The sequence below is a fragment of the Humulus lupulus genome, chromosome 4 (assembly GCF_963169125.1).
Source record: "Humulus lupulus chromosome 4, drHumLupu1.1, whole genome shotgun sequence".
In the NCBI taxonomy this organism is placed as follows: Eukaryota; Viridiplantae; Streptophyta; class Magnoliopsida; order Rosales; family Cannabaceae; genus Humulus; species Humulus lupulus.
In genome coordinates, this window is record NC_084796.1 from 33,032,757 (window position 1) to 33,104,845 (window position 72,089).

Below are 72,089 nucleotides of genomic sequence, written 5' to 3' on the forward strand. Positions count from 1 at the left end.
CTCCATTAATGAGAATCCACAATAATAGGGTCTTAACCTAAGCTCCACCCTCGGGACCCCGAAACATGCCCACACGGTGAGTAGATTCGATCCCAGGCCTTAAGGATTGAAACCCCAAGTCAAAAACCCTTAAAAACACTCAAAACGGGGTTTGGAAGGAACAGGGTAGCGCTACAGCGCTCAACCCCTAGCGCCACAACGCTCTACACAAAACCTCCCAAAGGCCAAAAACCCTCCTGAGGAGCGTTATAGCGCCCTATGGTGGGCGTTGTAGCGCTACCTCCAGCCCAAAACATCCCTGAACCGACCTTCTTCATCTCCTTCGTTTCTAACTCGATCTCCAGGCTTCCAAAGCCTATTCTTGATGCCAAATGAACCCAAAAACCATCCCAACACACCCCAAACATCACAAGCATGGGAACCCTAGCCAAAACTCCCAACAAAAACCATGAATTCACCCTAAACATTTCAGCTGCAAAACAAAACCAAAACAGAGCAAACCAGAGAAACTATGGTTAGAAACTTACCCAAAGCTTGGCTTATGATGGCCTTCAATAGTGGAACACACTCCCAAACTTCCAAGGCTTGCTTCCCAAGCTAGAATCCTCAAAGTTGGCTCAAAAACCACAAAGAACAGTGAGAAAAATGAGGTACGGGAGAACTCTAAAACATACTCTGTTTTCCTTCACTATTTTCTTCAGCCAAGAGTGTTATATCTATCCTAGGGGTGAAATGTCCATTTTACCCCTAGGTCAATTAATGGTTTCTAAAGACTCCCAAGGGCATTTTTGGTACTTTCCTCCAAACTCGTTAATCATAATTAACGCTCTCCAATTCCCGCTATTCTCAAAAATCATAAACACCATTAACTCACCTCCCGTTACCCTTTATCCCCCGGTAACGCTCTAACCATCAAAATCACCCCGAGACTCAACCCAAGTCCCGACACTTAAACCTGTTGTGACCAAACCGCTAATCAATAATCTACGATCGTCTCATGTCGAACAGCTCGAACAAACCCACATCATAATGTGGTCTCAACTTATATCACCGACATGCATACAATTAACATTATATTATAATATAATTCTCATAAACATGCATAAAAAAATTAAATGGCATAATTAAACAATTATGGCCCTCCCGGCCTACAAACCCAGCCGTTAAACCACATTAGGGAATCCGGGGCATTACAAGGTCGGTTCAGGGGAGTTTGGGTCTGGAGGTAGCGCTTTAGCGCCCACCTTAGGGCGCTACAGTGCTCCTCAGGAGGCTTTTTGGCATATGGGTGGTTCTGAGTATAGCGCTGGGGCGCTAGGGGTTGAGCGCTGTAGCGCTACCCTGTTCCTTCCAAACCCCGTTTTGAGTGTTTTTAAGGGTTTTTTACTTGGGGTTTCAATCCTTAAGGCCCGGGATCGAATCTACTCACCGTGTGGGCATGTTTCGGGGTCCCGAGGGTGGAGCTTAGGTTAAGACCCTATTATTGTGGATTCTCATTAATGGAGGTTATAATTGGTTGTGATTAGGTAACCGCTAAGGAACTAAAAGATCGATCGTTCTCAGGGGTCGTTCTTATAATAACTTTCACTCGAACCAGAGGTAAGAAAACAGTGTATGGATACAGTTGCACCCCGTATATGTATACGACATGCTTGGTTTGTTATTGAAGCATGTTGGTTGATATATGTGAACATGGATTGCATATTAAATTCTAGTGAATGTTGATTACTTGTTTATGGCACTAACTAGTCAGGGACCGACCCTAAAGTCAATGAACATGCGTTGAATGGCTCTACGGCATTAATGCTGGACCGACCCTAAGGTCGAAGAACTTATAAGCGCTTGCCTCGTCTAAGACCAGATGTTCATAGCCAGGGCATATGGCCCCGGTGACTGTTTGTCACATGGCTAAGGGACGCTGTCCATAGTTACGACTCTAGAGTCGGGAGGAAGGTTATGTTGGAGACCAATCACCATGCACCTATCCTGATCAAACCTATGAAAGAATCACTTATCAATTAAGCCCTGGTGACCCTATCGTCACATGGCTAAAGGGAGTTGTACCCACTTTTGTGACTTTTGCTACTGTCACCTATCTGTTATGGACTGGTAGTCCTGAATGGCTATTATGATCATTGTTGATATTATGTCATGCTTTATTGTGTTTTCTTGCTGGGCCTTGGCTCATGGGTGCTATGTGGTGCAAGTAAAGGGAAAGAGAAGCTCGCCCAACCTTGAGTGGAGAGCTTAGGCGGTGTTGTGTACATATTTGGCCGCTTGACCACCACGGTCAAGGAGTTCTCAAAGGAACTAGGGGTTTACCCTATTTTTTGCCGCTTAGGTCAGCGGGGATTGTAAATTTGAAACAATAGCGACCATTTTGTATTGTAAACAACTTGTAAACGTTTTGAATAGCTCATGAGCAGTTTATTTACTTAATGGAATGTATCCTTTCCTTTTTACTGGTTTTTCACCTTAGCCTGTTAATAACACTTAGATCACGTTTTTAACCAAAGGACTCGGGTAGCGAGTCAAATTTCCGGTTTACTATTCACCGTAACTATTCTGGGGTAACCAGGGCGTTACAGAAGGGGTTAAAAGAGCTTCACCCCATAAGTTGAAGTTCAACTTAGAAAACACCAACATAGAATTTATCATCTCTACATAAGTCCTATTTTTCCTTTCGGCAACACCATTGTGTTGTGGTGTATATGGTGCGGTGCACTCATGAATTATACCATTTTCTTCACAAAATGTATTGAATTCATTAGAGAAGTACTCTCTTCCTCTATCACTTCTTAACACCTTAATCTTTTTATTTAGTAGATTTTCAACTTCTAATTTATATAATTTAAAAGCATCAAAAGTTTCATCTTTATGCTTTAAAAGAAACACATAGGTATATCTACTAAAATCATCTATAAAAGTAAGGAAATACCTTTTACCACCTCTAGTTAAAACACCATTTAATTCACAAAGATCACTGTGGATTAAATCTAGTAGATTAGATGATCTTTCTACACTAGGAAATGGTTTCTTAATTATTTTTGCTTTAACACATGTTTCACATTTACCATAGCTTTTAACATTGCATGCAGTCATACCACATTTTAATACTCTTTTCATGGTTGAAAAATCCTATATCTGATAGTCTAAGATGCCACAAATATAAGGAATCATACTCATCAATATAGGCGGAATTTGCATTTTTATTGATAACATTGAAAGTTACATCATTGGTGCATAATTTAACCGTACCCTCACAAGAGTACCCATTTCCCAAAAATAAATTTGATTTGGTAAGTATAAGTTTACCGGACTCAAAAATGGCTTTAATGTCGAGCTTGCCAAGCAAATCACCACTTACCAAGTTTCTACTCATTTCAGGAACATAAAGTACATTCACTAATGTAACTTTCCTGTCGGAGGTGAAAAAGACTTCAATGGTACCTTTGCCAAGTACCTTGGATTTTCTCTCCTTGCCCATTTGAATCTCATGGTTGCCCTTTGACTCTTCAAAGGTCTTGAACAATGATTTGTCATAGGTGACATGGACGGTGGCACATGTGTCATACCACCATCATTTCACCTTTCCTTGGACCGCATTCACCTCACTAAGGGCAGAAACTATGTTCTCTTCTTGAGTTGCGTTTACCTTAGGTCCTTGTTGGTCTTTTCTATGCCTACACTCTCTATCATAATGACCATTTTTCCCACACACAAAGCAAGGACCTTTCTCGCCCTTAAACTTGTTTGGGTTGGTTTTTGGACCCAAAGGTTTCTCGATACCCTTTTTCCCTTTGTTTTTGGGATGTTTTGGTTGTGACATTGCATTTGCTTTGGAAGTCTCTTCATTAGACCCCTCCACAAGTTTATCTCTACATATCGATTCCTCTTCGATTCGAATATGTTTTTGGATTTCCTCCAAAGAATAATCCTCATTTTTATGAAGGATTCTTTTCCTATAGCTCTTCCAAGTTGGTGGAAATTTAGCCACTATAGCACCAACTTGAAAGGCCTCGGGAAGCTCAATCTTTAGCACTTTCAATTTGTTAACAATAATTGGCAATTCATGTATTTGAGGAAGCATGGGTTTATTACCAAAAAATTTGAAATCAAAATATTGCGATATCAAAAACTTTTTGGTACCTTCCTATTCTGCCTTGAATTTTGTTTCAAGTGCATCTCATATCTCCTTTGCCGATTTGGTCTTCGTGTAGAGGTCATAGAGCTTATCAGATAGGGCGTTGAGGATATGACCCCTACAAAGAAGATTGTCCTCCTCCCTCTTCCTTCTTTTCTCCACCTCCTCGGGAGTGTCCTTGTCGGATGGCTTTGGGAGAGGTTCTAGAGTGGATTCTAGAATGTAGGCGATTTTGAGAGTGGTTAAAAGAAACCTCACCTTGTCTTGCCATCTAGTAAAATTGGACCCATCAAACCTGTCCAATCTTACTAGGTCTTGATTCATAATCTTGATGGTCTCACCTTCCATGAGAACAAACAAGAATAAGCTTTTGAATGTTAGGAAAAATAGTATTTTCCTCAATGGAAATGGTAAGAAAATACAACTCTATGCAATATATTACAAATAAATAATGATTGATTAAAAAGAGTGTTACAACTCTATAACTGACAATACAAATAAAAGGAGAAGGAGATGTAAGATGATAGAAATAGAAAGTACAACTCTATTAGAAAATATACAAATAAACTAGAAGTGTTTGAACAAAGGAAATAAAAGGATTACAACTCTTAAATAAAAGTACAAGTAAATAGAACAAGAAGAAAAAAGAAGAAGAGCAATAGAAGAAAATAAGAACAAGAACAAAAAGATAAACAACTCTCACTCACACTACCAAAGTGAAGAGTGTTGGGGATCACCAACTTGAACAAGGTTTGAAACCTTTGTCCAAAAGCTTATTTCCCCTAACTCAAGCCCTAAGGGATCTCTCACAGATTATAGGTAATGCTTTCTGGAATTATCAAGCCTCAAGGTGTTTCTAGCCAAGTGCTCTAATGGATAGAAATGTTGTGTCTTACAAGTGAGCATTAGGCTCCTATTTATAGAGTTTTGAGACACCCTTTAAATTCCACCAACCCCCATGGCTGTTACCAATGATTAATTGGATGTTTTATGGAATTAAAATAGAGATTTGGGAGTTATTTGGTTGTTGAAAACGTTCAAAATTTGATAAAACCGAAAAGTGGAATATGTTGCCAGCCACTTGGGCCTCGCCCTGACAAACAGGCACCGCGGCCCTAGGCCTTTTCCAGCAACCAATTTTCAATTTTTCCAAAAAAACGTTCCAAATTTAATCCCAATTGATTTTGTAACTTCCATACATAATATGGGAGTTAAAATCACATCTCTATCAGCCATTTCTCATATGGCTTTAAGAAATTCATCTCAATATTGTGTAACAAAAAATCTACACAATAATGGGTGATATTTGGAAGTTACAAATTTGTAACACCAAATAAGTTACATATTTGGATATATCTCGTATATCTAAATATTGCAACTCTCTATTATATGTTACAATATGTGACACTCTTTGTCACATTTATTTAATCTTTAACATTATATTATAAAATAATATAACATTACCTTTATGGGGAGAAGTGTGAGATTTATATTGACCACAAGAACCTGAAGTACTTCTTCACAAAGAAAGACTTGAACATGAGACAAAGGCATTGGCTGGAGTTAGTAAAAGATTATGATTGTGAGATTTTGTATCATCTAGGAAAGACCAACGTGGTAGCAGATCCTTTAAGCCAGAAGGGTCCGCGACAGATTTTCAGTGCGAGGCTGATATCCAGAGAATTAGCAGAGGATATGACCAGAGATGGTATAGAGTTATTGGTGGGCCAGTCGGCCAACATTACACTGCAATCTACGCTGTTGGAGAGAATCAAGGAAGGTCAGTTGGGTGATCCACAGCTGATCAAGATCAGAGAGGATGTTTTGGCTGGAGTGTCCAGAGATTATACAGTGTCTGATATGGGTTTGTTGAGATACAAAGGTTGGATATGTGTTCCATTAGACACTACTTTGAGGCGAGAGATTCTGGATGAATCTCATATTATTCCTTACTCTTTGCATCCAGTCACCACAAAGATGTATCAGGATGTGAGATCACTATATTGGTGGCATGGGATGAAGAGAGATGTGGTGGAGTATGTGGCTAAGTGCTTGACATGCCAATAGGTCAAGGCTGAGCATTAGAGGCTGGCAGGGTTATTGCACCCTATAGATATCCCATAGTGGAAATGGGAAGAAATCGCGATGGATTTCGTGGTGGGGTTACCCAGGACTGTTGGTCAACATGATTCAATATGGGTTATAGTGGATCGCTATACCAAGTCAGCTCACTTTCTACCAGTGATGACTACTTTTAGAGTTGATCAGTATGCAGATCTCTATGTGAGAGAGATTGTGCGCCTCTATGGAGCACCGAGGTCGATCATGTCAGATCGGGACCCCACTTCACTTCCAAGTTCTGGGGAAGTGTATAGAGGGCCATGGGAACACAGTTGAAGTTCAGTACTGCTTATTATCCTCAGACAGATGGACAATTTGAGAGGACGGTTGAGATATTAGAAGACATGCTATGAGCATGTGTGCTGGACTTTGGTGGGTCTTGGAGTAAGTATCTACCTTTGATAGAGTTTTCCTAGAACAACAGTTATCAGTAGGCCATTGGGGTGGCACCTTATGAGATGTTGTATGGTAGGAAATGCAGATCTCCCATTCATTTGGATGAGACAGGAGAAAGGAGATACTTGGGTCCTGAAGCAGTTCAGAGGACTAGTGAGCTCATTGAGAAGATTAGAGCTCAGATGCTTGCTTCTCAAAGTAGACAGAAAAGTTATGCTGATCCCAAACGTAGGAATGTGGAGTTCCAAGTAGGAGACTATGTCTTCCTTAGAGTCTCTCCATGGAAAGGGGTGAGAAGGTTTGGGAAGAATGGCAAGTTGAGCCTAGTTTTGTAGGTCCATTTGAGATCTTGGAGAGGATTGATCAGATGGCCTATAGGTTGGCCTTACCATCGGCATTGTTGGCCGTGCATAACGTATTTCATGTTTTGGCTCTTCGGAGGTATGTATCTGATGTGACTCATGTGTTGAGTAACGAGGATCTAGAGCTTGAGGCAGATCTCTCCTATGAGGAATAACCAGTCCAGATACTAGACTGAAAGGACAAGGTCCTCAGGAATAAAATGATACCTTTGGTTAAGGTATTATGGAGGAACAACAAAATCGAGGAAGCGACCTGGGAGCTGGATTCAGATATGCAGAATCAGTATCCCGAGCTGTTTAGGTAAATTCCGATGACGAAATTTTTGTAAGGAGGGGATAGTTGTAATGACCAAAATTCCCTAATGTGGCTTAATGCCTGGATTAGGGGGCCAGGAGGGCCATAATTTATTTATTATGCAATTAAATGATTATATGGATGATTATGTGAGTTATATTATTATATGATGATAAATGAATGCATGTGGGTCCACTTTTCATTGTAAGGGTATTTTGGTAATTTGTCCAGTTAAGGGCATATTTGTATATTTTCATGCATGTTGGGGATTTATGATTGAGGCCACATTATTATGTGGATATGTTCGGGCTATTCGGCATGAGACGATCTTAGAATTCAAGTTAGCGGTTTGGTCATAACAGGATTATTTACCAAGCTCGGGGTGAGTCTTGGGGTAATTTGATGATTGGTACATTATCGAGAATTAAAGGGTAATGGAATATGATTTATTAATTATTTGAGAACATTGGGAATAACGAGAATTAGAAGACGTTAATTATGATAAACGGAATTAGAGAAGAAATGACACTTTTGCCCTTGATGGCTGTTAAGGAAATAAATTAGGCTTGGGGGTATTTTGGTCTTTTGACCAAGGGTTATATGCTTAAGTTAGAAGGATGTAGAAGAAATAGGCAGCAAAAACAGAGACTCTTCTTCCTCTTCGCCAATCTTTTTCTTCTCTCATTTCCTTTGAATTTTGAAGCTTAGTTTGAGGATTCAAGTTGAGGAATCAAGACTTGAGGTTCTAGGCTAGTGATCAACCATTAAAGGGGATTCAAACCTGTGATTAAGGTAAGGTTTCAGCCATGATTTTTCTAGTTTTGCTATGTTTTTCAGCTGGGTTTTAGTTGATAGTTTGGACTGAATAGATGGGAATTTCATGAGGTTTTAAATAGTTTAAAGGTTAGGTTTTGTTGGTTGAGTGATGGATAAGTTATGGTAATGCTTGGGTGTGATTTCTGGGTTGATTGGTGAAAGTTTTTGGCTGGTTTTAATGGAGAAAATGGCAGGGGAGCTGTGTTCGTGGGGTCAAGTCGCGACTTGGCCCAGGCAAGTCGCGACCCGCCCTTGGTACCCCAAGCAGAGTGCTCTCTGATTTCTGCATTGAGGGCTAAGGATTTATTACAAGGAGGTTGCATTGGATTCTTAGCTAGTGTGGTTGATACCACCCAGGTCGTTCCAGTGAGACCAGAAGATACCAGGTTAGTTTGTGAGTTTCTGGATGTGTTTCCAGAAGATTTGCCTGGGTTGCCACCGCATAGAGAAATTGAGTTTGTTATAGAACTGGCACTAGGGACGGAGCCAGTGTCTAGAATGCCTTACAGAATGGCTCCAGCTGAGCTGAAAGAATTAAAAGTACAGTTGCAAGAGCTATTAGACTTGGGTTTTATTAGACCTAGCTTTTCACCTTAGGGTGTGCCAGTTCTGTATGTAAAGAAGAAGAATGGTTCTCTGAGAATGTGTATTGATTACAGGGAACTGAATAAGCTGACAATTAAGAATAAGTATCCTTTGCCAAGGATAGATGATCTGTTCGATCAGTTGCAAGGCAAGAAGGTATTCTCAAAGATCGACCTTCGTTCTGGTTATCATCAGTTGAGGGTCAAGGAGGGAGATATACCTAAGACTACTTTCCGTACTAGGTATGGGCATTATGAGTTTCTAGTTATGTCATTTGGATTGACTAATGCCCCTGCTGCTTTTATGGATCTGATGAACAGAGTGTTCAAGGATTATTTAGACCAGTTTGTGATCGTCTTTATTGATGACATTCTGGTATATTCTCAGTCAGAGTCAGAACATGAGTATCACCTGAGATTGGTTCTACAGAGACTGAGGGAACACAGACTGTTTGCTAAGTTCAAGAAGTGTGAGTTCTGGTTGTCTCAGGTATCCTTTCTTGGACATATTGTTAGTAAGGAGGGGATTAAGGTAGATCCAGCAAAGATCGAAGCGGTCAGAGATTGGACAAGGCCAAAGAATGCTTCTGAGGTTAGAAGTTTCCTTGGATTGGCAGGCCATTATAGGCGTTTCGTGGAAGGGTTCTCAAAGATAGCTAGTGCTTTGACTGAACTGACACGCAAGAGTCAGAAATTTGTGTGGTAAGATAAATGTGAGAACAACTTCCAGGAACTGAAGCAGAGATTAATTTCAGCTCTGATCCTAAGTCTTCCAACAGGTCAGGAGAAGTTTGTGATTTACTGTGATGCTTCTCATCAGGGATTGGGCTGTGTTTTGATGCAATCAGAAAAGGTAATTGCCTATGCTTCTCGTCAGTTGAAGGAGTATGAAAAGAGATATCCTACTCATGATTTAGAGTTAGCAGCTGTGGTCTTTGCTTTGAAGATATGGAGGCACTATCTCTATGGAGAGAAGTGTGAGATTTATACAGACCACAAGAGCCTGAAATACTTCTTCACCCAGAAAGACCTGAATATGAGGCAAAGGCGTTGGCTGGAACTAGTAAAAGATTATGATTGTGAGATCCCGTATCATCCAGGAAAAGCCAATGTGGTAGCTGATGCTTTAAGCCGGAAGGGTCCGGGATAGATTCATGGTATGAGGCTGATAGCCAGGGAGTTAGCAGATGATATGACCAGAGTTGGTATAGAGTTGCTGGTGGGCCAGTTGGCTAACATTACGCTACAGTCTATGCTGTTAGAGAGAATTAAGGAGGGTCAGCTGAGTGATCCACAGTTGATCAAGATTAGAGAGGATGTTCTGGCTGGAGTGTCCAGAGATTATTCAGTGTCTGAGCTAGGCTTGCTGAGATACAAGGGGCGGATATGTGTTCCGTTAGACACTACATTGAGGCGATAGATTCTGGATGAATCTCATACTACACCTTACTATTTGCATCCAGACACCACGAAGATGTATCAGGATGTGAGATCGTTGTATTGGTGCTCGGGGATGAAGAGAGATGTAGTAGAGTATGTGGCTAAGTGCTTGACATGTCAACAGGTCAAGGCTGAGCATCAGAGGCCGGCAGGGTTATTGCAGCCTCTGGATATCCCAGAGTGGAAATGGGAAGATATCACAATGGATTTTGTGGTGGGCTTACCCAGGACTGTTGGTCACCATGATTCTATTTGGGTGATAGTGGATCACTACACCAAGTCAGCTCACTTTCTGCCAGTGAGGACTACTTATACAATTGACCAGTATGCAGATCTCTATGTGAGAGAGATCGTGCGCCTCCATGGTGCGCCTAGGTCGATCGTGTCAGATCGGGACCCTACTTTTACTTCCAAGTTCTGGGGGAGTTTGCAAAAAGCCAAGGGGACACAATTGAAGTTCAGTACTGCTTATCATCCTCAGATAGATGGGCAATATGAGAGGATGATCCAGATACTAGAAGACATGCTGAGAGCATGTGTGCTGGACTTTGGTGGGTCTTGGAGTAAGTATCTACCTTTGATAGAATTCTCCTACAATAACAGTTATCATTTTACCATTGGGGTTGCACCTTATGAGAAGTTGTATGGTAGGAAATGTATATCTCCCATTCATTGGGATGAGACAGGTGAAAGGAGATACTTAGGTCCTGAGGCAGTTCAGAGGACCAATGAGGCCATTGAGAAGATTAGAGCTAGAATGCTTACCTCTCAGAGTAGACAGAAGAGCTATGCAGATAGTTCCAGGTAGGAGACTATGTCTTCCTTAGAGTCTCACCATGGAAAGGGGTGAGAAGGTTTGGGAAGAAAGGCAAGCTGAGCCCAAGATATGTAGGTCCATTTGAGATCCTAGAGAGGATTGGTCAAGTGGCTTACAGGTTGGCTTTGCCTCCGGCGTTATCGGCCGTGCATAATGTTTTTCATGTTTCAGCTCTTCAGAGGTATGTGCCTGATGTTAATCATATTCTGAGCTATAAAGATCTGGAGCTTGAGGCAGATCTCTCCTATGAGGAACAGCTTGTCCAGATACTTGACAGAAAGGATAAGGTCCTCAGAAACAAGACGATACCTTTGGTTAAGGTATTGTGGAGGAACAGAGTCAGTATCCCAAGCTGTTCAGGTAAATTTCGAGGACGAAATTTCTGTAAGGAGGGGATAGTTGTAATGCCCCGAATTCTCCGGTATGGTTTAATGGCAGGATTAGTAGGCCGGGAGGGCCATATCAGTTTAATTATGCCATTAAGTGATATTATGCATGTATATGTGAGTTATATTAAAATATGATGTTAAATGCATGCATGTGGGTTCACATTTTAATTACAGGGGTGTGATGGTAATTTGGCCCGTTGAGGGTATAATTGTATAATTGTATGCATGTCGATGATATGTGTTGAGACCACATTATAATGTGGGTTTGTTCGAGCTATTTGGCATGAGAAGATCTCGGATTATTGATTAGCGGTCTGGTCACAACAGGTTTAAGTGCGGGGCTCAGGTTGAGTCTCGGGGTGATTTTAATGATTAGAGCGTTATCGGGCATTAGAGGGTAACAGGATGTGAATTATTGGTGTTTGAGATTATTGAGAATAGCAGGAATTGGAGAGCGTTAATTATGATTAACAAGATAGGAGGAAAGTACCAAATATGCCCTTGGGAGCCTTTAGAAATCTTAAATTGACCTAGGGGTAAAATGGTCATTTCACCCCTAGGATAGATATATTTAGTGTTGGCTGAAAGAAGGAAGTAAAAACAGAGTAAGTTTCTGAGTTCTCCCGTACCTTCTTCTCTTCACCTTTCTTTGTGATTTTTGAACCAATCTTGAGGATTCTAGCTTGGGAAGCAAGCCTTAGTAGTTTGGGAGTGTGTTCCACCATTGAAGAGCATCATAAGCTAAGCTTTGGGTAAGTTTCTAACCATAGAATTCTCTGGTTTGCCCTGTTTTAGCTTTGTTTTACAGCTGTGATTTCTAGGGTGAATACTTGGTTTTTTTGGGAGTTTTGGCTAGGGTTCCTATGCTTGTCATGTTTGCGGTGTGTTAGGATGGTTTTTGGGTTCATTTGACATCAAGAATGGGATTTGGAAGCTTGGGAATCAGGTTAGAATCGAAGGAGTTGAAGAAGGTCGGTTCAGGGAAGTGCTGGTCTGGAGGTAGCGCTATAGCGCCCACCCTAGGGCGCTACAGCACTCCTCAGGAGGCTTTTTGGCATATTGGTGGTTCTGAGTATAGCGCTGGGGCGCTAGGGGTTTAGCGCTGTAGCGCTACCCTGTTCCTTCTAAGTCCCATTATGAGTGTTTTTAAGGGTTTTTGACTTGGGGTTTCAATCCTTAAGGCCCGGGATCGAATCTACTCACCATGTGGGCATGTTTCGAGGTCCCGAGTGTGGTGCTTAGGTTAAGACCCTATTGTTGTGGATTCTCATTAATTGAGGTTATAATTGGTTGTGATTAGGTAACCGCTATGGAACTAAAAGATCGATCGTTCTCAGGGGTCGTCCTTATTATATTTCTAGCTCGAACTTGAGGTAAGAAAACTACACCCTGTGTGTATATGACATGCGCATTTTCTATAGAGGCATGTTGATTGAAAATGTGGACATGGATTGCATATTAAATGCTAGTGAATGTTGAATACTTGTATATGTACTGACTAGTCAGGGACATTGACCTAAGAGTCAGAAACGGCATGAGCGTCCTGAACGCAGGGCCGAATGAAGATTAGATCTAATCGATATTAGCATTGAATGGCTCTATGGCATTAATGCTGGACCAACTCTAAGGTCGATGAACTTATAAGCGTTTGGCTAGTTTAAGACTAGTTATTTAGAGCCAGGGCATATGGCCCCGGTGACTGCTTGTCACATGGCTAGGGAACGCTGTTCCAGGGTTATGACTCTAAGGTCATGAGGAAGGTTATGTTGGCGACCATTCACCATACACCTATCCTGTTCAAACTTATGAAAGATTCACTTACCAGTTAAGCCCGAGTGACCCTATCGTCACATGGCTAGAGGGGGCTGTACCCACTTTTGTGACTTTTGCGACTGTCACCTATTTGTTTGGACTGTTGGTCCTGAGTGATTATTACGATCATTGTTGATATTATATCATGTTTTATTACACTTTTCTTGCTGGGCCTTGGCTCATGGGTGTTATGTGGTGCAGATAAAGGGAAAGAAAAGCTCACCCAGCCTTGAGTGGAGAGCTTAGGTGGTGATGTGTACATATGCGGCCACTTGACCACCACGGCCAAGGCGTTCTCAGAGGAACTAGAGGGTTTACCCTATTTTTGCCACTTAGGTCGGCGTGGTTGTAAATTTGAAACAGTAATGACTATTTTATCCTGAGAACAACTTGTAAATATTTTGATTAGCTCTGCAGAGCAGTTTGCAATGAAAAATATCCATTTCCTTTTTATTAGTTTTCCTCCTTAACCTGTTAATCATACTTAGAGCACGTTTTTAACCAAAGGACTCGGGTAGTGGGTCAAATTTCCAGTTCACCGTAACTGTTCTGGGGTAACCAAGGCGTTACACGGCCCGCCCCTTCCTTTTGTGTCAGGTAGGAGTTTTTCAAGGGTTAGGCTTAGGGTTTCTTTTTCTAAGGCTCGGGATCGAATCTACTAGTCATTTTAGCACGATTCGAGGTCCCAGGAGCGAGGTTTTAGATTATAAACATTTTATGATTTATTTTATTAATGGAATTCCATATTTGGTTATGATTAGGTGACCGCTAAGGGACCAAAAGATTGATAGTTCTCACAGGGTTGTTCTTCTATTATTTCACGCTCGAAATAGAGGTAAGAAAACCGCACCCAGTAGGTGACATGCATGGTTATTGATGAGGCATGTTGAATGCTTTATATGTGGACATTGATTGCATATTAAATGCTTAGCAGTCTTGCTTACTTGTGAGAGGTACTAACTTATTAGTCAGAATCGTCAATGGTGTCAGTATTGATTGTGAAGCTGTGACTTATTAGTCAAGTTCAGCATTTGTACTGAGCACTGGTCGTATGGAATTAACCTATGAGTCAACAACGGTATTAGCGTGTTTAACACAAGTAGAAAATATTAGATCTAATTGACATAAGCATTATCAACATAAGCATGAAATGCTTGACCGACCTTAAGTTTGATGAAAACAAAAGCGCTTGTCTAGTCTAAAGACTAGTTACTTAGAGCCAGAGCCAAAAGGCTTAGGAGACCGTAATATCACATGGCTTAGGGTGCGGAGCCCAAGTTTGTGACTTATTAGTTGTTTATCTGGTTCAAGTTCATGACTTATTAGTCACTTATTTGGTTGGGCTGCAAGCCCCAACATGATTACCAGAATCATTATTGATATTCACTTATATGGTTGGGCTGCATGCCCCAGCATGATTACCAGAATCATTATTGATATTCACTTATCTTGTTAGGCTGCAAGCCCCAGCATGATTACCAGAATCATTATTGATATTCACTTATCTGGTTGGGCTGCAAACCCCAACATGATTACCAGAATCATTATTGATAGTGTAATGCCCTGGATAGCCAAGACTGTTACACTGTGTGTTTATAAAGGTGCAAGACTTGCTAATCAAGTCATTTAATTCAAAATGTGTTACTGAAACTATGATTGAACTAGGGTTAAAAGATTTTGGTCTCAAAAGCTTCATTTCTTATAAATAAACATTATCTTTTTACATGGGATCCCAAAAGTAATAAGTTAAAGGTTGTTTACAAAAGATTCAATATTTAAATACAGTGATTAGCCACTCTAAGGCAAAATAGACAGTTAAGCATTTTTCATCGTGTTCCACTCATCGGCCGTGGCGGCCGAACAGCTGACTATGTACATTCAGCCCCGCAGCTCTCCACCTCAAGGTTGGTCCAACTTGCCTTTGCCTTTGCCTTTACCTACACCACGTAGCACCCGTGAGCCAAGGCCCAGCAAGAAAACACCATAACAGAGCATAATCACTCAACAAACAATCAGATAACTCATACCGCATAAGCATGTACTCAACTGTGACAGTCAGAATCCCGTGATCCGTAAGGGGAAAGACCGAGTAAGCTGTGCAATCCCACACCGCCTGGGGAAGGTCAAGTGTGATGATTCTAAGAATGTGTAGGTATGGGACTACACAGTTGAAGAAGGTTTAAATGGATTGATGGGTACTACCTATATCAACAAGATGCATCTTCTTTTCGGTAGCCCATCACTTGAGAACTCAATTGTTAAGCGTGCTTGACGTGGAGTAATCTAAGGATGGGTGACCTCCTGGAAAGTTTTCCCAAGAAGTGTGCGAGTGAGGACAAAGCACGCTGGAAGGACTTGTGTTGGTTTGTAGGGCCAGTCGTCATTCCAGGAAGCAGTCATAGTGACGTGGGGCGTTACAAATGGTATCAGAGCCTTGACCCAGCCGGATGTGTGGCCGACAGGGACGTCAGGCCTGTAAGGGGGGGTGATTGTGACAGTCAGAATCCCGTGATCCGTAAGGGGAAAGACCAGCTAAGTTGTGCAATCCCACACCGCCTGGGGAAGGTCAAGTGTGATGATTCTAAGACTGTGTAGGTATGGGACTACACAGTTGAAGAAGGCTTAAATGGATTGATGGGTACTACCTATATCAACAAGATGCATCTTCTTTTCGGTAGCCCATCACTTGAGAACTCAATTGTTAAGCGTGCTTGACCTGGAGTAATCTAAGGATGGGTGACCTCCTGGGAAGTTTTCCCAGGAAGTGTGCGAGTGAGGACAAAGCACGCTGGAAAGACTTGTGTTGGTTTGTAGGGCTAGTCGTCATTCCAAGAAGCAGCCATAGTGACGTGGGGCGTTACATCAATAGTCTAAGCATTCATGTTAATCAAGTATTCAACATACCAAGTATATCATTTCATATCAATAATCAATCCACATATGATAACTAGGGTTAACGTCCTTAGGCCGCACCCTCTATTTATCCCACTGACTCTGGCCCGCTTAAACCGAGTTCAGTGAATATTAAGTTGTCCTTAGCTACCAGTGGCCGAGCCACGCCCTATGCGCAAGTATTATTTATGACACCCTTAGGCCATTTATCACATATCCCATGGCATAATACCATCTATGACATCATACAGATATAGGGAGCTCTTAGTCCCTTCACAAACACATAACCGGGTGCAGTTTTCTTACCTTTAGATTTGCTAGCTTTGATTAGTTTGATCCTCAAGCATGATCCCGTCCGAGCCCTAGCGTACACCTAGTCACAACCATAGATCATAATCATCACCAAACCTCAAGTCCAAAACCTAGCCTCGGGACAAATCCCGAGCCCTAGGGAAGCCCTAATTCCACCAAACGGGGTGGTGGAATCAAACCCCGATCCCCCGGGCAAAAACCTTAAGAAATAACCCAAAAACCCCTTTTTGGGAACAGGTTAGCGCTACAGCGCTCTAAGGAGAGCGCTACAATGCTACAAACAGAGCCTAAAATGCCCCAGACCACATAGCCTAGTGCTACAACGCCTAGTGACTAGCGATGTAGCGCTAGTCACAGCACAGCCCTGCACAGCATTTTCTCCTTCGAATTTTCCCGAGCCAAACCTACTCAAAACTCAACCAAACCTCAACCAAACTTCAAAGCAAGCCTCCCAACATCCTCCACTCATTCCATAAGTCCCAACCACACAAAACTCAATCACATGCACCCAAATCACAAAATTCACCATGGTTGAACCTAAAGCTCGGAAACTCAACAAGAACAATAGCTGAAACCACATAACTTAAGCCAGAGTTTCTTACCTTTGATGGATGAGCTCAACTTAGATTATCCTACACACTATCTTGGCCTTCACCTCCTCAAAGCTTCAGCCTCAACTCCCTAAAATTCCCCACCAAAACTCAGCTCAAAATCCACAACAACACCAAGAACTAAAAACTGAAAACTACCTTGAAACTTACCTCAAAAGATGAGTATCCCCTGTCAATTCTTCAAGCCAAACCAGGGACCCTAGCCTCAAGCTCCTGCCTAGACTCTTCCTGAGTTTTAGCTCCAAGAAACCTCAAGAAATGGAGAAGAGGCCTCCAACCGAATAAGAGAGAAAAAGACTTCCAATTCCCCTTTTTTTCCTTTTCTTCCTTTTCCTTCAGACTTCCAGCTCTTTCTACACAATCCACTAAGTATAAAGCTTAATATTACTTATCCCATATAAGCCAAATGACCAATTTTCCCTCCCATAATTCCCAAGCCTTTAAATCCACCTAGGGGCATTTTGGTCATTACACCAAATTCCCGCTAATTCCTCGAGTGTCTCTAATATCTACCGCTTACCTCCCGACACCTAACTAATTACCCATTATATTCCTCAATATCAAAATAGACTCCAATATATTCTCTGAACTCCCAGAAATACCCCCAGGCTCGCCCCGAGCCAGGTATAAACCCCCGCTGTGACTTTTTCGCTAAATCGCTCACTAGGATCGCCTCGAATCACAGATTACAAATATATCCACGTAATAATGTGGTCTCATCAATTTATCACATATATATATATACAGTTATGCCCTCAACGGACCCAAAATTATGATTATGCCCTTCTAACATAATCAGGGTCTACATGCATACTAATACACATAGTCATGCATCTTAGATATTCACATATAATCCAATTATGCCCTCTTGGCACACTAATCAAGGCCCTTAAGCCTTATTAGTAAATTTGGGTCGTTACAACTATCCCCTCCTAATGAGAATTTCGTCCTCGAAATTCTCCTGAACAACTCGGGATACTGATCCCGCATCGTTGTCTCAAGCTCCCAGGTCGCTTCCTCCACCCTACTATTCCTCCACAACACCTTGACAAGAGGTGCATGATTTTATTTATTTAATTATTATTTTGGTTATTAGAAAATAAATTCTAATGTTAGATATAATGTAGATTAATATAGGGAATAAATATTTTACATGTAGTATCAAAAAAGCAGTGTATTGATATATTTAGCAGATTGTAGCAAAAATATCACTCTAATGATATTTTAAAAATTGTTTTAAATTTATTACACTGACACATATTAAAATAATATAAAGTCAAAATGCTATTGTTCCACTTGAAAATTTGTGCCAACATGCTAATCTATTCTAATCATTTCCACCCCTTTTAGATTGGGTGGTTCTTCGATGGCACTGAGTCGACGAAAAGGCATCAGTCAGTAAAGCAGATGAGTCTCAGTTGCATAGGTGACCACTAAAAGTTCACACTCCACTATCACCACGATCGCAGATAGATCTAGTTTAAAGAAGAAATACTATGCCTGCCCTGCCAATATGGATTAGATAAGTTTCATGTTAATATCTCACGTTTTTTCTTTTCTTTCAAATCTCATATATTTGAATTTACAATATCTCATATCTCGTGTATTATTGTTTGTATGATTTATGTGCATTTTGTATTGTGTATATATATATGTGTGTGTATAGATATTATATAAACATGCAAATTTCTCAAAACCTTCTTTTAAAGTAGACTCTTGTTATTCATCTTCAACCAAGATTTCTTGGTAGACTAGATCTATGGTGATTTCTCTTTGGTATTCGAACTGTGGGAGATCACAGATGTGTGAAATTTTGTTAATTGGTAAGGTTTGGTGTCGATTTATCATTTGATTAGATATATTATTTTGTTTTCTTGCTACTTGAGTTCATTGTAATCAATTTTGGCATATTATATCTTCCATGGAACTGATTGTAATCAGTAGTATAATTGTTTATAATTTTTTTCTAATAGTAAATGACATTTATTCTATAACATTTATTACTTTTTAATATTAATTCGTTTTTTCTACCGAGAAATTTTAATCAATAGTTGAATTTTTTTATTTATTACAATTAATATGGTTAATTAATTGAGAGATTTTTTCAATTTTAGTTTAAAAATGTATAATATGGAAACTAAATGAATTTTATAATTAAAATGTTAATTACTTCTTTATATTAATTAAATGGTAATATATAATTAAAATTATTTTAACCTATTAATATTTTTATTACAATATTTTGTTTTTATATTTGGAAGTTAAATGGTATTTTATAATTGACCTAATATTATTTTTTTATTTTTATTATTAAGAGTGATTATTTTATAATTATGTTTTCTGTAGTTTCTTTATTTCAATTATATAGGTACAATGTACAAGAATCTTGGTTTTTCTCTTGGATATTGTTAAAACCAAAAGGTATGTATCTCCTTAAATCCTAAATTGAGTATATGCTATCTCTCACATATCTTGTGTCTCTTTGTAAGCTTGTTTGTGCATGTTTATAGGCTTGTTTTTTGTGCCTGCTTGTAGGCTTGCCTGTGCCTGTTTGTAGGTTTGTTTTTTGTGCATGTTTGTAGGCTTGTTGTGCCTAATTGTAGGCTGGATGAATTGGTAGTCAACACACAAGATTGACTATTATAAAAGTGTAATCAGGTTGCTAATGGCTTCCTTAAATTCACTTTGGGTCAAAAGAAATTTTAGCTATCTTAATTGATTATTTTTAATTATTGGATGTAGTTGTTTTGTTACTTTATTGCTCTCAATCTCAATAGACAAAATTAATGGAGTCTAACCAAAGAGTAGCCTTTGATTAGACCCCTAAATTTAAAAACTAATTTTATTTCTAAAATTTAAATCGAGGGAAAACCAAAAGATGAAACTTTGGCTTGATTTCCTATATTTTAAAAGATTTTCTTTTATTTTACTTTTAAGAAATTACTTATATTTGTTGGTTTGTGTTGCAGGTTTACTTATCAACTTTTGAAGCATAAGTTCTGGTGAAACTAAAAGAGACTTTTCTATGCTCAATATTTGATTTTCTTCTTGCGGGTGTTTCTTTGATTTTTCTTCAATTGATTTTGGTTTAAAACAATAGTTCAACCTATTAAATTATCTGGGTATTAGTCATTTTGATATAAAAATTATTTTGTCTAATTTCCAAGAGTATCTTTGCATGTTCTTTGGCTAGACAATGAGTTTTGTTGGCTAGAGGAAATTCCTCTCCCAATTTGTACTCCCTATATTATGCATTCTAATAAATTTATTCCCCACAAAAAAAAATTGTTTAAAATGTGACACATGTTAAAAGTTATACCAAATTTGACACTAGATATAACATGAGTGAAATTTGACACAACAATCAATGTCACTTTTTTATTTACCCGCCACTAATTTATTAATTAACAATTAATGACTAACCATAATACTTTTTTATTCACTTTCTTTACAATAAAAAATGAAAAAAAATACCCGCCACTAATTTATTAATTAACAATTAATGACTAACCATAATACTTTTTTATTCACTTTCTTTACAATAAAAAATGAAAAAAAATATATATTAATTTTTGTATATTATCAATAAATATTAAATGAATTGTTGATTTTTTTAGTTAATTTGTATTTAATGTATTTGATCACAATTGTAAATATAGAGCCAAATATAGTATTGACTTAATTTTTGTGCTAAATTTAGTACAAAATTTACATATTGCATTGTAGATGGTCTTATTATTACCTTATTGTTTGTTTTTGAACAAAACTAACATCATATTGTTCAATTAATATCATTTTAATACCTTAAATATGATAAGTTAATTTAAATTATATCTTTCTACTAATTTTCGTTAATATTCTTTTTGATAAAAAAAACTTGTAAATATGTTTTAATTTTTTTAAAAATTCTTTATAAATGTAAATATGTTTATCTTTTTTTTTTTTGAAAACTAATGAACAAATATTATTTTGAACTAATTTATCATATATGAAATATTAAAATAAAATTAATTAAATAATAGAGTACTAAATTAGTACCAAAACAACAACTATTAATATAATGGTATAGTCAATGTCAAAACTTATTATTATAAATTAACAAATATTTTTATATGGTAAGAGTCCCTTACAAAAATGATTTATTTTTTGAAGTTATTTTGTACTTTAGTCTAATTTTAAGAATTTTTTGCAAAATTATCTTCGACACTTGAGATAGGTGGTCGAAATTTTTTAAACAGATGGTTAAAAAATTCAAACAGCTAGTCGAAATTTTTAAAGAGCTCATCAAAATTTTAGAAAAATATTTTTTTACAAGAATTTATCAAAACTAGTCCAAATGCAAAATGACTCCAAAAAAATAAGTCATTTTCACCAATTAAATATATAGACTAACTTAATAAACAAAGACATCGTGACTATAGATAAATTTAAAAAGGAAAAACGGTTGAAAATGAATTAAAATAAAGTTTTTTCTTTTTAAATGACTAATCTCTTTTTGTACTTATGTCCTTATTTAAATTTTTTTTACATTATGTCTCCAATCTCTTAAAATGTTTACATTATGTCTCCAATCTCTTAAAATGTTAGTTCTTTTCAATTTTCCATCTAATTTTTCAATTAGAAAACTAACGTTTTGCGTATGGCCAACTACTCCAACGTTACACATCTTCTTGCCCTTGAGCCCCAAGTTTAAATTTGTAAAAGTTTTTGTCCCTAAACAAGGATAAATTCAAAATTGTTGAGATAAATATATTTTATAACTATTTTTAATTCATAAATATATGAAATTTATTATAATAATTAAACACCACTTAAAATTTCAATAATTATATTATAAATTTTTAAAAAAATTTATAAGATAAAATTATTAATATTTTTAATTAATAATAATTAAATAAATAAATTAAGTGGTTATTATTATTATGATTGTTTTTATTTCATAAAAGAAGTTTAACATTAAAATTAAAGTTTGAGATCTAAAAGTGTGGCCTAAAAATGTATATATTATAGATTTTTGCCATGAAATTCTAGTTTTTTCAACAAAAAGTTGGGATGAAATATTGAAATAAGTGTTACAAAATGTGATTATTTAATATAAGTGAGGGAATGCTATATTATTTTAAATAATATAATATTATATTAAATAATGTGACAAAATGTGATTTGTTTACACCTTGTAACTATTATTGAGAGTGACAAAATTAGATATATGTGTGTGCACAAATGTAACATATTTTGGAGTTACAAAATCAGTTACAAATTTGTAACTTCCAAATATTACTCAATGATGTGTAGATTAGAATTACACATTTGTGTTTGAATTTTATAGAGTCATTATGTAATATGGTTGTTGTAGACATGTTTTGAGGTGTATAAAGACTACAAAATCACGTGGGAAGAGATTATGACCTTTTTTTTTTAAACTGAAAAAATTGGAAGCTGAAATTGCACTGTGGTCGCACCCATTGATTATCCTTGACAACGGCCTAGGGGACAGAGGCCAGTGGCCGTGGCCTGTGGTGCTGACAACCTATTTCAATTTTATTTTTTCTCCAATTTGAACGGGTTTTACATCTCAAGTAACTCCCAAATATTCATTTTAATTCCATAAACATCCAATTAAACATTGGTAACAGCCATGTGGGTTGGTGTAATTTTGAAATTCAAAGGATATCTCAAACTCTATAAATAGGAGTCTAATGCTCACTTGTAAGGCACACCATTTTCTATCCACAAAACTCTTGGTTGGAAAATACACCATAGATGCTTGATAATTCTAGATAGTTATTTCCTTAAGAGATCATTTAGTGCTTAGAGAATAGGGGAAAATATTTTGGACAAATGTTTTGAATCTTGTTTAAGTTGGTGATCCACACTATTCTACATTTTGGTTGTGTGAAAGTTTGTGTTCTTATTACTATTCATTTCATTCTTTTGTTATTTTTGTTCTTATTTACTTGTATTATTATTGTTTTGAGTTTGTGACATTCTTCTTATACATTTTTTTATTTGCTTGTATTTTGAATAATTGAGTTGTAAAATTACTTTTATCAAACACTTTGACTATTGTATTCTTACTTATTAGAGTTGTATTTTGAATTCTCTATTCCAATCGAATACAATGGAATGAAAAAGTGAAAAGATTAGCAATGTAAACTTTTAATGAGTTTGAGAATTTAAATACAAAATATTTGAGGTTGAGAATCCAAAGTGCAAAAAGTGGATTAGACTAGGAAGTTTTGTTTTTTGTTTTTATTTAAAAAAATCTATTTATTCATTATTATTTTTTGTTTACAAAATCGACATAATGTAAAATGATGGTGGAAAATTTTTTCTAGACTAGACACTTGATATATTTTTCTGAATATATTTTTCTGACCAAAGGAGCCGTCCAACGGCTAAACCCAATGCCAAATAAGTCCACAATGCATCCTTGAATTCCGGACCAGAGCTTGATTCTTTTCATAAGAAATATATAGATATGCATATTATAATCTCGAATTTGCCAAAACTTTAGCCATCAGCTCTGTACTTGGTGTGACAAATTTGATTAATGATAAATTAGTCTTATTAGATTAATTGAAATCAACAATGCAACAAAGTTGCCCATTTTGATAACTTTCATAGTATTAAGTTAATTAATACAACTATATCTCTTCTATACAATTCTATACAAAAATTGTGTAGATAACATATTTTTTTTTAATGGTTTTTTATTTTTTTCTAACTTTAATAAAATATTTGTATATTTAATATAATATTATTATATTTAACCGTAAATTGTAAACATAAATTAAATATAAATAAAATTAATTAAATAAATAATTAAACAAATTAAAATAAGATATTTTTGATATATTTTACCGTTATAATTATTTATAAATAATAAAACTATATATTTTATAACTTAAAATAAAATTGAATTAAACTTAAACTTAACATTATATTAAATATATAATATTTTGTTGTCAACGCCAAATTCAAAATCTACACCAAACATAAACTTAAATAAAAATAAATTAATTAATTAATTAAATTATGATATTTTATGATAATTTAAATAATTAAATCGCATTTATTTAAAAATAATAAAAACATATATATTTTTTTATCCTATAAATTTGTGTGATAGTTTGTTTTTTATCAAGTGATTTGATTTTTTTTTCTTCATAAAATTCACTAAAAGACATTGTGAGATACATTAGAAACTAAAAATAGTTGATGTATGTATATTATTGTCTATACTATGACTTTTTCTATTATTATTTTATTCCTGTTATTAATTTCTTTTTAAATATTATTGTATTTTATATATATGTCATGTAGCTATGTAAATATATATAAACGCTGTGTTTAGATGTCATATATATAGAGATTATTGATACAAATATTTATATTTACTATAGAACTCTAATTCATTTTATTATATATATATATTAAAAAATAATTAATCAACTTTTATTAAAATTATAGACAACATTTACAATTTTAAAACTAAACAAACATGCATTACTCGTTGCTTCTAACTAGTATATTAAAATATATATATATATATGCATATAACATGGGAACATACTCAAGTAAATTGGTCCAATTTCAAGTTTATGTTTAACATCAAAAATGATCCCTGGTATGTAATATACTTGAGAAAACAAAGTAAAGAGAGAACATAGAAAACAAAAAGATTCACAAGTGTTTGAAGAACTAAAAGTATGGCTTATTTCTATACTAAGCTTCTCATTACAAGTCATATTTATAGAGTACAATTACAGAGAGAAAAGCCAAAGTTGTTACAAGGAAAAACTAATCAACCCGAGAGACCAAAACTCTAACTAATCTAGCAAACTAACTGCCTTAACAACTTAATCACGGCTGTCAAAATCATCAGCTGAATTGGTATATTCAACAACCCCCCTCAAACTGCACTGAGATGTATCCAATGACAGTTTGGTACAAAGAAATTGGAACTTAGGCAAGGTGAGAGGTTTGGTTAGTATATCAGCTGGTTGAAGCTCCGTAGGAATATAATTGACAACAAGTTTGTTCCGAGACACCAAATCACGAACATAACGGACATCAACCTCAATGTGCTTGGTCCTTGAGTGATAAACCGAGTTGGAAGCTAACATCTGAGCTCCTTGGTTGTCACACCAAATGATTGGTGTTGAAGGAAGACCAATACCAAGTTCAGTAAGAATTGATTGCACCCAAACAATTTCAGTAGTTGTAGTAGACAAGGACCGATATTCGGACTCGATACTAGATCGAGCAATAGCTTTCTGCTTGCGAGAGGCCCAAGTGATACGATTTCCCCCAAGCTTAAGACAAAAACCAATGGTAGACTTCCTATCATCAAGACTGCAAGCCCAATCTGCATCAGAGTAGCCTTCTAGAGTGAGTAAGGCAGCTGGTTTGAAGACAAGTCCAAGAGAAATAGTGCCTTTAAGGTATCGCAGAAGCCGTTTGCAAGCACACCAATGTGTAATAGTTGGCTCTTGCATAAACTAACTCAGTTTATTTACAACATAGGATAGATCAGGCCTAGTCAAAGTCAAGTATTGCAATGCCCCAAGAGTGCTACGATAAAGAGTGGGATCATGAAATGGCTGACTGTCCTTGACAAAAAGCTTATAACCAGGACACATGGGCATTGCACAAGGTTTGCAATCCTCCATTTTGGTGTGCTGTAGAATGTCAATAGCATACTTTGATTGATAGAGAAAAAGTATATCCTTGGTTCTATGAACCTCAAATCCAAGAAAGTAACTAATTGAACCAAGATTCTTTAAAGAAAACTTGGTATTCAAAGCATGAATTAGCTGTTGTATGTGACTAGAATCAACCCCTGTGATCAGTATATCATCAACGTATACAAGAACAAGCAAAAGATTCCCATCTTTGTTGGAGAAAAATAAGGAAGAATCATAAATTAAATTAGTAAAACCCCATGACAAAAGAGCAGTTTTCAACTTGTCAAACCAGGATCTAGGAGCTTGTTTGAGGCCATAGAGAGCCTTGTGAAGTTGACAAACATGATTTGGATACTGTGGATGCTCAAAACCCTTTGGCTGTTGCATGAAAATTGTCTCTTCTAAATCTTTATTCAGAAATGTATTATTAATATCCACTTGTTTGATATCCCAACCATTTGTAATAGCCAAAGTAAACATGATTTGTATAGTTGATGATTTTACCACAGGGCTAAATGTATCAAAGTAATCAATACCAGGAGTTTGTTGAAAGCCTTTAGCTACAAGACGAGCTTTGAACTTGTCTAGAGTCCCATCAGCTTTGAGCTTAGTTTTGAACACCCACTTATTCTGTACTAAGTTCATCTAAGAGTGAAAAGGGACCAAAGACCAAGTATTATTTTGCATTAAAGCTTGATATTCTTGCTCCATAGCTGACTTCCATTTTGGATCAGAGAGTGTCTGTTGAACAGTAGAAGGCTCACAAAAAGAGTTGTTAGGACAAGTTAGTTCAGTAGCTAATAATTTTGGTTTATGAATTCCTGACTTGGGCCGAGTTTGCATAGCATGAGAATTAAGGGGAAGTGGAGGATTAGGTGGCTCAGTTGGCAATGAGAGTTGTAAAGGAATGGCTGGTGGGGAAGAAGAAATAAGAGGAGAATGATTAATATTGTCATGGTTGTCAACAGATGGAGATTGAGTGTTTGTACAAGGTGAAGAAGAACTAGAAATATTTGGAGTAGAAGATAAAGGAGGGACTAATTGGGAATTGTTTTGGTGAGGTTGACTCAAGATTTGTGCTGAAGTATTTATAGGAAAAGGCACATAGATGGCTTGCGTAGGGGTGAAGAGAAAGCTGCACCATTTGAATTGAATAATGTAGAATAAGGAAATCATTTTTCATCAAAAGTGACACTTCTAGAAATATAGATTCTTCCTGAAGGATGGAGACATCTATAGCCTTTGTGAGAAGGACTATATCCTAGAAATATGCATGTAGATGTCTTGAAATCAAACTTATGATTATTGTGTTGCCTAAGTAAAGGAAAACAAGCATAGCCAAAAGTTTTAAAAAATGAATAATCTGGTTGTTTATGGAAAAGACACTCAAGTGGAGTTTCGTATGCGAGGTTTTGGGCTGGTAGCCTATTGATGAGATATGTAGCAGATACAAAAGCATCCCACCAAAACTTGAGTGGAATTTGAGCTTGAGCAAGTAATGTTAGGCCAATTTCAGATATATGTCTATGTTTTCTTTCTGTTCTACCTTGTTGTTGGTGAATATGAGGACAATGGTGTCAAAAATTACTCCAAGTTGGGCTAAAATTGGTTTAAGGGGTCGATATTCTCCTCCCCAATCAGCCTGTAAACACTTGATTTTACATGAAAATTGTCTTTCAACATATGCATTAAATTGAAGAAATATACGGGTGGTATCTGATTTTTGTCTGAGAGGATAGATCCATGTAAACTTGGAATAGTCATCAATGAAATGCACATAAAATCTATAGCCTTCACTGGTTTGATGTGGGGATGGACCCCAAAATCAGAGTGAACAATTTCAAATGGTGCACTAGTAATGTTTGTAGATGATTGTAATGCTCAACTCCAGGGACCGTTACGGTGTGCCTTGTAAACAGTGCTAAACTCGCTAATCGAGTAATTTGGCCAAAATCGTGTAACTAAGTATGATCAGCGGTTTAGGGATTAAAATTTTTGGTTAAGATGTAACGTTTCATTAGAACGTTTAATATATTTGTTGGGATCCCAAAATTATAATTTCAGAGTCTACTACAAGAAAATATTTACAACAGGCCGTTCTATGCGGCAAAACAGGGTTTAACCCTAGTTCCCCTTTAAACCTCGGCTGCGGCGGACGAGAAGCTGCATATGTACATGTCATCACCTAAGCTCTCAAACTCAAGGATGGTCCAACTTTCTTTTGCCTCTACCTGCACCACATAGCACCCGTGAGCCGAAGCTCAACAAGAAAACACAATATAACATGATATAATCTCAACATTGATCGTACTAATTATTCAAGACCAACAGTCCAACACAAATAGGTGACTATCGCAAAAGTCATAAATATGGGAACAACACCCTTTAGCCATGTGACGATAGGATCACTAGGGCTTAACAAATAAGTGAGCATCTCACTAGCTTTAACAGGATAGGTGCATGGTGATTAGTCACCAACATAACCTTCCTCCTGACTCTAGAGTCATAACTGTGGAACAACGTTCCCTAGCCATGTGACAAACAGTCACCGGGGCCATATGCCCTGGCTCTGAATAACTAGTCTCAGACTAGCCAAGCGCTTATAATTTTCATCGACCTTCTAGTCGGTCCAGCATTAATACCCCATATGAGTCATTCAACGCTGATATTGATTAGATCTAATCTTCATTTGGCTCGGTGTTCATGACGCTTAGGTCAGTAAAACACGACCAGTGTTCAACTCATTGTGAACTTGACTAATAAATCACAGCTTCACATATGGATCTAACACCGTTGCCGAATCTGACTAATAAGTCAGTGCCATACACAAGTAAGCCATGCCACTAAACATATATCACATGTCCAATATCCATATACAAGGTATTAAGCATGCTTACTTAACAAGTACTAGTATAATTAGGACCGTGCACGAACACAGAGGCTCAAGCTCCGAACGATATCATACTCAGTATATAAAGCATGTCCTAATCACATGTTTCTCATGCATCATATGCATTATATTTAACAATCTAACATGTACCGATAATAGCCATGCATGTCATATTTAATAATCAACCAACATGCATCAAGAATAGCCATGCATGTCACATATACACAGGGTGCAGTTTTCTTACCTCAGATTCGAGCTAGAATGATTAAAAGAACGACCATTGAGAACAATCAACTTTTAGTCCTTTAGCGGTCACCTAGTCATAACCAAATACAGAACACCATTAATAAAAATGATTAACATAGGTTCCCAAACCAATATCTAGCCTCCGGGACATCAATCCAAACTAAACCGAGTTGTAGGATCGACCCCGAGGCCTAAGGCTAGCATCCCCAAGTCAAAAACTCATTTCTGGCCAAAAATGCCTCTATGGGCTGCGGCCCTCCCTAGCCGCGCCGCAGCTCACACCTCAAACAGAGGCTCATCTCCCCCAGAAAGCAACGCAAGCCGCGGCTCACCATAGCCGTGCCGCGGCCCTTTACACAAAACAGCAAGAACCAGTTTTCTTCCCCCGCGTTTTCCTCAAAACCAACCCTTCAAACCAGTCCCAAACATCAACCTAACACCCAATTCAACCACTAAACTTAATCTACAACTCACCCTCATCAAAACCCAAGTTAAACACCAACCTAGCTTCCATTAATTCCAACTATTCACCAAGAAATCACAAACTAAAAACTTAAACCAAAAACAGAGTAAAATCAGAGATTTCATGGCTGAAACTTACCTCAAACTCGAGATTAAACCCTTTTCAATGGTTGAACTAAGTTTCTAAGCTCCCACCTTTGATCTCCTAGCTTGCCCCTTCAATTTGGCTTCAAAATTCCAAAGAGTGAAAGAGGGAAAATGGTGCACGAGTGAGGGAGAAAGATAAGGATGATGAGGCTCTGTTTTTGTTCTATTCTTCTACAGCCTTGAGTTTATATAAATCTTAGGGGTGAAAAGACTATTTTGCCCCTAGGTCAAATAAAGGCTTCTAAAGACTCCCAAGGGTAAAATCGTCATTTCCCACCTATCTCGTTAATTATAATTAACACCCTCAAATTCCCGTTATTCTCAATATTCTTAAATGACCCCATTACCCTTTAATTTCCGGTAATGTTCTAATCATCGAAATGACCCCGAGACTTACCCCGAGCCTCGAACTTAAATCCGTTATGACTAAACCGAATACTTACATTCCATGATCGTCTCATGTCGAATAGCTCGAACCAACCCACCTTATAATGTGGCTATATTAATTAATCACAACCATGCACCCAAAATACACAATTACGCCCACAGCGGTCAAATTACCAAAATACCATTATAATTATAAATACTCCCATATGCACGCATTTATCACCATATAATAATATAATTCACATAAGCATGCATATGATCATTAAATAGCATCATAATTCAATTATGGCCCTCCCGACCTCCTAATCAAGATCCTAACCCTTATTAGGAAATTCGGGGCATTACAATGATGGAAATGTAAATTGATGTAATTTTCCATATTGATAAGCATGATAGAAATCAACATGAGTTGAGGGAATTTGCAATGAATTCAAAACTTTATTCAAAATCATTTTAGAAGGGTGGTCAAGTCTATTGTGCCACAGATTTATTACAACAGTATGCTTATTACAGCTGGGTTGATTTGGTACATTATTGGATTGAGAAAGAAAAACAATTGGATGTGATGACTGAGAAGTCGAACAACTAGAGGAAGAACTGACAATAGACGACTCCAACTGGTACAAGCCATCTTTAAGAGTGCCCTTGAGAAGTGGAGTCTTCGAAATGTTGTCCTTAATAAGACAAAAACCAGAAGTGAATTCTACTGTGACATCATTATTTTTTGTAATTTGAGAAATACTGATGAGAGTTTTGGTGATAGATGGAACATGGAGAATATTTTTAAGATGCAAAGATTTATTAGCAGCCAAATAACTAGATCCAATGTGAGCAATAGAGAGTTGTGAGCCATTACCTACAACAAGCTTTTCTTTACCTTTGTAGTTGTTCTTTGTCATCAGATTGGCACTATCTGAGGTGATGTGATTGGTGGCTCCACTGTCAAGAAACCAAGATTCATCACTGTGAGTGGAGGTGGAAACAATGTGAGCTTGAGGAGCAGTTTCAACATAAATTTGGTGGGCATCATCTGGACCATGGTAGCTAACATCAAAACGGCGAACACATTTCAGAACGGAGTGACCGGGTTTGCCGCAGAGTTGACAAATGAGACGATTGACGTTGCCATTGTAGTAGCCTCTACCTCTTCCATTTAAGTAACCTCGTCCTCTGCCTCTGTTGGAGTTGTTGTTGTAGTAGTTCCTATTTTGACTGTAAGGAGGACCATTGTGAGGCTTCTTGGTTTGAACAAAGTTTGTTGTTGGAGCATTGAGATCAAGAGCAACAGTAGCCTGAGTAAGCTCAAGGCGCATCTCATGATTCTGCAACATATATTGAACTTCTTGAATGGAGACAGTGTTCTTGGATATAAGATTGACAACAACCGATTCGTATTCGGAACCGAGACCAGTAAGAACATACAAGATCAACTGATCTTCAGAAATGGGATTGCCAGCAACACGTAAGCCATCAACATAGCTTTTCATCTTGAGCATGTACTCATCAACAGACATGGAACCTTTCTTGGTGCTTTGGAGAAAAGTCATAAGATGAATCATCCTAGCCTTAGAACGAGTGCTAAACATATTGTTAAGTGTAGTCCATATCTTAGCCGATGTTTTGCAGTCAACAACATGGCCAATCATGGGCTTAGAGATAGAAGAAATCAACCAAGAAAGTAAGAACTGATCAAGGCGATTCCAAGATGTGAAAGCAGGATTACTAACCCTTGTGGTTGATCCAGGAGCTTTTGGAATTGTGGCCGAAGGACAAGGTGTAGTGCCGAGAAGAATCCCTTCAAGATCGTGTGCCCGAATCGATGGAAGAACTTGGGAACGATAGAAGAAATAGTTGCTGCGATTCAAGCGAAGTGGAGGAAGAAGCATTGTAGATGGAACACTGGATGAAGTGGAGACAGTGGAGCTATGCGCAGAGGACGAAGAGGACTCCATGATTGAGTGGCTCTGGTACCAACTTGAGAAAACAGAGTAAAGAGAGAACAGAGAAAACAAAAAAATTCATAAGTGTTTGAAGAACTGAAAGTATGTCTTATTTCTGTATTAAGCTTCTCATTACAAGTCATATTTATATAGTACAATTACAGAGAGAAAAGCTAAAGTTGTTACAAGGAAAGACTAATCAACCCGAGAGACCAAAACTCTAACTAATCTAACAAACTAACTGCCTTAACAACTTAATCACAGCTGTCAAAATTATAAGCTGGATTGGTATATTCAACAAATATGCTTATCTATGATTTATGATATATCAAATTTAAACGCTCATAAATTATAACTATATTAGACTTATTAAAGATGCATTATCACCTTTTTTGTATTCCATTAGAAATATTTTTATTCTGATGAGTTCGGCTATTGATCTATCGATCTAGGAGTGAACGGGAAACTTCTCTTTTGGGCCAAAATCCACTCCCCAAAAGCTTATAACCTTGAAAATTAGTATGTTGTTTTTTAAAAGGGAGTGAACATAATTAAGTGATAAAGGAGGACCATAATAAATACAATAATTCAGGTTGAATTGAATGGACAAATGATGACAGAAGGGGTGGCCATGGGCATGGAGGAGGTGTACTCTACTTGTAGTAGTATTATTAGACCAAGAAAGCAAAAGCAATAAACGAGGGAGCTTGTCACTCATTTTGATTCTTCTTGCTTTTCTTTCTTTATATTTTATTTCCATAGTTGACCTCGAACTTCCCTCCACCACCTCCCTTGCCCGTTCTAATTTGTACTTTAACATTAATTTTCATTTCATGTCTTAATTACTAATTTATCCTTCTTATTTTCCTAATTAAACATAGTATATGGTTTTGTAAGAGTCTCTAATATTTATATTTTAGCATGACAAAGAGAATAAAAAAAAACATCTATTGCAATGTTAAAAAGTGTCACATTATGCATTATGCTATTTTTTTAATTTCAAATTTGCGATTATTATATATTTATATTAAATTTAGTACAACAATAAATGATATATTTTTAATAAATGTTCATTGAAATTGACTCAAATGATACTCAACTCCAATAAAGCTTAATGTGTATTTATTAAATATAAATAATATTCATAACTTTTATTTTTAAATTTAACTTCTATATTTAGCACTGCACATGATTAGATATTTTACTAGTAGACGTACATATTTTTTTTACCTACAAAATATAAATATAATGATGTGATATTTTTTTTACTACACACTTTATTAAAAGAAGAAACTTAATATGAATATTTAATAATATTGACACATCATTAGTATTCATTATTTATTGTGCTAAACATAATTTTGAGTTACTTTTTATTTCAAATATTGTTGATAGGAAACAGAGACTTAATATATATTAGCGACCGTTGGGTATGAGGAGTTTACAGTTTTTATATTACTGAGAAAGTTGAAGAGGGTAATCTGATAGTCTGGAAACTTACATCATTATGTTTGGTTGTGCACTGTAATCTTATCTATGATTCATGAGAATATCACTTTCTGTGTTTGGTTGTGCATATGAATCTGTTAAGTTTTCATATATTCAAAAAATTAATATAATAATATATTTCATCAAAATAATTTATAAACAATTTTACTCATGAAATATTTTTTAACAAAATTAAAAAAATACATCTATTGAATATTAGAATCAAGTATAATTTTTAAAATTACAAAAATACCTTTATTTTATTTTTAATAATATTTCATTTGTTATTTTAAACTAAAGTTATAATATAAATGTTTACAAATCAATTTCTTTAAATAAACAAATATTATTTATCATTTTATAGTTTGATATATGTATATTTGTTTTTTATATTATAAGCTTAAAAAATAAAATAAGTTATTAACTGCAAAATTATTGGTTTAAGATTTTTTTTTTAAAATAATAATAATTTTGGAGTGTTTCACATTTCTGGGTATCTGAAAACCACTTGTCAGATGAGTTTTACTTGAACCTAGAAACAGGAAAAATTAAAACTCTAGAGTACAAATTCGTACCAAACATAATAAAGTGTTCAGATTCTCATTCCTGTATCCAGATTCCTACATACCAAATGACTCCTTAAATGCATTAGATTACATTTCATTTTGATAATTACATTGAATATTTTGATTTTTAACTCTTACTTTCTAGTTATAATAATGAGTTTTTTTTTTATGAGGACTAGAACTCTTCCAACTTATAAACATTCAACCACTTCCGAGGCTCAAGTGTTATAATAATAATTACAAAACAATGAAGCATTTAAGGTTTCTTTTTAACTTGGACATTTAAAAAAAATAATTGTCATTCAACATTAACAAATTATAAAAATAGGCAAAAGAATCAACAAATAGTAATAAAAAGTGGTATATTATTAATGAAGGAAAAAAAAAATCAAAGGCAACATAAAATAGAACATTCATAATTATATCAACAACTCAAATATTCCAACTTGAAAAGTCATCTCATCACCACATTGGAGTATAGGTCTTTCTCCACATAACATAACATAATAACTATGTAAACAAATTCCTTACAAAAAAAAAATTCATGTAATAATAGAGATAAATTCCATTACACTAATAATAACAGAATCAAAACAATAATAGAATCTAATAATAGGAGATGATTTTTTTTTCTTTGGGAGAGTAGAAAATGAAATTATTGCACACGGAAAACACACACTATCATTCATACAAAGGATTCCCAAATTCAAGAACAAGTGTCTTAGAATCATATCAAATATGCAATAATTTTCCTAAAAGGTCCCACCATCATAAATCAAATCCGAGGTCAAATTAGTCATTTCACACTGACACACCAATACCATCGCACAAAGACAAAAAAAAGTAAATAAAAATGGCAGAAATATATTTAATAATTTAATAATTTAATAATAATAAAGGATTCTGGTGAGAGAGAAAGAGAAAGAGAAAGAGAGAGAAAGAGACTAGTAAAGGAAAGGTGATGAAGGCGATGAAGAATTCCACAAGCGCAGCAACAACACCAACACCAACACCAACACCAACACCAAGTCCCCGTACAAATGGAATCATCGTCTTTCTTCTTAATCGCAACCACTCTTTACTCCTTTTTCCACCAACCAATTATTGCCTCTGCCTTCTCCATTTTCATTCTCCTTTTCTAGTTCTCGCTTTCTCTCTCTCTATATCTATTACTACACCCTCCTCCTCACTCTTCCCCATCCATCCATCTTTGCTGCGATCTTCCTCCATCTCTCTTCGCCTCTCGTACCATAATCGGGTCTGTTCTCTTCTGGGTTTTTGTTTGTTTGGTGTTTGTGTTTGTGGGTGTGTGTGTTTGGTGAGAAAGAAAATTCTAGGAAGGGGAAAAGAAAGAAAAATAAGATGCGGGTAATTGAAAGAAGGATGACTCTTCAAGTGGGTTGTACTTAATTTTGTGTTTTTTGTTTTGTAGGGATATGTTTGGAGGTGATAATAGCAGCAGTCCTTTGTTCCCTGCTTTGGTTGAGGAGAACCAGTTTCAGTATGCTCCCAATGCGTTCCCTCAGCTGCAATTATTTGGAGACTGTGATTGTGAGTGTTTCTTTCTGTGTTTTGCTTTTTTATTTCTTGATGATGTTGATGATGAATGTAAATTTTCCTTGAAAGTATATTGCTTGTTTTAGATCTTTGGTGTAGACGATTAGAGGTGTAAATGAATGTAATTCATAATGTTCCTTTTCTGAGTGTATATTATCTTTATCTGCATAACCCATTTTGGTAGAGACAAAAAAATTACATTCCTGCTAGTTAAATTTTGTAGCAGAATTAAGAGATTTAAATAACATTCAAACTATATGTCCAGATGCTCGGTGCCTAGTAATGCTTTTAGCTTGGAGATATATCTACTCGGTTGACAAGCTTCCTTTTATTCTTTAAATTATATCTCAACAAGTTGTGTTGGCTTTCTTTTCCAGCGTGTTTCATGGACCACCAAGCTACATTCTTTTCGGGTTAATTTTATTTAGTTAGCACCATGACATTGCTAGTGCGCTGTCGTTGGAGTTGTTTGCAACTTTTTTAGAACCTTTATTTCTTTCCAACCTCAACCCCAATCCCAACTCCAACTCCATCTCCACTTTATCCTCTACGGGACAGAGCCACAAGAATCTGTGGTTCATCCCAGCTTTGTTATCTCTCCAACTCCATCTCCACCTTCTGAGTTTTATCCTATTCTATTACTTGTCTTTTTATGTCTTTTGAAATAGTTTTGGCTGCCAACTTGACATTACTATTATACGTTTTGTCATTTTCCTTCCTTGACATTTTTATCATTTGATTATAGTTGTTGGTTTTTGTATTACCTACCTTTCCAAATTATCATTAGTATCTCATTTTTTTTTGTAGTCTCTCATGAACCAATGTCTCAATTTTTCACAGACACAGTTGGCTGTACTGTTGGTCAGATGAACCATATAGCAAACAAGCATATACCTTCAACAGACCAACCAAACCATAGAAGACGGGAGACAGATTCCATTTTAGTACCACAAAAACATCTCATATCTATAAATAATTACTTATGTCAAGATAAAACTAATCAATCAGGAAGCATTTTTAACCCAAACCCTGTGTCCACTGGGCTTAAACTTTCATATGAGGAGGAAGAACACAACTCTTCTGTTACGTCAGCTAGTGAAAATTTTAAAGCTGTTCTCCCTGTTATTTCCTCAGTCAGCGACAATCTGAAGGTCGAGATTGATCAGCAGAAAGAAGAATTCGACCAGTTCATAAAAGCTCAGGTAATTCACATTGTTTTTCAAATCAACTTACGTTGCCATTCAATGTGGAACATCCTACTTATGTTTTTTTCTTTTTAAATTATTGAGAAAGTGTTTAGACACATAACATGATCTATGATGTTTTAATATCTTTGTTTCTATCTAGGTTAATCAGTTCGTTAAGTCTCTTTGGAGTTTTTTCCGGGCAGCCACATTTGAGTTATTTCAGTTATGTGGCACTAGAACAATTTATGGTGTTTTATCACAATGGCCAGGAGTCTTGTATTGTTACATGCTTTGGATTTGTATTAACTGTTTGTCCAGAAATGTGCGAATTGCTACAATCTCTATTGAACTTTTACCAATCATTTATCTTTCTTGGTTTGTTTCATTTTGTAGGAAGAGAAGATCTTCAAGGGTGTTATGGAAATGAGGCAAAGGCAGACAGTTTCCTTTCTAAACGCTGTCGAGAAAGGAGTTACCAGGAAGTTGCACGAAAAGGAGACTGAAATAGAAAACATGAATCGCAAGAACAAGGAACTAATGGACAGAATCAAGCAGATCACTATGGAGGTTCAGACTTGGCACTACAAAGCGAAGTACAATGAGTCTGTAATCAATTTCTTGAAGAGCAACCTACAGCAGGTGATAGCACAAGGCGCTATGCATGTAAAGGAAGGTTGTGGGGACAGCGAGGTAGATGATGCGGCTTCTTACACCAACATGAATCATCTCGGCGCTTTGAATGTCTCTGGATCCGGAGTTCCCAATAAACCAATAAACTGCAGGGCTTGCAAGGTTAGAGAAGTCTCAATCTTGTTGTTACCTTGTAGACACCTTTGTATGTGCAAAGATTGTGAAGCGTTAATTGATGTATGCCCTGTCTGCAACGTAGTGAAGACTGCAAGTGTGCAAGTATACATGTCTTAATGTTGTAATATGGAAATGAGGGAATGTATATTTTTAATTTTTTTTTTATTAATACACTTGTAATTGTCTTTCCCTAATTGGAGGGCTTTATTTATTTAATTTATGATGTTTACTACAACATGTATGGTTCAATTATGAGTAGATATGATTATGGGTTCCATTGGAGCTCGGTCATAAACACATAATGCATCATTCTCCATTCACTTTGGTAATGGCAAAGAAAAGTAAGTACTTGCAATCTTGGTGGATCTTAACTTAAGCCAGCTTTCTTGTTGTGTCTTCTTTTGTCTCTGTATATTCTAAAATAAGACTTGCTTTGCTTTGTATTTAACAAGCTTTTAGACCAATTATGATTAAAAAAAAGGTGGGAACCACGAGATGGTATTGGCTTTTGTGTTAATGGTAAGTGCAATAAGATATTTATTTAATGAGTAATGATTAACCCACTCAAATTGCACAAACTTTTTACACAAACTTTTTACACTATGATGTGTAATTATAGGTTACACTCAGATTTCGAGACAAGAGGTTATGACCCCGAAAATTAGGCTCGTCAGGTGTGAGCTCGAAATGTATGAAAATATCATATGGTCCAGCCGTAAAATCTCTGAAGTAAAACAACGACCTTGAAGATGTGTAACCTCGGGATATTTTCTGAGTTCGAAATGGCACACTGGGATATATCTTTTACCGATTGTCTTCAGATAAGACAGTCCGAGCTTGGGAAGTGCAAGCTCGGGTGTGACAGCTTCGACAGTACCTACCTATCTCGAGCATGGCCTGAAGTTGGGTGACAAGTTCGTAACAGTTCTGTAAGTCTTGACAGTCACATTGCCGATTGTTGATCTCGGAGACCTGATGAGTCACCTGAGATAGCCTATTACGTGTGAACATATTTATGGTTGTGTAATCCCAATATTTAAGGGATACCATTTAATCTGTTATCCGTTCCCGATTTTCATGGGATGTTAGGAGATATTGCATTTAATATCATTATTTTAATTGATATACATAATATCTTCCCGAAATATGTGGGAATGAACTCTGTAACCTTCCCTATAAATAGAGAAGGAATCACCACTTGTAAGGGACCGATTCTCTGATTTCTAACATCTGGAGAAAAAGCTCTAGGGAATTCATCTTTGAAGAATTTCCAGAAAACTCTAAGTCTTAATAATATAGACTCGTGGACTAGGCAGAATTAACTGCTGAACTATGTAAAAACCTTCTTATCTTCCTCTTTAAATTCATTCGCTCCATTTTCCATTTGCTTAATTGCTCTACTGTTTAAGTTAACGAAAAACGGCGTCAACAGTATTTAACAAGCTTTTAGACCAATTATGATTAAAAAACATGGGAACGACGAGATGGTATTGGCTTTTGTGTTAATGGTAAGTGCAATAACATATTTATTTAATGAGTAATGATTAACCCACTCAAATTGCACAAACTTTTTACACTATGATGTGTAATTAAACTTAACTATACAACTAAAAATGATGTGGTTCTCACTTAAAAATATCAATAATTAAAATTAAATATACATCATAGTGTGTAAAAAATGTGCAATTTGAGTGCGTATCTAGCATTACACCACCATATCACATTACACATGCATAAATTATGGTGAACAACAAACACTATATTATCAAAGATATATTATATATATTTTGAACCGAACTTAATATGAGTATATTTTTACCACATATTGTGTTGTATGGTGTAGTGGTAGAGACACCTTTACTAGAATCCTTCCTTGTTTTGGTCAACACTTTGAATTCCAGTAGAGTCCCTCTTGAGAGAGATATGTGCCTAGCTCATTGAGTTCAAGCTACGCTATAACCGTTTGTTCTTAATTGGATGAGAACCCTTCCGGTACAATACCAATGAAAAAATCAAGAGAGGATGAAGTCTATAGCTAACATGTGGTTCCCATGATTGCTGAAAGCCCAAGGGTAGGGGTGGGATCAGCACCACATGATCATTTTTTACAAAAAAAAAAAAAATGATACACCAATTTTCTTTTACAGAAAAAGAGTAAAGGCAGAATATTTATGCAGTTTCAAAATTTTCCCATCGTAATGGTAACATTAAGGAGTTACATTTGTCCTCCATATGCTTTGCATGTAATACACTAATTTTGCCATTTTTTTCTTTTTTTCTTTTTTAGAAAAAAGGAGTGATCTACCAACTCGGCTATCCTTTTTGGACATAAGTGTAACTATAAAGAAGCTCCAATTTTGCTTAAGAGTGTTGGCTAAGACACTAGCCGCAGGTTGCCTCCGCCAACAGCGGAGTGCATCATTTAAACTTAATAGAATAACTTATAGGAACAACGTCCTAAGATTATATGAGACATTGTGTTGACATATAATACATTTACATTTAAGATTCTTGAAGGAGCGACCCAAATTCGAATCACCACTAGCCAGCCACTTGTTTATTTCTTTGACTCTTAGATATGTCATGATACGACTTCAATTTTATTATTATGCTCATTTGAAGTTTCTATAGTTCGCACATTTATTGGGAATAAGATTATTATGCTCATTTGAAGTTTCTATAGTTTGCACATTTATTGGGAATAATTTTTTGCTCCTCCCAATAACTTTTGTGAGTAAATTGACAAAATACCTGATATAAAAAAATAGAAATAATGGATAATTGAGGATAATTGAGTTGTTTTTTTTTTTGTTGAGAAAATGCCTCATTAAAACCTCAAGAGTAAACCTAATGGGATAAACCTCAAGAGGAAAAAGAGTGCCTATAAAATATATTGATAAAGTAATGTCATCCTGAATTACAACATTGATACATTCGGGGTATCCATGCCACTAAACAAAGTCATTAGAAAGAGATAAAACAAACTTAGCCAAAGAGTGAGCAACACTATTGGCCATCCTAGGACAAAAAATAAAGGAGATACTATGAAAGGAATTACAAAGCAAGAATATCCCTAATAATATATCCTAGATAAGAATGCTCGATCTTGTGACTATTAATAGCACGGATCGCATTGGCACAATTAGATTCAATGACCACCGTATGATACCCAAGTCTTGAGCACAACAAAATAAACCACCAAGGCTTCAACAATAATTGAGTTGTTTTGCTCATATAAAAAACCCTTAATAACCATCAACCATTACAATTAAATAATACAACTTAATTGAGATAATTTTTTAATTTTTACGAGGAAATAAGAATAATAAAAAATCACATAAATATAAAATTATTAAACAAAATTATATTTAAAATTTAATTTTCAAGTCACTTACCCACTCCATGGTCATGGACCGGTTCTCATAGCAAGAGTTCCATTGCATACGTATTATTCCTCATAAAGTTGAACTTAATTATGTTCATTATAATCTTAAACTAATAGTGGATTTATCATTTTCTTTTTTCTACAAAAGAATGTGTTAGGTCCACCAAATCCTAAAAAATTAAGCACATATATTTTTTTAAGTAATTGTAATATAATTAGGAGACGTGATCACTAATTAGGTATCCTTGGTAGGACCTTGTTTGTAGATGGCTTTCCACATAATAAAGATCCAAGTCCAAATTGAATTTCTCTAGCCTCCATCCAAACACTCACCAAACATGTCAATTCCATACATGCTCCCAAAATCTAATTATGTCTTCTTAACAAATATCCAAGCAAGGAAAATTACACCCTGACGGCTAGACTTGACTATAAGTATTCATTCTAACACTATTTAATATTTTTTCAACATTTTTACAAACACCCCTATATAAGTCTTTTCTTTTTGTTGTTAAAATTTCATTTTTTTTAAAAATAAATTTTTAATGTTGAACTATTTTTATATTTAGTGGCCTTAGACTATCTCTAATGCAATATTTAAATTTTGTGTCAAATTTAGTACAAAAAATAAATTAATGCTATATTTAGCTCAATATTTATAATTGTGCTTTAATGCACAAAATGCAAATTAACACAAAAAAAATCAATAATAATCATTTTAATATTTATTGAAAACATACAAATATAAATTTTTTTATTATGTTTTATTATCCAAATTATGCCATTAAAAAGATAAATAAAATATGATATATGATTGATTATTAATTGTCAACTACTAAATTATAATAATTAATAATAATATGATAAATAAAAAAGTAGTATTTATTAATGTGCCAAATTTGACCCATATACTATATTTTGTATCAAATTTCACATGACACACTTTATAAAACAACGTTGGAGTCATACTTTTTATAAAATTTGTTAAATAAAACATTGCACAAACTACTCCATTCAATTAGTTACCTTATTTTTAAGAGTTGGTGCTTCCCTTATTTGTAAGAGGTGGTGCTGGGACTTATTTCAACTTTAATTAAATTTTGATTAAAAGCTAAAAATAAATTGTATCTTTCCTAAATATCTATTAACACTCACCTAAAAATTGAAAAAAGAATGTGAAGAAAAAGCAAACTCACTTTACCAACCCATTACCTATAAAATACTATAAACAAAGAAATGGAACATATCTATTTAAGCAAACAACAACGGTAAATAGAAAAAAAAAAAACGTAAAAACAAATAATAAAAACAAGGTTTGCCATAATTATTATCTTAATTCTATTTTGGCCCCAAAGCTTCATATCATATCTATTTTGGCACTCGATTTTTCCGATCTTTCTTATTTAGTCCTCTAGTCAATCTTTTATTGTTATAAATTGGAAAAGAATTATAGAATTTAAAGCGTTATATGGTGACACTAGATATATTAAAATGTTTCGTTTTAACTTATATTATAACTTTGTTGATTCAAACATTGACACTTCTTATGTGTGGACAATAATATTCTATATATTTTTAAACACAAAGTTAAATAATAGAATATTGAATTCATTGTAGTATTTTTTTACGAAACTATCATTGTAAGAGCGTTGGATTTTTTTTAACTTATCACACTTGGTGACTTGGTCCAATTAAAATGCATTTACATTTTTTCTAATATTTAGATTATTTTAAAAATAATAATTGTAATATAAATAATAGATAAATACCATTTTGATTATTGTATTGTGCAAAAATTATCAATCGTACTCTCTATTTTGTTAAATAATAATTTAGATTAGTCAAAATAATTTTAAATTTAATCTTTCTCTCTTTGTTTCTCGACCAACTTTTTTGCTTCTCTGAACTTATCGTATCGTTATAAACCCTACAATTAATTTTATATTTAAAATTACTTTGACCAAAATCAAGTTTAAAGTTTTATTTTGTTCCATTTTGTAAAACTCAGGATTTAAATTATCATTTAACAAAATAGAAGATTCGATCAATAATTTTGCACAACATAAGTGCCATGGTATTTACTTATGCTTTTATAATATATTTTGCAATTACACATTAACTATGGTAGCAAAATGATTTTTTTAATATAATAATAATTTAAGGCGCAATGCATAATTTTCTTTTCAATTCGTTACTAGACAAAATAGGTAAAAAAATATAAGCCAAAATAAAATGGTTTTTGAATTAACATGGCCAAAATGACATTTGAGTAATAGTTTGGGGGGCTAATAATAAAAAAACCCTAGAGAATATCCAAGTTTTCAGATTCTTTCCATTGTTTACAATTTTTAAATTAAAAAATAAATAATTTTAAAAAATTGCTTTTAGACACAAAACACAACACAATAGCAGCATCGTTACACAGACTCAGCTCACCTACTACTGCTGCTTGGCTAGTGTAACCAACAAACAACCGCCTGCCTCTCTTCGTTTCTCGACGGAGACTTCGAGGCTCTGAGTTTTCTCTCTCTTCATCTAAGCCAAATCTCTGTAATCTTCGTCTTCACCATCAGATCTCTCTCTCCGAAGAAGATGCAGAGCGCAGCATTTACTCTATCCTCTTCTTCTCTTCCTCTTGGGAAGCCTCGACTAACTTCGAACCCTAGTCTTCTTCGGCCTAGGTTCGATCCTATACGCCTGTCGTTGAAGAATCATAACGATCTCGCGAGTTCCAACAATGTCTCGGTCTCTTCCTCTTTTCCCCGCCGATCTTGGTCCCTTTCACCGTCTTCGTCTTCGCCTTCGGCGTTTAAATTCAGGCCGTGGAGTTCTGTTCCTTCCGATGGTGAAACGAATCGTTTTGAGGTTAGGGCCAGTCCGGTGCCGGAGAGCGCTGGAGAAACCGCTGAATCGAGTAGCTTGAAAAAGACTCTGGTGCTTGGTTTACTATTCGGTCTGTGGTACCTCTTCAATATCTATTTTAATATCTACAACAAGCAGGTATACATTTTCCCCCCAAATGTTTGTGAATTATGATGGATTTGATGTTCTATTGAATGCTTTTTTTATTTATTTATAATATACTTGTTTGGCTGGTGGAAATGTGAGATTGGTTTGAATCAAATGCTTGTTATATGAAGAGCTTTGGCAACTCAAAACAATGGTTGCCAAGATTCTAATTAATTAGTTATACGATATATTATTATAGATATTAGGGCGAGGTCGTTGGTGTTGACTATATTGATTAATCTTTTGTTAAACGTTTAATTTATTATATTGTTTTTATAATTGAAATAAATTATCAGCATTCAAGATCTTCTCAAAATTTTGCTCAAAGCCCAATAATCCTTAATATTAATTTTGAAAAACAAGGATAAAAAGGATGGGAATATTACCAAGCAAGTAAACGGAACTGAGATTTATATGTCTGTATGGATGAGTTAGACTTGTGAAAACTAGCTTTATGAGAGGAGAATTAAGCATGACTAGTTATGGCTCTTGTTTTGCAGGTCTTAAAGGTGTTCCATTTTCCAGCAACCGTGACATTAATTCAATTTGCTGTTGGAACTGTACTTGTTATTCTCATGTGGGGCCTCAATCTCTATAAAAGACCTAGGATTACTGGTGCCCAGGTTCTTATAATGTTGTTAAATATGTAATTTCTGATTTCATGGTTTCATGTTATGTTCGAAGTGATGCTTATAATGAGTAACTCAATTACAGCTTCTAGCAATATTACCACTGGCAGCGGTTCATACTTTGGGAAACCTTTTTACTAATATGAGTCTTGGAAAAGTGGCTGTTTCATTCACTCACACAATTAAAGCTATGGAGCCCTTCTTTTCAGTTGTCCTCTCTGCCATGTTTCTAGGGGAGGTGAGTTTTGGTATATTCATTTCATCATTGCTATTACATCTTCAATATGTGGGACTGAGATATAATTGTACTATTCTACTACTTCTTTACTAATAGTATTCAGGGCATATATTGGAATCATTCCCATGTTGGCATTACATTTCTTAAGTTCTATGAAAAAGTATTATTTGCAATGGTTTTGTGCAAGTGTTTAATTTTATTTTCAATATTAGAGTATAAATTTTAAATCTAGTTTTTTTATATTCAATTTATCGCCAGTAAATAGTTTTAACAGAACTTGTGCATTTCCGCTTCAGATGCCTACTATTTGGGTGGTTGGTTCTTTGTTGCCTATTGTTGGTGGAGTGGCATTGGCATCAGTTACTGAGGCCTCTTTTAACTGGTAAGTAATTGAGTTGTCATATATAATATAACATGTACTTTTTGGTATAGAATTTGGTCATTTTTAATTACAGTATAAAATGTTGAAGGTTCTCATCTTTTTTTTTTTCTTCACTTTTTTAAAGGGCTGGATTTTGGAGTGCCATGGCTTCCAATTTGACTAATCAATCTCGTAATGTTCTTAGCAAGAAGGTCATGCTTAAGAAAGAGGTAATGTAAACCTTCAGATTCATATATTAAACAACAATTTAATGCTTTTATTTTTTTTGAACTTGCCTCAAAACAGTTTTTTTTATTGAACAGGATTCCATGGACAACATTACCCTCTTCTCAATAATAACTGTGATGTCCTTCTTCCTGTTGGCCCCTGCGACTATTTTCTTGGAGGGAGTCAAATTTTCACCAGCATACCTAGAAGCTGCCGTAAGTTTTTTGCTGTAGGTTAAAGGTGGTGAGGTGTGATTAACTTTTGGTTATATCAAACTAATTTGCTTTATCTTGTACTGTATACAATTACAGGGATTAGACATTAAACTACTTTGCACAAGGTCTCTTATTGCTGCTCTCTGCTTCCATGCTTATCAACAGGTGACTTTTATTTATATAAATATATATATATATTTATATGGAGGTTTTCTTCCTATATTACACTGGAAGACTTCACTGGTCTTCCATGGAAATGTACTTCTTTCTTTAATCTTGGACCTGTGGCTTTCCTTTTAGTCTGTGGTGAATTAAATGTTTAGTAAACACTGGTGTTATTCAGTGGTGCCTGTCTCATAGGACTTAGGAGGACTTAATATGCATGTTGACAAATATAAAAGTTTGCAGTGCGTTGGTGGGGTAACTAGATAATAGAACAAGTTTGTGTTTTCATGCTTCTTCTCCCTCTTCAATAACGTAATTTGTCAAAAAAAATGAGGGTGCAAAAGCCCAAAAACAAAAGAATCAGGGGTGTATGTAATCCTTTGAAATTCTTGAAAGCATTTTATTGCACATACTCCTTATGGCATACTTTGTTGGGTACCATGCTATGAACATCACTGACACTTCATGGATTCAACCATGCAGGTCTCTTACATGATATTGCAGAGGGTATCCCCTGTCACTCACTCAGTGGGCAATTGTGTGAAGCGGGTGGTGGTCATTGTGAGCTCTGTTATTTTCTTCCAATCACCTGTCTCGCTGATCAACTCCCTTGGTAAATTGATTAATTTTTATTTTCTGAAAACATATTTAATGCAACTCATTTGGAGATGGTTTGAAGTCCAGTTCTGGAGGTTTACTAAAAATTGATCTGGTGCAGGCACTGGAGTGGCGCTCTCTGGAGTTTTCCTCTACTCGAGGGTGAAGCGCATTAAGCCAAAGGCCAAGACTGCTTGAAAGTCTTCTGTAGAAATTTTGCTGGGTACCGGAAATGAGATGCTAGATGAAAAAAAAAATCCCAGATTGACTCGTTGAACAAATTGTTTGTAGGTCGGGCAGGAACTGTGAGTGTTTTTATTTTTTTTTGGTTTTACTTTTGTTGTTTTGCAATGAGGATAAAGTTTCATTCTTTTCGTGAAGGCGAGTAAATGGTGGGAAAAATAAAATATTTCTGAAGTCGTTTTTGGGGTTAAATTGAAATGTATCAAATGTAGTTTAAATTCCAAGTGTTTTTCTTTTCAACCTTCTAAATCAATTCCCAAATGGCGTCGATTGATTTTTTTTTTGTTTATTATGGATCGGGCGAGAAAGTTCCAGGGGAGGAAATTTTGTTTCAAAAGACATTATTGTTTTCACTGTTTTAAAATAGATGAAATTTAATAGAGATTTGGGGACACTTTTTGAATTTCAAATTTTACCAATCCTTGGCTGTATTTAATGTTAATCGGGTGTTTATAGAATTAAATGGAAGGTTTGAGACTTACTTGAAATATTCTATACTTTCAAATCGTTGAAAATGCAAAATTGATATTTGGCCGAGTGTCTTAGGCTGTGACCATGAGGCAACTCTAGGTCGCGGCCTATAGCCCTTGTAACTTTTTAATTTTTGCACTTTGCCACAAAAATGTCTACTTTTTTCCTACTAATTTTGTAACTTCCATATATCTAACGCAAGTGAAAATCATATCTCTAACATAATAACTTATGAAATTCAATTTGGAAACATGTAACTCTTATTTTATACATTAATAAGTGATATTTTGGAAGTTATAAATGATTACTAATTTTGTAAGATGTAACTCCCAAAAATATGTTACAAATTTAGACACACATTTGTTCCACTTATTTGTAACTCTCAAATTATATTACAAAATATGACAAAATGATTTTGTTACATTTATTTAATCTAATATTATATTATTATAAATAATATAACACATATAGAGAGAGAATTTAACGCTAAAACAAATGCCACTCAAGGACAAAAAAAAAAAACACTTGGAAATATATTGAGTGGTGTGACAAATTTCCCATCGGATAGTTAGGCTGCCTTAGTATTATGCAGGGTACATCAAGATAAATTTTTCTTTTTCTTTTTCCAAATTGTATTAGCTTGAAAACCTAGTAGAATTGTGATGTAAGAAAAAAAAGTTTGTTGAAACATTCGCTAAATTATAATTTAATAGTGTTATAAGTTAAAAAAGTAAAATTATTAATTTGATAAATTCTACCATTATCATTATTGGACAATTCTCTTGTGGATACTTTAAAATAGCCCCGTGCGGACCTTTATATCATACAATCTATTTGTATTGGATGGTTAAGATTGATGTTAATTCTTGATTACACTTAAGTTATTGTGTACTTGAGCAAATAATAGTATTTTCTTAAATTTTGTTTGTTTTTTTTCGTAAGTCTGTTCATGTAGTGTACATATGAACCCTGATTTTAGGGTTTGGTGTTTCGAACAAAGAAAGAAAGAAGGAGAACAAAAAAAGAAAGAATGAGGCTTGGCAATATACGGGTGGGGTTCATTTGAAGAGGGAGGTGAGATTATTTGTTTCTACATCTGTAGCTTCATTTGAGATTGATTGTTTGGTTTTCTTTTTCATTTATTTGGATGGATTTTTTTCCCTATTTTTTCACAATAATTTTATTATATTTGTGTATATAGATTAATGGTACAGAAGAGTTAAACGTATATATAATTAATTTCGACGATTGTAGAAATACTATTTTAAAAAATACGAATGATTAAAAAATGAATGGTTGAAATTATATAATTTCGACTGTTGTAGAAACGCATATACTTTTATACTGTAATACAAGTCACACATCTCTTTTACTTTCTCGGCAACGACAAAGCCACCACCGACGTCCTGCCCATTCATGGCAACGACATTTGCACTCTAGTCCATGGTCTATGTTGTATACTATCTTCTCCTCAAAATATTATAGTGTTATTGTTGCTGTTGTATAATGTAGTTAAGGTGTTTGATTAAATGTCTTAAAAAGGGAGGTGAGATTCATTGTCAAAGTTGTAGCTTCGTTTGAGATTGATTCTTTGGTTTTCTCTTCCATTTATTTGGATGGATTTTTTTCCCCTATTTTTTTTTTGCAATAATTATTTTTCCTTACGAATACTTCTTGCACTAACATTGTTCCTCTTAACTAAAGCCTTAAACCCAGTAGTTGGATGGTTCTGTGGTATAGCATTAAATAAAATTCAAATTGATTTTGAATGATGTGGGGATTTGTTTTGTAATGTTTCATTTTTTTGTTTGGGATTAACAGAGATGGGTGTGGTTTTACAGTTTTTGGGCGAAAATTAATTTTTTTGTATATGTATTAGGATGGAAGATACGATTCTGAAATACATATGGAGTTGTGTGGAAAGGTTGCGGGCCGATTATAAGGAGGTAAGGGAGGACTTGTGTGTCATACATCAGGACTTGCGTTCTTTACTAGATAATTGCAAACGCAGAGAGGGAGACCAAAAATTTTATCAACTTAAGATGGTGGATAGATTTGAACTGAAATATGATGATGTGGATCCATCGCATTCGAAACCTATTTGTAACCTTAACTCGTGTGATGTCTATAAGGGTGTTAGGATGAAATGTCGTTCAGAGAAGAGTAAGGCAGATGATGGAGAGGTTGAGTTGAAGAAGTCAAAAGGTAGTATGACCAATTGTAAATGACCCACTTCTTCTTCTTTGGTAAAAGGTGTTAAATGTGGTGTGGAGAGTTCTATTAAGTTAGGCAGTAAAACAGAGAGATTCATAGGTAGTATGGATGATAGTTGTGGAAGTAATAAAAAGTTGAAGTTTGACAATTCAGTTTTTAAGGCATCAAAGCAATTTGCGGAAACTTTATTGTAGTATGAGCAGTCTATGAAAGTAAGATAGTAATGAATTGTTCTTTATTTTTTAGTTATTAAGTTGTTAATTATGCAATACTATTAATATTTCTTATATGGGCTTTGTCTGTTGAATTTTTAGAAGTCGAGGGAGTGTTTGATAAAACCTGGGATAAGCTTTTCAGATGCTAATGCTGCAAGCAAGAGTCGGACATGCACCTTAAGTGGTGTTAGTGGTGGTGGTTGTGGTGGAGTTAGAGGGAAGGTACATGTGTTCTTATATAGTCATTTGGTATGTGATTTTGTTGGTGACAATTAATGGAAATGGTAGTATAAATTGAACAGTTGCAGAGTAATTTAGATTAAAGTGGATGCAGAGTTGGGAGCAATTTTGAGTCAAGATCACGTATAGTTGGGAGTAATTATGACTCAATTTCACATAGAGTTGGCACACATAATTGCGATATTATGCAAATCCAGGATATTGGGCCATTTAAGATAGGGATATTTGCGGCGAAAATACCTAAGTTTTTCAAATTATGACACTTAAATACCTAACTCTTTTTTTTGCGGCTAAAATACCTTCCGTCACACTTTCTTGGCATCCGTAGGTACCTAACCGTTAAGTGCCAGGTAAGCGCCTATGTGGTAGCTCCTCATTGGTCCACGTTATTTATTATTTAATTTTTAATTAAGAAATCCATTCAAATATTTAAAATAAATTAAAAATTAAAAAAAAACAAAAAATACTAATTTTAATTATATTGAAAACCAAACATATATTAAACTACAATAACCAAATCATTAAAATAACTACTAAAAACAAAAATTAAATTTAAAATAGATAAAAAAAAAAAAAAACATAATTTTTTTTCTTCTTCTTCACCGACTTCTTCTTCTTCTCCTTGCGACTGGGATGGGAAGGTTGTCACGCGGCTCAAATGGGGAGGCGACGACTGGAAGCAGGGGAAGGGCAGGTGATGGAATGGCTGGGACTGATGGGTGATGGGTCTCCGTGGGCCTCTTCGACGTGGGGCTGAGATGGAGCTTAAGAAGTGGCAGTGGTTAGGCTCCAACGATTGAGGGAGGTTGGGCATCTCCCGATGCTTCATCTTCTGTTCAATGGGGCAGATCTTCAAAGCTTTGTGATATTGGTGGCTTCATGATAGAGGCATGGCTGGGATGTGCCTCCCTCCACATTCTTCATCATCCTTTTTCGATTTTTGACCTTGGATGTCTACCTCTGCACATCGTTGGCTTCTCCGAAACTCAGACGTCGAGGTTGTGGGCTTCGTCAAGATCTGGGGCTGGGTTTGGGGGAGGACGACTGGGTTGCTTCGAAATTGGGGTTTTATTCATATTTGGGTAATGTTTGATTGATTTTGTAATGTTGTATGTACATATTTTGAGATTAGTTTTGATTATGAAATTGGTTTTTTTCCTTAAAAGAATCTGAGATCTAAATTGTTTGTAATGTCTGTATGCATTTTGAAATTTGTTTTGATTATTATATTGGATTGAAATGTTAATTTTTTAATGATTTGGGAATACAGACTTTGTAATTGTTCTTGAGTTTGGGTTAGCTTGAATCTTGTAAATCTAGGTTTATGAATATGAAATGGGTTTGTAAATCTGATCTTATCAACTTGGGTTTGTAAATCTTGGAAACAATTCATTCTTTAGTTCTTAATTGTTTTAAATTTATTTTAATTTTGATAATGTTTTAATTTTTAATTAGTTAATAATCAGATTTTTGTTTTATTTTTAATTAGATTTTTATTCTTGGGGATTTTAATTAATAATGTTTAATTTTAATTTAATTGAAATATCATTTTAAATCATTTTAAAATTTTTATTAGATTTTTATGAAATTTTTAAATATTTTTATTTTTCTTAGACCAATGAGAAGCTGCCACGTAGGCGCATACTTGGCACTTAACGGCTAGGTACCTACGGATGCCAAGAAAGTGTGACGGAAGGTATTTTATGTAACGCCCTGGATAACTAAGACCGTTACACTGTGTGTTTAAAATAGTGCAAGACTTGCTAACCAAGTCATTCAGACAAAGTGTAAACTCTATACCATTATCAGAGTAAGAATAAAAAGATTTCGGTCACAAACAGGCTATTTTCATTAAAAATGACGGTTTAATACATGGAGACTCAAAACAGGGTTTAGGTGTCTTAGATACAACAAATTCTAGAAGTTACAAATAGTTCAAGCCACTCTAATGGCAAAATATACATTTTAGGTTTCCGTTCCTGTACAATCTCTCGACCGTGGCGGCCGAGCAGCTGACGATGTACACCTCGCCCCCAGAGCTCTCCAACTCATGGTTGATTCAGCCTACCCTTGCCTTAACCTGCACCACGTAGCACCCGTGAGCCAAGGCCCAGCAAGAAAGCATAATAACATAGCAAGATCAGTAACACTTATCTAATATTTTACAATGCTCAACTAAGAATTCGATATTTCATAACATTTATCCAATCAGTAATAACAGTTTGTCATCCAAACAGTCAACCAACTATATTCATAACACAATATTCACATTCATAGCCAATAGATTGTCACAACCATCAAATAACATTCAGGGTTGGCGCCCTTAGTCGCACCCTCTATGTAACACACTGTCTTCGGCTCATTAGGGCCGCCCCCAGTGTAATACTCACTGACTCCGGCCAGCTTAACCGAGCTCAGTGATAAATAAGCTGCCTCAGCTACCAGTGGCCGAGCCGCGCCCCAGTGCGCAAATATTGATTCCGACACCCTTAGGCCGGTAATCGCATGTCCCATGGCATAATAACACCATCTCACGACAAGATATACAAATGTAGGGAGCTCTTAGTCCCATCGTGTCCACATGGTTAATCACATTCACATAACAATGCATACAAACATAGGGAACACTTAGTCCCATCCTAACCACATACTCAGGTGCAGCTTTCTTACCTTTTTCACTAGCTTTGATCATTTGACTCCTTGAGCACGATCCCCCTCGAGCCCTAGCGCTTACCTAATCACAATCATGGCCAAAGTCATTATAAATCCCCAAGTTCAAAACCTAGCCCCGGGGCCAATCCCGAGCCCCCGGAAAGTCCTAGTTCCACCAAACATGGTGGTGGAACCAAACCCCAAACCTTAGGTCTAAAACCCTTGCAAACAACCCTAAAATCCACTTCAGGAAGCAGGGTAGCGCTACAACGCTCATGGAAGGGCGCTACAGCGCTACAAACAGAAGCCAAAATCCCTCAGCAAACTTGGCCTAGCGCTACAGCGCCCAAAGGCTAGCGCTGTAGCGCTAGTCACAGACAGATTTACACCAATTTTCTTCCTCTGCGATTTTCTCGAACCAACTCGAACCAAAACTCTTCCAACCCTTTCCCAATCTCAAAAACAACCTCATGACCATATTCCACTCATCCCAAGCACCCCAAACATCTAGAACTCAAGCACATGCATCCACAAACTCAGAATTCACCATAGCCACTCCTAAGCTTCAAAACTCAATCAAAACCAGCTGAACAACAAAGTTAGAGTTTAGGCTTTATACCTTTGATAGAATTTCGACCACAAGCTGTCTCTAAAACTTCTTGGCTTGCCTCTCCTCAGTCTTAAGCCTGAATTCCTAAAGTTCCATCCAATTCAACTTAAGCACCATAGCTTAAAAACCAGAAACAAAACCAAACCAGCAACTGAAGAGATTACAGAACCTTACCTCAAGTGATGGCCTAATCCTGCTAAACCCTTGCCAAATCCTCAATCTTTGTTCAGTAACCTTGTGGCTTATTTGAACTAACTTCCCTCTGAGTTTTTCTCCAGAACTCCTCAAGAAATTGATGAAGAAAACATAAACCGACTTAGAGAACCCTCTCTGTTTTCCCTTCTTTCTTTTCCCTTCCTTTTTCTTTCTTTTTCAGACTTCTCCAATATTCTACAAATCCCACTAACATAAAGCCCTGGTATTATTTAACTTCTGTAAGCTAAATGACTAGTATGCCCTCCCCATTAAGTCTAAACCCTCTAATCCACTTAAGGGCATTTTAGTCATTTTACCCAATTCCCGCTAATTCCTCGAGTGTCTCTAATATTTCCCGCTTAATTCCCGATACCTAATTAGTTATCAATATTATTCCTCAATGTCATAATAGACTCCAGTATATTCGCTAAATTCCCATTTATACCCCTAAGCTCACCCCGAGCCAGGTATAAATCCCCGCCATGACTTTTCGCCACTTTGCTCACTAGGATCATCTCGAGTCACAGATCACAATATATATCCACATAATAATGTGGTCTTAACATTAGCCTACCAATATACACACAAATACACAATTACGCTCTCAATGAGCCAAATTACCATAATACCCTCACAACAGAGTATATAGTCCCATGCATGCCTTTATCATCATATAATAATATGACCCACACAATCATGCATATAATCATATAATAATACAATAAATCAATTATGACCCTCCCGACCTCCTAATCAAGGTCCTAAACCTTATTAGGAAATTTGGGTCGTTACATTTTAGCCGCAAAAAAAAAAAAGAGTTAGGTATTTAAGTGTCATAATTTGAAAAACTTAGGTATTTTCGCTGCAAATATCCCTTTAAGATATCACTGCCATCTTTTGATGTTGACGTTGCAGCAATAGTTGAGTATGTTTTTAACGAGAAATTACTGAAGAAGTAAGTTGTCAGTGTGTGGTTGTTTGTTGAGACTGAAATTCTTCAGTTTGAATTTATTTATCAATTTTTTAAATAAAAAATTATAGGTTAATTAATGTTTTTTTTTTTTTTGCATTTATGTGATTTAATGAGGTAGTTGTGGACACTAAATTTAATTATCTGACGAGGAGAATAATTAGATCAATGTCACCTGGTGTCATGGTTTTGAGGAGGTGGGAGTTATATATATATATAATTTTGGATATTTTAATTTTTTTTAGTTGCACTAAGATTGTTTATATTGATTATTCATGTTTTGTTTGGTGTTGATGACATAGATTTTGAATGTAATGTGTGAGATGAACACATGCACATAGTTGCGAGTTTCGATGTCGAGGGAGTGTCGATCAACCTGGTATTTTAATACTCGTGTGACGATAAAGGTTTTTATATTGATTGTATGTTATAATTTGAATCATATCTTCTGCTTCTAATGAGGAGTATGTTTTACCTTATTTGAACTTAGTTATCTGTGATTAGTATACAAACTCTTTACCCTGATAATGGAAAAGAGATGTGTGCTCGACGATTTTTTATCGGAGATCTAGCTTATTTTAAATGGGTATGTACTGATGGATAGTCATAGATATTGTTTTCGTTGAGTTTTTCTTTTTCTTTTTTAGAAGGTAAAGTTTTAAAGATATGATATGATTTTTCAGATTTATATTCCCATTAACAACAAAAGCCTACTGCACTAGTTGTTGTTTATAGTTCGGGTGGATGAGGCAGTTGTAGAAATTTGTGATTCATTGCTGCAGAGGGGGATTGAATCAAGTGGCATTGCTTTTATGAAGTTCGTGGTGAGTATTAAAAGAACTAGTAGTTACTGATAATGTTTTGTTGAACAAGTTATAGTGTGTATTGCTTAGTATAAAATTTTGGAAGATGATGTTATTTGTTTTATGGTTTTGTGCTGAATACAAAATTTTAGAAGATAGTTCGATCATATTTTAGTTACTCTAAATTTTTTATAACCTTTAATAGGATTTATTCCATCTCTTTTGTTTTTAGTCAGGGGATAACTTTAGATGATTATATTGAAATTTTAATTATTTTGTGAGTAGAAAATTTTAGAATTTATTTCATTTTGTGTTGTTGAGATGAAAGCGTTGGAAGATTATATCTAATTATATTTTTTCTTTTTTTGCTAGGTAGATTTAGAAGATGAATTTTGTATTTGTTTTGCTTTTTGGCTTTAGAAGTTGAAATATTTTGTATTTGGTAATTAGCCTTGCAAATGATAGTTGAGAAGCTAAGTGTGTGTTTTGGTTATTAAATTTAGATGAAGAAGTTGGACTCTATGCTAGCGAAGGACATAGCAAGGATTAATCCACTATGAGGGTCTTTTTGTAACTTTTAAGTTAGAATTAACACTGGTGTTGTCCAACAAACGAATGGATATGACTGTGGGATCCATGTGATGAAATTGATGGACCAACGTCCAGGATCATATTTGAAACATTGTGTTGTTAGTATCTTTGCTTATTTTTTCATTTAATTTTAGCTTGCTTGATTTAGTAGTGTTCCCTAAAATTCGTATGATCATTATTTATAAATTTTGTAATAGTATTACGTAATGTTGTTTTGTTTTAGTTTGATTCTGACTATGATAGGGCTCGTGTGGCCGTTGGTCTTCTCACATCTAGACACAACAAAGTTCATGATGAAGTGAAGAATGCAGCAGCTGCGTGGAAGCGGGAGAAGGTTGTTGGTGAAATCCATAGGAAACTGTTGTCATTGATTTGCTCGTTTAGTTTGTTGTAATATGTGAGAGGAATACTATTACATTTTGGCATAATTTTTTTTTGGTGGTCGTTCATGTAGCCAAGGAAGATTTTTTTGGAGATGAGATGTGTTTGTTCAAACTGGGGAGTACTTGAGAGTTGAATGTTGTGTATATCCAGTTGGAACTTAATTAGTACTTCATTTTGTAAATTTTTTTTGAACTATAGTTGTGTGAATTATATTACCTTCATTAGTGAAAAATGCAGCTTTCTTTGTTTTGGTTCCCTTTTATCTTTGAATTTTGATGGAATTGTTTAACTTGTTTGTTTAATTCAATTTGTTAAGCATTTTTTTGATGCAATTGTTTGATTACCTATATGATTTGATTTATAGCTTTTTTATGTTTCATTTTAATTTACCAGTTATACATAATAAGGCAGTGTTATTTTAGAAGAAAGGTTTAAATAATTGAATTGATTAGTGTGAGGCAGTGTTATTTCTTCAAAGGCTTTGTTTAACTATTCGACCTTTTTGCCCAAGAGGGGATAGCTTGTTTAACTAGGTAACTTGCTTGAATTTTGTAGAGGTCAGATAAAAAGCAAATATACTTTAATATTACTCGTAACCGTGAATTTGTTATCCTTGCATAACTTGTTGTAGGGTGGCAATACTGTGGAGCCAGGCAAGAAGAAAGACAAGACAAGTGATATAGGAAACCACAACAAAGTTAGATTAGATGAAGTTGTGTTGTATAACATAGAGATATCCAAACAACAGCAACATAATCCTCTTCCACTTGTTAGTGCAATGAAGACTGTAGCTCAACAAAATGCTGCCACATTTGACTTTCCTGCTCACAACAGAGGTTGCTGTGCCCCATCTTCATTAACTCAACTCATTGGTCTCAAACCATTTATTCGTGATTTGGCAGCGGTTCCAGAGCTTGACAACCTGGCTTCTCCACACTGGCCCATTTTAGATGCACAAAAGGAAGCAGCCAAGCTTTTTGGAGCACTGGAGACATGGTTTCTTTAAGGGAATTTACACATTTGGTACCCTTTGTTTTTGCAAAGTATCGTTCTGGTACCTTGTATTTTCAATAATACTCATATAGTACCCTGTATTTTGATAACATAGATATTTGTTATCCTAATTGATAATTTTTTTTCAATATGATCAAACTATTAGCAATTATATAATATGCTCATATGATTGAGAATAATTTGATTAAATTAGTAAAATCTTATTAATTAAATTTGAGTTTAGTGTACCAAATATGTACAATTTTAAAATACAGGATATCAAATATGTATAATTTTAAAATGCATGTAGCAAATATGTACGATTTTAAAATGTAGGGTACTAAATGAGCATTATTTGTAAACACGGGTACCAAGATGATACTTTGCAAAAACACAGGGTACCAAATGGTTATCTACCCTTTCTTTAATAGATTACTACTATGGCTCAGAGTCAATGAATTAATCTACACACACCAACATCTGCTTCAACAATGCAATAAGCAATTTTCTTTCATAAGAAAACGAATTCACCAAAAGAATGAATGAACTGTAACCCAATCTACCTCATGCACATGCTTAATTATTTTTGCAAGAATGGAAAAGCATACAATTATAGCAGATATCATTATAGTCAATGTTAGAAAATTCCTATCTGGAATCTCATTGAAAAAGGATTTGGCATCCATTTGCCTTGCCTCCTCATACTCCGACAAAGATTGTATTCCATGAAACAACCTCTTATAGACTTGTTATTAAAAATCTTTCTCGTTGTATCCATCTTACCACATTTATAGTATAACATAATTGATGCATTACTCACTGGCAATGAGAATTCTGGTGTAACATCTGCTTCTACTCTTAAAATATAAGCATGTAAGCATTAAACATCCTTTCTACAATGCTCCACTTTTGTTGCCCCTTTACTGTTCTTACCAACAATTCAAAAAATAACTAGACCTATCATTTATAATACATCATTGTCAAAAGAACAAATAAATATTCTCAATAATAAGAGCTATAATTTGGAATACATAATTGTTACCGATAATTGAGAGTTCCCTATCCATTTTTACCTAAAGTAACAAATGCAATATCTCAATAATTTTGTTATAACTTATAAAAAATCCCTATATATTAACTAAATGCCGCTGAAGAACAGAAACTCAAAAACAAATATCACACATTAAACCAAAGACAGAAGGCAGAATACAACCAACAAAATAAACCTAGCAACAAAATATTAAATATACTGAAATCCACCTTTATATCATCTTCAACTCACTAATTTCATGAAATATCACCACAACTAATATAGACACCTCTCAAACATGTCTCACACAATAAATAAACACAAACAAAATTCTCATACTCACATGATCCACCTTTGAAAACCTTAGTTCGATGTCTTCTCTATGTTTCAGAAACCACAAGTCTGGTTCAATGAAGAGAGACCACAATTTCCAACTTCTCCAATCTGCTGGGAGTGAGCCTCGAAATTTCAACATTTCCTCAATAAGCCTGGAAGACAGCTGGCGCAGGTGAGGTTAAAAAGGAAACAACTTAAGCAAAACTACAATGCAACCATGCCTACAATAAGCATTATCTTCGTACTATATCCAACCAATAGAAATCAAATAAAAGAGGCGCACTGGTGCAGTTGTTTTCCACCCTCGCACCAAAGAAAAATCCATCATTATTTAAATATTTGATAATTTAAGTTATGAAAATAAAATAAAATAAATATTTCATTTTAATATATATATTTTTATAATTTAATTATTGATCAGATTTTATATTTATATAATAATCATATAAATTATTTATAGATTTCTTTATAGGGTTTTTACATATATAGACAACTAATGTAACAATATTACAAATTAATAACAACCATTTAATTTAAAAATTAAGGATATTTGCAGCAAAAATACCTCAATTATTGTGTTTGTAGCACTTAAGTACCTAAATTATTGCTTTGGCGATGAAAGTACCTTCCGTCCATGTTTTGGTGCAGTTTAGTGCAGCTGTTTATTTCGCTGTTAAGCCCGCCTACATGTCGTGAAGTTTTCTTATAACTTGTGTACTTTTGTCGCAAGCATATCTTAAATGGATACTTTCGCCGCAAATATCCCTTTAATTTGGTACTTTCATCTTTGTATCAAAATCGAATTTAACGGTGAGAATTGACGGCCGTACCAAATTGCACCAAAACATAGACGGAAGATACTTTTGCCGCCAAAAAAATAAATTTGGTACTTAAGTGCTACAAACGTAATAACTTGGGTACTTTCACTGCAAATATCCCTAAAAATTATAACTTTTTTTATTATATATATATAAATATGGACTTGGTGCAAAATGACCCTTAATGGTGTGTGAAAGTAAATAAATGTCAATACTTTCAATTTTGTAGTAAAATAGCCTAACTGTCTTCTTCATATTACATGTGACCAAATATGCCCTTTAGCAAATGATTAATGATAGATGCACAATTATTTTGCACACCCAAAATGCACACAATGATGTGACATGTATCTTAAACTATTCAATTTTATTTAAGGTGAGACCCATTATTTTAATGTGTGGTTTAAGATGCATGCCACACCATTGTGTGCACTATTGTGTGCATTTTGAATGTGCAAAATGAGTATGTCCCTAGCATTACTCTTAACAAATTACATTGATACTATTTCATTCTAAATATTTTAATATTATAGTATATGTATATTAGTTTTTATTTTAAAGTTATTTTGAATTTTTTTATTTTTTATGGGTTGTTGGTATCATTTTTCAACTAATGTATATGTTTTTTGTGGGATGGTATATCAAAGTTGTATGATTAATATTATATAAAGATTACATGTTTTTTAACTATTGTTAACACGATATATGCATTGTTATGCTATAATATATCAAATTTTGTTATTGTTATTTCATATCAGTTGATTTTTTTTTTTTTTTTAAGTTTATGGTACATAAGTTTACTAGCATGATATATTAATTTGATATATCATAGTACACCAAATAGATATATCATGGTGTTAAACATATATACCATATGTACCATAGTATTTTATATACCATAAGAAAAAAAAATCAATATACCATGATAATAAAATTATATACACTATAAATTTTTTTTAACAAAAATAAAATTGATATATTATTACCCAAAAAATATATATATCATGCTAACAAAACTATATACCACCATTAAAATGAATATATTATACTAATAAAATTATATATCACTATTATATATAACAAGATATAAACTAAATATCATCTAAAAAGATAATATATCGTACCACCAAAATAAAAATATATATATTAAGTTGGAAAACGATATACCAACACTTAAAAAAAAGGAAAAACAATATTACTAAATATATATATATATATATATATATATATAACATACTAACAAAATTATATACCACCATTATGAAAATCTATATATAATGCTAACAAAATTATATACCACTATTAAATTGTATATACAATGCTAACAAAATTATATACCACTATTATGAAAATGTATATATAATGCTAACAAAATTATATACCACTATTAAATTGTATATACAATGCTAACAAAATTATATACCACCATTATATATATAAAAACTAAATATCATCTAAAAAAAATGATATACCATACCACAAAAAATATATATACTGACTTGGAAAATCATATACCAACAACACTTAAAAAATTATTACTAAAAAAATGTATTATACCATTTGCTAACAAAATTATATATCACTATTAAAATGTATATACCATGCTTATAAAATTATAGGGGAATTCTCCTATAGGGATTTCACTTTAAACCCTACTGGTAGGGCTCTTAGTGTTCTCGACCTGTGAACAGTTTTCGGCGCGATTTTTTTATGACCGTGTATATTGTAGCTATTTAGAGCATCCTACAAAATTTCAGAAAATTCTGAATAGTTTACAGTACCGAAAACTAAGTTCAAACATGTTGCACGCGTGACTAATTTTTTTTATGCGAGTGGAAAACAACATGTTGCACGGGTCGAGAAACACTGAGAGTCTCACCGGTAGGGCTTAAAGTGAAGCCCCTATAGAAGAATTGTCCTAAAATTATATACCACCATTACATATAACAAGATAGGACCTAGATATTATTTAAAAAACAATGATATACCATACAACAAAATACATATACTGAGTTGAACAATAATATACCAACAAAACTTACAAAATTATTACTAAAAAATGTATATACTATGTTAACAAAATTATATACTACCGTTAAAATGTATATACTATTGTACGCCCTGAATATCCACGGGTTATTAGCGAGCTGGAAAATGGCATAATTCTATCAGCCACGTGGGAGCCACCTACCCGGAGCTGCTGTTACAAGTCTCTACCTCTTTAGCTCGAGATAGCCAAAGGTTTAGTGAGATTACTAAGGCATCGGGTCAGTAGTGTGGACACCACGAGCTGAGACTACATCAAGCTCGGGTTACGACCTTGAGCTGACACCTTTGACCCTTAATAAAGTCAACCACGCAATGTAAACGTGCGCATATCAGACATCACGTGTCTGCCCCATTCCTGAATTCTCAGACACGCAACATAAACGTGCGTGTTCAGGCACCTCACGACTGGTTTGGGCCATGCGGCCCATTATCCCTCTTACCTATTGATTAGACCACACTTCATTGTCAGGTTTTAGGAATTAATCATGAATGTCACAGAAGTGACATGATGGGTAAGAAGGTCACGGGATGACCTCCTTTGCCAACACCCAGGTGTCCTCTCCCTATAAATATGGAGACCTTGGGAGTTGCAAAGGGTTGGCTTCTAATTTGTAAAGAAATACCCTGTAAGGAAGATCAGAGATATATCAATAATATTGGCTGGTGGACTAGAATGATTTTTAACCTTTGAACTACCTAAAAAAAGTATTCGAGTTATAATCTTCCTTTGAGATCATTCATCTATTACGGTTCACCATTTAGCACTAATCCCTCTCTTTATTCATATAATTATCTGTTGCCGAAGAACCGCGTCAACAGTTTGGTGCTTTCATTGAGAGCTTTTAGATTGGTGCTATCGCAAATACCCAACCATGGTAGTTACTCGCTCAAGACATGGTAACGAGGCGGACCAACGTGATGGGTAGGAGGCCCACCATGCCGCCATGTCTGATGATCAGAACCCTGAGGTTCAGTAGCGACCGGGCAAGTAGCCAATGGGCCAAGGCGACATCGGAAGTTCGGTTCCCCGGCCGTCCAATCCGAACCCGGATTTCTACACGGTGGTAGAAATGGAAAATGCACAGTTGAGGAGTCAGCTGGAGAAATCTAACCAGCAGATTCAAGAGGTTTTGGCCCGACTACCCCCTCTTACAACCGACGCTAACGTCGGAAAGAGGCATGGTGAGACTCATAAGTCCCGCCGGGGTAACCGGTCCAGGCCCAGTCGGTCGGTCAGACCTCCAACATCAAATTCTACTCCCGTGTCGCATCACCAAGAAACCGCATTTGAGGAACTTCCTAGGGCCGATCAGCAATTCAGCCGATCGATCCGGACCTCAACTCCTAGCTCATTCCTGCCCTCGAGTGCACCCAGGAGGGCTCGAGGAAGCTCGCGGAGAAGATCCGGGGAGGGCTCGCGATGACAGCCCGCCCCGACCAGCCGTCCTGCGCCCCTCTCAGACCGCCGAGCACAGGACGCGGAGGATGGTAGAGCGGAGCGGCCGCGACCTAGCTTAATCCGCCCTGACGGGACTAGGATCGCGTCCCCAGTTAGGCATCCTCCTTCACCAATAAGATACCCATATCCTCCTCGTCCAGTCCGAGACATTCCGACTCATGGGAGCGGCAGGAGAAATCTTCCTTCCGTCGGACCTTCCCATCGTAGCCGGGCGCCCAGGGAAGTCCCGGATCCTCACCCCCAGCGGCGGGCTCCGAGTATTTCAAATGGAAGTTACTGGACTGGAAGTCGTCGAAGTGACATGTCCGGCGGAGACCTGTGCCATCGTTTGAGCTAGGCTCAAAGACTTCGGCCCACCTCGAGGGGCGACCTCCGAGATCGTCTCAACTCTCAGAGAGGAGACCCAGTTGGAAATGGAAGTCGTGCTCACCAAGGGGAGGCCCTATCTGAAGTACGTGACAATGGGAATGTCCCACATAACCTATCTCGAGATAGGAGGGACTATAACCCATCTAACACGTACAATGGAACTGAGGCTGTTGAACAGCCCTAGAATAACCAAGGAAGCAAGGACCAAACCCTGAAGCGACTGGCTCAGATGGAGAAGCTGATGAGGAAGCTCTTGTCAGAAAAAGAAAAAGATGAGTATGATTCTGGGGACGAACTCGAGCTCTTCGCCCCCAGCATAGCAGCTACGGCGTATCCATCTGGTTTCCGTGTGCCTTACTTGTCCAAGTTCAATGGATACGGGGACCCATTAGACCATCTGGGTATGTTCAACACCCTGATGATGGCCCACAACATTGGTCCCGAGCTGAGATGTTTGATATTTCCTTCCACCTTGACTGGGCCGGCCAGGCAATGGTTCAAATAGAGTAAAAAGCAGTCCACCAGCTCGTGGAAAACCTTTTCTGCCGACTTTAAGAGGGCATTCCGAGCTTCTCAGGCTGCCTGCGTCAAATCAGACACCCTGGCGAACGTAAGACAGCAGCCCGACGAGCCTTTGAAAGCTTACCTGAGCAGATTCGCGAACGTCACTGCTCGAGCTAGAGACGCAGATGACAGCTCCAAGCTCATGGCCTTGAGGACTGGGATCCTCGTCGGAGGCGGACTCTGGGAAGAGATACAGAGAAAAGGTGTCAGCACTGTGAATGAATTCCTAAATAGGGTCCAGGGATGGATAAACCTGGAGGAGGCGCGAGCATCAGCTGCGGGAATCAGCCAGGCCCCTGAACAGCCCACTGGAGTGGGAACGGATGTCGTGACAACGACGCAAACCGTTACACAGAATAACCAGTTTGGTGGAGGCAAGAGAAAAGGAAGCAGCGAGGGTGGCCAGCACGATCCGAAGAAGAACAAGTTCGTGGAAAAATTTAAGCCAGTCTACGCGACTTATACTGAGCTCACACACACTAGGGACAACATTTTCCTAGTAAACTCTGCTTGCCTCCCCTGGAAGAAGCCGGAACCGTTGAAGAACCAGAAGGGTAAGCGAGACCCCTCCAAGTTTTGTCGGTTCCACAACGACATTGGACACAACAATGATGATTGTAGGCATCTGAAGGATGAGATCGAGACTCTCATCAGAGCCGGACCCTTGGCTCAGTATGCGCGGAATAGAGTTCCCATCGGCCAACTAGCTCCGAAAGTTCCGATAAGTCAGCCCGGGTCTCGGATAGATCAGGACGTCCCTCCTCCTGTGATAGGAGGATAGATCTCCACGATCTCTGGAGGCCCCCATCTGGCTGGCACGAGCAGAGGTGCCTAAAAGAGATATGTCAACGAACTTAAGGCCCATAATGGGGTGGAGTTCGTCCCTGAGCAGCATCTACCCAAACAGCAACGATTGGAGAGGCAACCAATCATATTCACCGAGGAAGATGCCAGTCACGTCCAGTTCCCTCATAACGACCCTCTGGTCATAGCCGCTCAGCTCGCTAATCGGAGAGTTAGGAGAATACTGGTCGATAATGGGAGCTCGGTGAACCTGCTGTTCCGGTCTATGCTAGAAAAGATGGGTTTATCTGTCACCGAGTTGAAAGCCACCTCCATGATGCTATATGGATTATTTGGAGAGGGTTCGGCGGCAATAGGAACAATCGAGCTGGTGATAACCTTGGGAGAAGGGCCCCGGATTGTCTCGAAACTCCTCGAGTTTGTGGTCATTGATTGTCCCGCCGCATACAATGCTATTTTGGGCCGACCTACATTGATAGCGTTTGAAGCCATAACCTCCATCTGCCACCTCGCGCTAAAATTCCCCTCTTCGTCAGGGATATGCACGGTCCAAGGTGATCAGCTCACTATCAGGGAATGCTATAGCTTTTCTATGAAGGGAAAATCAAAACCCAGGCAGTTAGCGATGACCATCCAAGGCGGGAATGAGGAATCTTAGGAACTTGTGCCTAGTCCTGAGATTGAAAAACCTCAGAGTGCCAAAGGGGAGAATATCATCTTAAATAATGATATCGACCCCAGAATAGGCGAGGATAGATCCGAGCTCCAGGCCATCGAAGAGCTCGAGGAGGTAAGCATCGATCCACAAGATCCCTCGAAGGTGGTAAAGCTCGGGAAAAATCTATGTAGCGAAAGGAAGGCGGAGCTGATTAAGTTTCTGCAGGAGAATCTAGATGTGTTCGCCTGGTCTCATGAAGACATGGTCGGGATCAGTCCGAGGATCATCATGCACACCCTCCACTTGGATAAAAGCGTGCCTGCTAAATCCCAGAAACAAAGGCGCCTAGGAACAACCCAAGCTGAGGCCTTAGAAGAGGAAGTAGCCCGATTCTTAAAGTGCGGCTTTATCCGCGAGGCAAAGTTCCCGATCTGGGTTGCCAATCCTGTATTGGTCCCGAAGCCCAACGGGAAATGGCGGACCTGCATCGACTTCTCCGATCTGAACAAAGCCTGCCCCAAAGATTGTTATATTATTTCATATAATATAATATTAGATTAAATAATGTGACAAAATGTGATTTGTCACACAAATGTGATTTGTCACACCTTGTAACATATTATTGAGAGTCACAAAATTGGGCACATGTGTGTGTCCAAATGTGACATATTTTGGAGTTACAAAATCAGTTACAAATTTGTAACTCCCAAATATTACCCAATAATGTGTATATTATATGTTACACATTTGAGATTGGATTTCATAAAGCCATATGAGAAATGGCTGATAGAGATGTGATTTTATCTCCCATATTGTGTATGGAAGTTACAAAATCAAGTGGGAATAAATTGGAACGTTTTGGAAAAAACTAAAAAATTGGTTGCTGAAAATGACCAAGGGTCGCGGTGCTTGAAACAAGCGCTGCAGCGCTAGTGGCTGACAGCTTCATGCAAAATCGGTTTTTATCCAATTTTTGAACGTTTCCAACAGCCAAGTAACTCCCAAATCTCTATTTTAATTCCATAAAACATCCAATTAATCATTGGTAACAACCATGGGGGTTGGTGGAATTTGAAATTCAAAGGGTATCTCAAAACTCTATAAATAGGAGCCTAATGCTCACTTGTAAGACACACCATTTTTCATCCACAAAGCACTTGGCTGAAAAATACACCAAAAGGCTTGATAATTCCAGAGAGCTATTTCCTAGAGAGATCCCTTAGTGCTTAGAGAATAGGGGGAAATACGCTTTTGGACAAAGGTCTTGAACCTTGTTCAAGTTGGTGATCCCCACTACTCTACACTTTGGTTGTGTGAGAGTTTGTTTGTGTTTTCATTCTTGTGTTCCTCTTGTTCTTCTTATTTAGTTGTATTGTTATTGTTATCCCCATTTCCTGTCAGGGTTTTGGGCCTTTGCCCTGGCCCACGGTCAGGGGACCAACTCGGTATTTGGGCCTTGCCCGAGGACTCCGGACTGGGCCTGCATATATGGGTCCGGGACGTTCCTCCGGGTTCGTCTCCAGCTTGAACGGTCCCGGCAATGTCCGGAGTACCCGAACTGTCGCGGCCATCGCATCCCTGTCCCGGCACTAGAATGGTCCGGGCTCGGAGTAAACGTAGCGGGCCAGGAGTAAACGAACCTGGACCGCTTCTTCCCCAGGCGTCCAGGACACTAAAACCTCCTCATTTCGCGTGAGCCTTGTCCCCCCACTTTTCAACTGCAGAAAGGGTCACCTTGGGATTATCTGCTGGTGTGTCAGGACTGCGCAGCCAAGTACTCTGACCGGTCTTGTCTCCCAAATCGGCCTCGTGACTCGAAGTGGTCAGAGCCAAAGTGCCGTTTTGTCGGGGGAATGCTTGCGTCTCAGGGCAACTAATTGGGTCTGAGCTGGTTTGGATTTGGTGTGCTGTATATCTTTTTAGCTGGGGCCTCCACTAGGGAGGTCCCTGGTGCACATTCCTCGGATGGGTCCGGGTCGGATCCGGCCCAAACCTGATGTCCCCCTCGTCCTATAAATATGAGTTGTAATACAACGTAGAAGAGGAGAGAGAAGGCAGAACCCCTGTTCAAATATAATTAGAAAACTCCATTGTAAAAGCTTATCCTAGCTCTAATACAGATTTATACATGGACTCGTGGACTAAGGCTAGTTAACGCCCCAACCACGTAAAACCCTTGCGTCGATCTTCCATTTTCATTATTATTATCAGTAAATATCCTTCATTAAGATAGTTGCCGAAAATCTCGGTAAACAGTTTGGTGCTTTCATTGAGAGCTGAAGGAAAGCTAGCGCCGACGTCAGGCCTTTACTACGATGGTGAACACGCGTCACACCACCTTCGACCCTACCAACCCAGAACAGGGCAACGGAGACCCACTGCCTTCTCAGCACATCCCTCAAGACCTGCCTGAAGACGTGCCTCCTCAGACCTCCCACCAAGGCGAGTCGCAAGATTACGAAGGTGAGGCAGAGTACGAAGTAGAAAACGAAGAAGAGTACTACGAGGAGGAGAACGAGGGGGAGTATCACGATGAAGCCGCGGACCCCGGGGTCCCTCGCGACGATCAGCAAGACTCGGAGGTGACTAGGCTGAGGCAGCAGATCCTGGATCAGGAAGCCAGGATGGCTGAACAGGCGGAGGCGCACTGCCGGGTGCAGGACTCTCTGCGAGCCCTGCAAGCACTGATGGCCGCGCAGGGCCCGGCAGCCAACCCCATAGCTGGCCCGCAGCCAGAAACGCAACAACTCGCTCCCCAAGCGCAAGCCGGGGGCCCCAGGGGTGCCAGCCCGATCCGTCCCCCAGAGCATCTCCCCGACACGGCACTGAAAGTCTCGGACAAGGAGCGACGGACGACTCGGAAAAAGACTACCCCCGTCAATAAAGCCGGGGCACGTTCGCGGCCGTTACATAGGAAAGAGAAGGTGCGCCTTGTCCCAGGACGAGGCCACCCAATCGATCCGCAGGGAGTACGGCCGCGGGACGGTCAGCCCCGGCCCGCCCCAAGGGCGAACGGGAGGGAAAAGTCTTTGCACCCGAGTGCCTCGGTCTACAAGAACCATCGGGAACGATCCCGCCGCGAGGATCGTAACGCTCTCAGCTCCGGGGACGACACTTCCCGGGTAGATTTACGTGACGGACTGAATGCCCGGAAAGAGTGGGCCCGCAAGCAAAAAATCCTTCCTCGAAACGGTGACCTCAGGAACGACATAAACGACAGGCGGAACGAGGGAATCCCCCTGGGGGATAGCGCGGCCAGGCAGCTCATGGAGCAAATGGCAGCATTACAGAAGGTCACCGACCGCTTGGTTCGCAAGCAGGAAGGCGCGGACACTGACTCTGACGAAGAGGACAAAGAGCCGTGCGCGAGACATATCCTGGACGCCGTATTGCCCAAGGGGTTCAAGATGCCAAGCCTCGCCGCCTACACTGGAAGGACGGATCCTAGGGATCATCTGTCCCGGTACAACCGACTCATGACCGTGGCTCACGTCAGCGACGACGGCAAATGCCTCTGCTTTTCCATCACGTTGGGCGGTCCCGCCGAAGAGTGGTGGAAAAGGCTTAAACCGGGGTCCATCCAAACATGGTCCGGGCTACAGTCGGCTTTCCGAAAGCAGTTCGTGGCCGCCATGAGGATGGACATGCAGATCAGCGCCCTCACCAATATTAAGCAAATGCCCGCGGAAACGTTGAGGGCCTACATCCAGCGCTTCACTGAGGAAGCCTCCAAGACGAAGGTTGATGACGGGCAGCGCCTGGTGGAACTACAGTCTAGAATCCGGGCCGGGTCCCCGCTCTGGGACGACATGCAGCGCAATAAAGCTGCCACCCTAGAAGAATTTATCAGGAGGGTGTAGAGTCCAAGAACTTTACTTAGCTAATTATTTAGTAGTATTATAGTATGTATAGTATTATCTTTGTTACTGTGGATTTTTGGATCAGACCGGGAATTATTTGGACACTCATAGTAGTACTTGTAGATTTTCTAAGTTTAACCTATAGTTTAAGAATATTAATTTTAACCTAAGATTTGATTAATATGACTGATATTGATGATGATATTTATTGTATTATAAGGTTTAGATAAACCCAATAAGATAGTAACACTTGTCTTATGTATGATTATTAACGAATTATTATTTTAATGATAAAATAAGAGAAATATAAGACTTAGTATTCACCAAAATCTGATAGGAGCATGATAATTGTCACAATTTTATTTATTTGTGAATTAGGTTGTAAATAGATTTTTCGTAACTTTAGGGTACTGTAACTTCCGACCTATTTTTGACCCAGTTATATTAGGAATTTCGAAAAATAGTATTTCTTAAAAGTTGTAGATAATTGAATGATCTTTCTAACGGTATAAAGAGAGTCCAAATCGGAGTTCTACAGCGTTAGATATGTTGATTTTACTGAAGAGGAGTTTAGAGTTACGAGATTTAGGGAGTTAGAAGTTAGGATTCTATTTGTTTTTATTATTTTAAAAATCAAGCTTTGAATCCTTAAATCTCTCTGAAAAATTTGAACAATTCCTAAGCCTTTAGCTGAAGGATATTCAAATATTTTCAATTAAATTTATTATTTTTATTCAAAGCTAAAAAGAAGATTTTTATTCCTAGAACTCTATGAATAGGACCTAGTACCCAGCCATTATTCACCTTTTACTCTAAGTTCATAGGCTGCAAGATTGCTAGGAGAGTGTGAGAGTTAAACACCTGGGTTGGGGAATCATAAGCTTGATCATCATAAGCTTATCAAACACTTTGGGAAGTAAGGTTTTAGGGTATTTCGGTTTGAGGTGTAGATTGGTCTTACAAGTCTTTGAGGTAAACCCGAAACTTTATTTCATTTGTTTCATGTTATTTTCTTTCTCAAAGCCTTCTACTTAGTCCCCTAACCTCATTCTTATTTTGGTTAGGGAATCCAAGTTCTTAAGCACATAAGTTGTGGTAAGCATATTTCTCAATGGTTTAGTCTTCCTATTCATTTTCATTTCTTCTTCTTAAGACTCACTCTTTCTCATATGGTTTAGGAGTGTTCCAAAAGTCCCAACTCAGTCCATCATATCCCGGTAACTTTGGTAAGGAAAATAGGCTAGAATCTATATGTTTATGTTTATGTTATCTTATGTGTTATGTTATGATATGTTATGAATATGTTATAAATGTGTTTGTTTGTAGGCTTGGGCTTATGCCCTATTTGACTAACAAGACCCCAAAAAGATTGTGGGCATATGCCTATTTAGCTGGTAGGACCCCACTAATCTCATGGGCATAAGCTTGTTTAGTCTATGGGACCCTAAGTAATAATGGCTATTATAATAAGTGTATTATGTGTTATGATATGTCTTTACGTTATTATGAAATTGATTTGTATGACTATGTGTTAGATTTTTCCTTGCTGGGCATTAGGCTCATTCCTTTCTGTTTATGTGCAGGAAATAAGCTTTAGAGGCGGAAAGATTCGTGACGCTTAGAGGATGTGTATCGATGGTGAATGGAGTCAAGGGGCCGAGCGTTATTCGATTCGAGGATGTAGTTTCTGTTTTATGTCTTTTTACATGAATTTTCCGCACCATTTATGTAATGTCTTTTATTTTAAATCATGTTTTGTTTTTAAAGACAATGGGATCCCATATCCTTCTTAGTATTATATTTATTTGTAAGTAACTCTTATTTTACAAGTTACTCAATAACATTATGGTATTTTCGTAAAAATGTAAGTTTTATGTATAGTTTCGTTAATGGTCCAAATAGTCTAGATTAGTGGGTCATTACAGTTGGTATCAGAGAAATGGTTCCTTCGCATGAAGTTCTCCTCAATACACACACTCAAAGCTCCGAATCTAACCGCCAATGTAAGTGTTTATGTTTTAGTTGTTTTGATTATGTGTTTAGTTAACGTTTTAGCCTTATGTTTTCAGTTAATAATAATTGTAAATTAGTTTATTTTTCGTTATTTATTTTATTTATTATCTTTGCATGTATGATTGTTTTAGTGAAAACCTTTTTCAAAATAAATACAATTGTTATTTTTGAATGACATGTATGAGTTTGATTTTTTCCGCAATCATAATAAGTAATAAATAAAATGAATAATGACTAAGTTCGGTGAGGGTGGATACAAATCAATGAACGAAGTTTCCTTATTGAGAGTTAGGGGGCCATAGTAGTGGGAACGATTTTACTGATCCCAGCCCTCCCTCAATATGGTTAACTTTGGAACAAAGATAAGTTTCGAGCCTGAGGATTAAGTCATATAGGATGATTAGAAACACACTTAGAAAATAAAGATGACTTGTTTTTCTAAGTATAGAAACCCACTCTAATAATAAATAAAGACCTATATAATCTTTTCATAAGAAGTCATAATAAATAGGTCTGAGATATGTTTGTTTTAGAATAAGTTTTGCCTTAGAGCCTATTAGGGTAAGTTCTAACATGTTCTCGACTGTTAGAACTTTTGGTGAAGATGTCGCTCCAAAGATCTGCACGCACCAATGGAAACGCCTCCAACGATGTTCCAGCGACCAATGAAGCCCTCCAGTTCGCCGAAGGGGAGTGCATACTACTGCCCCCCGCAACGCACCGGCACCACCAGCTGACAACACCGCAGAGATCGCCAGACTGCGACAGCAAGTTGAGGAACTTTTGCAGCAACAACGCCAACAGGCTCAAACTCAGCCTCAGCCTCCGCCGCAGCCGCAGCCCCAACAAATGGCCCCAGCACCCCAACAAGTTGGTCCTTATGGGGGATGGCCAATGACGAATTACGCGCCGTATCCAGTACCGAACATGGAGCCAGTGTACGAGAGGTCCCGCAAGCAGCACGCTCCAAACTTCGAAGGGACTTCAGACCCCTTTGAGGCAGAAGAGTGGCTAAGGAATGTGGAGCCGATTCTGACGCATATGAATCTCAGCAATGCGGACCGCATATCCTGCGTCTCGTCTTTACTCAAGAAGGATGCCAGGATATGGTGGGACTTGGTCCAGCAATCTCATGATACGACCACCATGACATGGACTCGATTTGTGGAGCTCTTCCACAAGAAGTACTACAATTCGGCTGTACTCGCTACGAGGGTTGAGGAGTTCGCCAACTTGAAGCAAGGTACTTTAACAGTGGCGGAATATGCTCGCCAGTTCGACCGCTTAGCAAAGTTTGCATCGGAAATGGTTCCAACCGATTTTCTGAGGGTGAACAAGTTTGTTAGAGGACTTCGCCCGAAGA

The 72,089-nt window shown here is 36.8% G+C and overlaps 2 protein-coding genes and 1 long non-coding RNA gene across 4 annotated transcripts; 2 read left to right on the plus strand and 1 right to left on the minus strand.

Moving 5' to 3' along the window:
- Nucleotides 1-34,454: 34,454 nt before the first annotated feature.
- On the plus strand, nt 34,455-37,713 carry LOC133830310 (BOI-related E3 ubiquitin-protein ligase 1-like). Of its 2 annotated transcripts, none has more exons than XM_062260267.1 (4): nt 34,455-35,065; nt 35,240-35,358; nt 36,172-36,566; nt 36,945-37,713. In XM_062260267.1, exons 2-4 carry the CDS (start codon nt 35,244-35,246, stop codon nt 37,473-37,475), a joined length of 1,041 nt encoding a protein of 346 aa, XP_062116251.1. In that variant the 5' UTR covers nt 34,455-35,065; nt 35,240-35,243; the 3' UTR covers nt 37,476-37,713. The 2 variants fall into 2 exon arrangements, with proteins under 2 accessions (XP_062116251.1, XP_062116252.1); XM_062260268.1 differs by having other exon boundaries at nt 36,205-36,566.
- Nucleotides 37,714-43,143: 5,430 nt separating this feature from the next.
- LOC133830309 (triose phosphate/phosphate translocator, non-green plastid, chloroplastic-like) lies at nt 43,144-46,668 on the plus strand. The gene is made up of 9 exons (XM_062260266.1): nt 43,144-43,743; nt 44,253-44,375; nt 44,467-44,619; nt 44,916-45,001; nt 45,126-45,210; nt 45,304-45,423; nt 45,520-45,588; nt 46,072-46,201; nt 46,307-46,668. Exons 1-9 carry the CDS (start codon nt 43,336-43,338, stop codon nt 46,381-46,383), a joined length of 1,251 nt encoding a protein of 416 aa, XP_062116250.1. The 5' UTR covers nt 43,144-43,335; the 3' UTR covers nt 46,384-46,668.
- Nucleotides 46,669-56,453: 9,785 nt separating this feature from the next.
- LOC133828909 (uncharacterized) lies at nt 56,454-58,269 on the minus strand. Its single transcript, XR_009891378.1, has 2 exons — nt 58,140-58,269; nt 56,454-57,246 (listed from the first exon to the last, which is right to left on the minus strand). It is a non-coding gene; the product is annotated as an uncharacterized LOC133828909 (long non-coding RNA).
- Between the last annotated feature and the right edge of the window lie 13,820 nt (nt 58,270-72,089).

Coding starts and splice junctions, on each gene's coding strand:
- LOC133830310 (XM_062260267.1), top strand. CDS start 35,244: ATGTTTGGAGGTGATAATAGCAGCAGTCCTTTGTTCCCTGCTTTGGTT. Junction 35,359..36,171: donor ATTATTTGGAGACTGTGATT/GTGAGTGTTTCT, acceptor TTTTTTTTGTAG/TCTCTCATGAACCAATGTCT. Junction 36,567..36,944: donor ACCAGTTCATAAAAGCTCAG/GTAATTCACATT, acceptor TTCATTTTGTAG/GAAGAGAAGATCTTCAAGGG.
- LOC133830309 (XM_062260266.1), top strand. CDS start 43,336: ATGCAGAGCGCAGCATTTACTCTATCCTCTTCTTCTCTTCCTCTTGGG. Junction 44,620..44,915: donor CTGCCATGTTTCTAGGGGAG/GTGAGTTTTGGT, acceptor TTTCCGCTTCAG/ATGCCTACTATTTGGGTGGT. Junction 46,202..46,306: donor CTCGCTGATCAACTCCCTTG/GTAAATTGATTA, acceptor GATCTGGTGCAG/GCACTGGAGTGGCGCTCTCT.